General features: G+C 42.7%; 1 protein-coding gene across 3 annotated transcripts; it reads left to right on the forward strand.

The window, feature by feature from the left end:
- The first annotated feature begins 8,264 nt into the window (after positions 1–8,264).
- On the forward strand, positions 8,265–45,191 carry map7d1a (MAP7 domain containing 1a). 3 transcript variants are annotated; one of them, XM_061082078.1, is made up of 19 exons: positions 8,265–8,591; positions 21,652–21,843; positions 25,495–25,563; positions 26,453–26,473; positions 29,373–29,536; positions 29,767–29,878; positions 31,915–32,019; positions 33,668–33,790; positions 33,897–34,042; positions 34,416–34,546; positions 35,485–35,723; positions 36,721–36,994; positions 37,859–38,039; positions 38,744–38,848; positions 40,564–40,614; positions 40,711–40,771; positions 41,792–41,870; positions 42,255–42,493; positions 44,237–45,191. In XM_061082078.1, exons 1-19 carry the CDS (start codon positions 8,540–8,542, stop codon positions 44,245–44,247), a joined length of 2,355 nt encoding a protein of 784 aa, XP_060938061.1. In that variant the 5' UTR covers positions 8,265–8,539; the 3' UTR covers positions 44,248–45,191. The 3 variants fall into 3 exon arrangements, with proteins under 3 accessions (XP_060938061.1, XP_060938062.1, XP_060938063.1); XM_061082079.1 differs by having other exon boundaries at positions 42,258–42,493; XM_061082080.1 differs by lacking the exon at positions 31,915–32,019.
- The last annotated feature ends 14,662 nt before the right edge of the window (positions 45,192–59,853 follow it).

Genomic DNA, 59,853 nt, shown 5'->3' on the forward strand with positions numbered 1-59,853 from the left:
GGACAGGTCTTCCTCTGCTGTCCTGAACTGAACTCACGTGCAAAGGGGAGAAAAATAAGACAATCCCTTGCAGGTTCTGATTTAAAAATAGAGCAGTGGTGTTGCAGCGAAGCTCAGACTTTCTCCTGCACTCTGCAGATTAAACCCTGTGTCCGGGCTTGAGTGCACCATCGCTCTGAGTGCTTGTTAAAAACCAATTCGTCATTTGTTTTACGAGATAAAATTAACTCTAACTACTTACGCACACATTCACTACATGCATGCACAGATCCAGTCGCACATTTTTACAGTGGAGTGTGAAACGTGATCACGTGACACGTTATGGGAACATTTTGTGCATTGCTGCCACTCCCCCGGGTGTCGAGGGCGCTTTACTGTGTTGATATTTTCACCCGTTTATAAATAGAATGATTTATCTCACACATGCTTCGGACATATCTGTATATTGTTAGATTCAGTGGTTGCCATTCCCTGATTTTATCGTCCGCCCTTCTGCCTATGATGCAGCGTTTTTCAAGTTTTAGTTTATTCTCATAAAGATAATTCATGGATATTGATCAGGCATGTTAAGGGGACTGATATTTATGAGTGTGTGCAATTTGGTGCAGATCCAAATACATTTAATCAATAAATGAATGTGTATTCACGAGGGGCTCTTGGACCCCAGCTGAGGGATGTGCATACACTTTCAGTTCAGGGAAAATATTACCATTGTCAATTGCTGCTGCAGCATTTATCCTCTGGAGCTTTTGTTTTGTTTTGAAACCTCAGGAGAAGAAGAGAATAATCTCACCACCTACAAACTGGACGTCAGTATTGTCATGTTATCTCCTCTGTTCCGCGTTCTGAGAATCGCCCACAACAACAGACATGACACTGACACATAAAGGACAGACAACTACAATGGTTACAGCAGTATTCCTTCCCCAGTTCTGGGGGGCGGGTTAAAGAATTAATCCTGGCCGTAATCCAGGGAGTTGAATTAAAAGATTAATTTTATGTGTGTGTGTGTGTGTGTGTGCATGATTGCATACTTACACATGTGTAAGAGCATTTGTGTTTACATGTGTGTCACAAATCTTCCCTGTGGCTCGACCTGTTTATCTCTGTTGTGTTGGTGTCACTCTCTCACTCGTACTGTACGACCCTCAATCACTGAGTTCCATCACAGTGTAGTGACCTTGCGACCTTTAGCATTGATGAGACCTTTCAAAAAATTGACAAAGGAAATGAATTAACTTGTTGTTATAGATAGACATTTCTGTATAGTCATGCAAAAATATATAACCCTTGGGGAAATGATGCTGTTTTCAGAGAAATATCTTCACAACCATTGGATGGATTATTGAAATATTTGGACACATTCATTTTGTATTGTTACATTCTGACGGTCATTATTTTAACATCTGTCAACAAGAGGTTATGTTTTCATCTGCATCATCTGTTATTTAGCAGTATTCGAGTGTGCGATTTAACCAAATTTAAACATGCAATAAGACACTTGGCATTATATGCATCAAACATCTGCTTGTCATCATTGTCATTGTGGATGTTTTTGCACGATGACACAACATTCAGCTCCTTCATTACATCCTGGCACTTCCTGTAGTTAGTCTTATATGTTCTGTGCTTCTTTTATTGCCTCTTTTTCCTTGATAAAGTTCTTCTGAGAAGGAAAATGACCACATTAGGTTAACTTGCCAGTTTGCACGTTGTGTGATGACTGAGTGATATGTCGCTGCTTGCGTTGTCTTGATTGGTCAGTTTAACCTCACGGAAGCTCAGGCTGCTGTGAAGGTTTCCCTCCTTACAAATAGAACCAGGGGTCAAGGGAAAGCACTCCCGCCCTCTCATGCACTGCACTGCTAACTCCCCCTTGCCCCTCTCTCTCTCCCTCTCTCTCTGTCATTGTGGGTTGTCATGGAAATGAAAGCACAAGGAGCGGGGGGTTCTATTATTGAAGCAGTTGTGGGATTGGTAGTGGGCTGGAAGTTGGGTACGGTGAAATGAAGCGATTCATGCACTCACAAACAGGGAGTGCGGTGGAGCAGAATGTCGGTGGAGCGGCTGGGGGTGGGAGTGAGAGAGAGAGAGAGAGAGAGAGAGAGAGAGAGAGAGAGAGAGAGAGAGAGAGGGAGGGAGGGAGGGAGGGAGGGAGGGAGATGAGGAAAAGGAGAATAGATAGGGGCCCCGGGGGGCGAGCGGAGAGAGGAGCCAACTCCACGTATTTTGGCCCTGCTTCTGACTGATGGCACGTTTTTCGGCCGTTACGTCATGGTCTGCCAGGCTCTGGGCGGTTTGAGACATACTGCTGCGGAATCACATTCCACGTGGAAGAAGTGCAATGAGCCCATGGTGATGCCACCTGTTGGTAAGAAGGCCGGGAAGAACCTTCAAGGAGAAGCAGTGCATGAGGTGTTTATTAGCAGCGGCGGCCTGTGTTAGCTGCCGTCTTTATTGTGCATCCATGTGGGGAACGGTCTAAAGTGATAGAAGTTAAAAATAGACCTGACAATTCCATGAATAAAGACTGATGCTGTTGTTTATTGGTCTACTACAGGCCCTGCTGTTACGTCCACCAATGAGATTACGTTTTCATCTCAGATGTTTGTTAGTTAGCAGGATTATGGCAAACACTACAGGACTCTGCACCACATAACTTGGAGGAAGGAAGTGAAATGAGCCAGGGAATAGCTCCTGAATTTTGGTGCAAATCCGGATCAGTGGACGAATACAGGAATTTTTTTAATCACTGGCTTTAACATCGTGAGATTCGTCAGACACCTGCAGCTTGAAAAAATCTGACACATTGATTAATTTGTCAGTGACAGTGTGTAATTTCATGCAGATCCAAATTCAATTCTGGATCTGTGGTGTCATAAGATTATTTCAGGACTTTATGGACAGGGAAAATCGACACAATCTTAAATAGTTGATGTAGAGTCTAGTTTCTTGTTTTAACTTCACTGGAGACTGCGATCACTCGTCACTAGAGTTGTTATTCAGTCCGTGAAAGGGATTTTGGAATGTTTTCTGTGTTTTGTGGTCAACTTTTCTGTAAATGTATATCAACATCTGCAGATGGACTCACACGACGTGCAAATTAGCACAGAGGCAAAGAAACATCAGTGTCACATATTATCTAAAGCTGAGTTTCAGGCCGTCTCATCTTGTCCTGTGTTTGGTCGTTGGTTGACTCGAAGAAGTAAAACATAGGGTTTCATCACATTTTCTGCTTGTTCATACTGATGCAGTGGTTGGGTTGTTTGGGTCAGTAGAAGAATGCATCGACTTAATGGGATCTACAAATTTGCATTACATTACCCTCCAGCTAACAAAAGAAAGATGGAGGATGTTTTCCGGTCTTCACCTCACTCGGTCACACTGAGGCGTCGCCGCAGGTCCAAACACACTGTATCTAAAACATGCAAATTACAAGACTCTAGGATTTGGAACTTGCGATACAGCAGGACCTCCCAACTCTGTTGAAAACCCCAGCCCACAATGACAGCCAGACTAAACTCAGATGATTCAAACCAAACAGTGCTCTTTTAAAATTTCCCAGCACCCCAGAGAGAAACACAAAGCAACTGGCAACTCTCCCACACTTTATCTCTCCCTCTACCTCTCTCCCTGCGCTCACACACACACTCTTTTTCCCCAGTGTGACATGTGATGTAGTGTCTGATTCAATCACGCTACAGGAAACAAAAGACAATATGGTCGTAAATTATTTGAATCTGCGGGCCCCCTTCACGTGGCGCTGACGTCTGACCATAATGAGTCCAGGCAGTGGTGTAGCAAAAAATAGCGTCACCTTCTGGGACTGAACCAACAACCTCAACTCTGATCATATCACTGAAATCTTAGAACCGCCTCCGCTGAACGTCTTTAGCTCCGACAGATTTAACAAGTGCAAACAAACATATTCCTGCACTAAATCCATCATAGTTAATTAGCCTCACATCCACCCTCCCCTTATGCTACCCCACCCCTGCTGCTTGGAATCCAGCCGTTTGCTAGAGGCAGAGATAGTGTGTGGAGAAGTCTATAACATAGGCAGGGTCCACGTCCTCTGGGGACGTTGGGGACATTCCTGCTATTGTTGTTTCATTACGAGGCTGAGGGTTACCCTTGCCTTTCACAGGACCTGACCTCTAGACTCGCTGTCGGTGGTGCTGACCATGTTCCTCGGAACAGAGAGTGTGTGCGATAGAAACTCTTTTGGTTTTTCATAAGACTTATAGGAAGTAAACTATTTAAACTTACACCAACTGGTGTCATAGTGATTTGGTTGCATTTGTATTTGTGTTTGAGTAAATTGGATAATGTATTATTTTGCTTTCTTACAGTTGCAGTTTGGCTGAAATAACTTTGCAACCATTAGATGGATTTCAGGAATTTCTGCACAAACCTTCATGCTCCCCAGAGGCTTAACCCAGTTGAACCTGGTGATCCCCATACGCTTGTGTAGTGCCAGTATTGTTGTTTGCAGTTCTCAGTAATAAAATCCCTCGACAACCATTTGATGGATTGTCAGGAGATTTTGCTCAAACATTCATGCTCCCCAGAAATAAAGCCAGCTGACACTGGTGATCCCCAGAGTCTCGCATGGTACAAGTATGACAGTGTTATTTTACTTAGGTGTTTCTGGATTCTTGTGTATTGCCAGTATGAGATTGTTTAACTATTTAACTATAAGATTGATTGCAAAATGTGTACCAGAAAGGTATGATGTGGCATCAATGTCAAATTTAAAAGTTATTACCTCATAAAGTAAAACTGAGAAAATAATTTTCAGCACATTCGACAGCATCTCTGGGACGATGGAAATTGGCTCACTTGGATGATTCCTATTGAAGTGGTCGCTGTCTGGACGCCAAGTTAGCACTTTCTTAGTGAAACTCCCAGCGAGCAGTTCTCAAATAAATACATTTATTTTTAATCAAATAACATCCTCTTCCAGTCTTCAGTCTCTCCCTGATCACATGAGTCTTTTTGTTCTTCCTGCGGAACTGTACTTTGTCAGTTCCTGCTCAAACAACCCAGTACTCAGAGAGAAGATCAAGCCTCATCTGCAGCTCTCTTTTCTTCTGCAGTATCAGTTGAGTTGATTTTACTTGATCTCAACTCAGCCAGTTTTATTATCTCCATAATAGTTACTCTTGTTTGTTTACTGATGCAACAATGTCTCTTCATAGGAACACATTTTGTGAACTGTCTTATTAGTGTTCACTGCTCCATTTCAGTGCTTGAACTTCTTATGGTGATCTGTGACACTTTAACAAAATCTGTGTGTGTGTGTGTGTGTCAATTTGGGGGTGCAGCTGCAGCTCCAAAATCAAGTCCTTTCTTGAGCACTCAGGGGTGGATGGACGAGGAGGGGTTCCTCCACTTCCTGTATAAAGGCATCAGACTGCACTTGCGTGTGTCTGTCAGAGCTGTAGACTTTCATGATATGCAACATTTAAAAACATCTGATGGAGGCCAACTCTATTATTTTGTCCTGTTTGCATCCACCTTTACTTTGAATGGCTCATTAGCAAAGCATGGTACAGTGTGATAAATGGACAAATGCCTCCTGACTTTGAGGTATGCTTTTATCCACGGCAATTTAATTTTCCTAGACTGTGACCCTGAATGAAGGTAAATCCATTCAGTATTTTTAGTTTATCAATGTAATAATGGCCAGACGATCCTGCGTTAATCTGTGTGGCTTCTGGAAAATAAAATAAATGAATCATCTGGACATTTTTCTTTCAACTGCTTTGTTTGTGCCTCATCCACTTTCCGCGGTCAGTGTAATTAACAACGTAACAAAATATGTCTTCACAAAACTTTAACAAGCTCAATAACAAGCTCAATAATATTGTGGTACATCCTGTCGATTCTCTTTTCTGTAGAAAGCATTTTATTGTGTGCACAGGTGTTCACGTGCAAGTATGTGCTCAAGGCTCAAGAGCTCGGTAAAGAAATGAGATTGAAAGGATGAAAGGATCTGAGGGTTTCAATACTCGGATGAAGAGGCTGCACAAAAGATCTAAAAACGTGGATCCATGGAGCACTTGACGAGTACAGAGCACTTTTTGATGACCTCAGAGTCATTGTGTTTACGCTGCAAATATATTTTCTACTGCAAATCCATAACAGGAAGCTATAAAAGCTACTTTTTTATTTACAAATGAATTATTTATTATTGGTTTTCTCTCCAAAGGACGCGAAGCAGAATGTTTAAAGAGGAAATGATGACATGTTATATCTTCAATATTGAAAATGAAATGAATTTGTTTCTTTGATGGGAAATGGGTGGATCCATGTTTAATCAATGGAGGAATAAGAAAACAGCACAAACAAATAATTATTGGATGTTTATACTGAGTACATCGTAAACATTTATTTATTCATCCAAAATATTTAGATTCATTTTATTCATTTCTCTGGTACCATGAACAGATGTTGTCTAAACCGAGCTCATTCTATCATTTGAAAAAGTTTGATAAAGGCTCAAAACTCTGCCTGGTAACTTTATATAGGAATCTAATGCCACGTTTATGTAAAACAGAGAAATTACTTACTTTTGGGGGATTTTTTTCTGAAGCCATTAATCTTTCATTACCATTGAAAGCCATTTCCTGTTCTCCTCCAATCTTTCCTCGACCTGAAACGAGTGGAAACTCTTGATAGTTTCCTAAACTTATCTGTGATTCAATTACAGATCATTCTCAAATCAACAGGCGTCAATGACTTCAGGTGACTGGGATCTATGGTAAAAATCTGTTATCTCAGTCCTGGTGTGAACTAATCAAGGACAGAGTGGAAGAATCTGATCACAGGCCCAAGTGGACTTTGTTCATCTGTCACTCCAGAAGGTTTTAATTCTGCAGAATCAAACCCCTGCATGCACACATACTCCAGCACACACCCAACCCCCACCTCCTTCAGCATCCCCCCACTTTCCAGTTGCAGTGACAGGTGGCTCTTGGGGGTTTAGGGTGACCACGACTCAACAGCTGCACAAAAGAGCCCCACTGGGGTCCTTTTGATGGGGAGTTCCCTCTCAAGCGTGCCGGTCGCCCCCTGGCCCAGCCCCCCCCCCCCCCCCCCCACCTCGGCAGATGCTCTGAGAGATCCACAGGTGGCAGATGAGAAGACACTCTGGAGTCTCAAAGCTGTGACGTAAAAAAGAGACATTTTTTGGAAACTGGTTTTGAACTGGTCCGGGTTGTCTCAGATTTTCTTTAAAATTTCTTTAATTGAGTGTATGACTTTATTAGCTCTTGGGTGGAGATCCATGTTTAACACGCAAACATCCATCATCCAAAACAAAAAGCATGCTGGCAGGAATAGTGTTGTTTCTACACTGGAATTACATGCATGTGCAATCTACTAATTTAAACTAATTAACCATAGATATTATGGTTCAGTCCCAGTTGGAGCAGAGGGGTGACCTCACAAGCCATGTTGTCGAAAGAGACACAGAAATGTATTTTTCAGTAAATCTCTACTTTGGAAACACAGTCTGGAAACTATACTTATATGTTCTCTGTATTTAAGTGCCATAGAAGAAAATTACAGATTCAGAAACGTAACCTTTATGATTATTTAAAATACAAAAACATCCAAGGAAATCTGAAGACCACATTAAAACGTTTTACTATATAATTTCCCTCACATAAAAATACATGAAATCTTGTATTATGTTTTAAATGAAAATGCTGATTTATATAGCACAATTGAAGGGAAACAATAAAAAGCAGTTTGAATCACAGAACCTTTGACAACATTTGTTCAGAAATATAAGAATAAAAATCTTTTGAAATATAGTTAATGTAGTTAAATAGTTGAAGGTTCTGAACAATAATTATTCCTAAAATGTGTTTTTAAGAAAGTAGTAGTTTGAGCAGATAAACAAAAAACACTAGGAATTAATAACATGATAATAACTTGGTAGTAAAGTTCATATTCAACGTGTGAACCGTGTATGAGCACTGTAGTTTGACCGGGGGGGTGAACCAATAACATTGTTGATTTTAAAGTACTACTTCTTTGCGTGTAAGCTTATTTTCACCAGACAAAATCACAATAATAATGTATTAGAACCCCAAACTACTTTTAACATGTATTCGATAGCGTTAAAACCAACTATTATTTAACCGAGGTAGCCCAAGCTTAACAGCGTCCCCCCCCTTCAGGTTGTGCGAGTGGTACGGTCCGGTCCGCAGCCTCGCTAGGCAGGCTCCGCACTCACAGAGGAGCATCAGCTGTGGAGGTGGAACCTTCTCCCTTTGATCCTCGACCTGTTTCCTCCATTTAAAAACTCCTCGGACCCGTCGCTGCTCCTCTGCTCCTCCGGCAGCACCTCCTCACAGACCCGGACCCGCCACCTCCTCCTCGGACCCGGGTTTGGTGGTTCTATTCCCCCCCCCCACCCTGGACGTCGGGTGCAGCCGGACTGGAGCAACTTTTTACCCCCCTCCCCACCTCCCATACATCCAGCCCGGGGAATGAGAGGAAGCCCAGCACCGAGCCGCATGTTGGAATGAACAAAAGAGAGGAAACCATGGAGGGAGCAGCGCTGCCAGGAGCCACATGTAAGTTTCCTCTGGAGCAGGTAGAGCTGGATGGGTCTGAATCATAGACTGTATATAGAAAGTCTGAATGAGAGAATAGCAAGAGTTGCTGGGTCATTCCCACATGTTGTAGGAGACCTGAGCTGGTGTGAACTTCCCAGTCATGTGTTGCTCTGCAGGTGAATCAAGTGAATTGCTGCTGGAGACTGTGCAAATCCTGCAACTTTGGTTTTCAAGCCTCATGGTCCCCAGGGCAGATTCGAACCTGCTACATGAATGAGAATGAAAGTGTGATTTTCGTGATAAATGCTCAATCCCGGTTTGCTCGTCCTCCCCCTGGTGGCGCTGTCAGGTCTGTCCCCTCAGAGTGATATAATAGCACTAACACAATTTGCGTTAGATGAGGTAATCTCACTCGTCCCATCCCATCCCCCTCCTTATGTTATGTTTAGCTCTACATGAAGCAGCCGCAGGGGGTCTGGCATCCCGCTCATCTCCCCTCTTCCACCACAGGATGCTGGTTTTTCCCCCAATTACAGTTGAATCGGTGTCGATCAGGTGCAGGTCAGGCTTGGTTTGTTAGATGCTGCATCAACAAACTCCAGAGGAAGATGAGAAAAGATCAGTTCAAGAGCAAAGTGGAAGAGGAGTCTTACAGGTTTACATGTGCATTAACATGTAGTATGTTGGATTCCTGCTATTGGGGAATGAAGGAGGTTCTGTGAGGCTCCATTCTGGAAGTACATGGGGGGCTTCACAATGTGACCTCCCTCTGACAACAGCAAACTTCCTTCCTGCTGACCGGGGGCTGCGTGGACGGACGTCGACTCGTTGTTTCTGGCTCCGCTTCAAGCAGGAGGAGAGTCGTGCTCCACCCTGATCGTGGGAATCAGAGTGGAGTGTCTTTAAACAGCCATGTTCAGAATAACATACTCTATATGTAGCCGGGAGAAGCTGACATCATACATCAGGCCTTGGGTTTGTGATGCGTCAGCCAGACTGATGATGTGCTTCTCATGCTCATTAAAAATGATCAGAAGTTGCTTCTCAAGATTTCTCTAATAAGCAACTTGCTCCCACACGCCTTGTGCGTAATTTCAAAGACTCTGTGATCGTGTTTTTCACATCTGGAGCACATCAGGTAGACTCTCACAATAGTGTTATAACATTGATCATGAGGAAGATTTAAACCCTTTATGATACCAGGAAGGATCTCAATCAGATTAATGGTAGTTTGCAAACACAAAAATCCTCCCAGACGTGTTTTCTTTCTTCTTTTGTTGGAATCCTGCCACTAAAGAGGACTCACTTGATCCCTCTTGCTTGTGAACCCTTTTGCCTTTGCACCAGATCTGCAGAGGCCCTGGCCAATCATTGTGAAAACCTGCTGTCGGGACTTCTGGAGAAGATCTCCTAATCCCTCTTTTCTCTATTCAGGCTTTCTCCTCTCCGTGCTCTGCGACACTCTCTGACACTCGGCTCTGTTCGGTCGTCTTCTTTAATTTCCCTACCTGAACAGATAAGCTGTGACCGGCTGAGATGAATAGACACTTTTTTTACTTTGCTCCTCTTGTGATTAGCCTTTTACTAGCCTCACTGGAAATGCTTTACTGGAGTTGCACCATGTCTAAGAGGGGATGCTTAAAGATTTTAATGAGACATAATGCAGACTTTGATATAAGCAATTAAAAAACAACACAGGCTGCTCGACGACAGACATATTGAGGATAAAGAGCCTCAGCAGACTGACAGGGAGACAGATCCTTCTTTATTGTTTGATGCAGGAGAATCCAGCTGCTTTTAGCTGTCGAGTGACCAGGATCAGTCGCTTACACATCTTCAGCCGCAGGAGCTGTTATGTAATCGGTGGAATACGTGCAACCATGTCCTGTTTTTGGAGAGAGCTGCTACAGTATCTTTGTAAACTGGCATTGGCCGGGATCCCGTGAGCACAGCGAGATCCGCAGGCTGATAATGGAGCCCGACAATCACAGAAGGGAGAGAAGCTTTTTGCTTTGTTATTAATTGTGAACAGTGTGTGGTGGTGACGTGTGTGTCATGATGACATGTTTTCACGTCCTGCGGGAGGGAGACGTGTATGACGGGTCGGCCACATGTGAAAACCACTTATGTTTGAAATGCAGCATTATCACCCTCTGTCATTTAGGAAAACAAAAACATCTGACTGAATATTTGTGAATATGAGCAGATTAATTTGCCTTCATGGTTGTATTTGTGGTAATGCAGTACATGTGCATGCTACTGTAACACTAACAGGTACAGACATTTATTTAGAGCTGACATATGGATTTTTATGGGCTGATGCCGATCCCCATGTTGGGCAGTAAAGTTATTCTAATACCAATATATCATTGGTTGATTCTTAAGATGACATCATCAAACTCTTATGTCAAAGAAATGTATTTGAGGCTTGATATTTTGCAGTCCAACCATAAATGTAATATAAATAACTATAAATGAATCAGTCAGGCTTCATACTGTATGTTTGAAGCAATATAACTGGAATCTGCTGTTGTCTGGCTGGAAAATGTAAAGCTTTACGACAGAATTTACAAGTCAAAGAAAATAATGTTACAACATGATTTTTTTTTAATATTATATGCTGTTTATTAATCTATTTTGAACGTGACTGGGTGGTGCCATTGTCCATCCAATGGCTTTTTCAATCCATTTTAATCTCTACCTTCTAGAATAAATGACAAACTGCATTTATGGCTACAATAATTCAATTAGCAAACTCTCCACTCTTGTCATATAACTTTACTTTTGGTCTGTAGTTTCGTTGATTATTCCTCTTAAGCTAGAAACTGGGGGCTCTCTGGCTCCCACATGTTCTGATATGTTCAAAGCTCAGCCATGTTCCAATGAAGTTCTGAGACAGACGAGAAGTGAACAGTAACATCTGAGTCACAAAGATCTGACTGAAGTCGTGCCAGCACTGTGGCGCTGAGCTCTGCTTTTGAAACTACGGCGCAGTTTTTAGACTGTGACACATTTTCAGCTGCTTCGGCTTTTCTGTGCTCCACTGGATTTAAAATAATAACACTGAGGTTTAAATATTCGGGTTGAGGTTTTCAAACATTGGTTTGAACGGTGTCAGAGCTGAATTGTTCTTTTTTGAATGTTTGGGCTACAATTCCTTCACTGATCACTCTTAAGCTTAAGCTGAAAGTTGGCACTTGAACTGCAGAGTCATTGTTTCATTTCTAAATCCAATATTATGGAGTAGAGAGTCAGAAATGTTGTCAGTGCGTTCAATGCTGAAGTAGCTTCTCTGGTGCCTTTAATGGACAATCCATACATGTGCAACCTTTACTATGGCCATGTTTATGTCTGTGTACAAGAGCCCATCTGTCCTGTTAGTTTAGGATAGTCCACAGACGGGAATAAACCTGCCATGACAACACTGAATGAGACAAGCGGAAGGCAACACAAGCAGTAATGTGAAAACTGTGAAAACAAAACAATCGCTATTGCCTTATCGAGAACGATCCACATAGAGGAGGCATCACGTCACCGCCAGCCCTGCTCTGTAGCACCCAGCTGGTGTAAATCACACCGCCCAGACATCGACCTCTCACAGGCCAGTAGAGGTGAATCTCAAACCCAGTGCTCTGAAAAGTCAAATGATGTAGAAAGCCTTCCCATTAACCAGCACTCAAAGTGTGCAAGCTCTCCGTCTCTACCGGGTAATAGCTACTAAAAAGTGGTCAATACGTGCATGCTGCCTCAGTTCATGTTTGTATTTGTATGCCCTGATGAGTCCTTCCTGAAAGTGAAAAAGAGAGACCTCTTATTTACAAGAAAAATCTCTACAACTACTATTAAATTCAGATTGAAGTTGTTAACTTGTCTGCCCTTGAATCAGCCATTAACCTGTTTAACCCACCTGGTGGCTCAAATACCCCAGAGAACGTTCCTGTGGTCTCACCAGCTAATGTCACTTAAATGCTAATTATATGACAAATAATTGATTCAAGCTTTTGTGTTATAAGGCTGTTGTGATGATGATGAGAGTGATTAGTTATCAGCCACACTTAGAGACATGTCTGGAGGCTACAGTTTTAGAAGATACTCAAAAGATACTTTACATTTTGCCCCGAGCACTTATAGACAATGTGTTTGAAGAATGACTCGAATGAATGAATCATAACCCGTCTTTATCTCTTTGGATCCTTTGGGATTTTGGGCTTTGAAATATTATACAGTTGATAGTTCAGAGAGTTGTGTCTTGTTAAGGACCACCTGTAATTTGCTATCAGCTGCAGGAGAATAAGATGGTAACAGTGTCCCAACTATTTGGTGAAAGAAGTGTGTGTTATTACACAAAGGAAAGTTATTTAGTGAAAGGGATGTCTTGATTGTGAAGTGATGTCATGGCACTTTTGGCTTACAGCAAGAGGGTGCTGGCTCTGTGTGGAGTTTGCATGTTCCCCCTGGGCCTGTTTGGGTTTTCTCCAGCTTCTCCAGTTTCCACCCACAGAGACATTCAGGGAGATTGGTTCCAAGATAAAACAAAATCATAATCAGTGTGTACACTGCACCAAAGCAGGATGAAACCAGAATGACGAATATGAAGTTTGTTCAAATTATTGGCTCAAAGAAAGGCAAGGCAAGTATATCATATTTGACAGAAGACAATTCTGTTCTGCTTTTAAACCACCACGTACTAAAGACAGTAAAGACACAAAACAAAGGGATAGAATATAGCCCTACATGTGGTTGTAGATGCTGCAGCAGCCGAGCAGAATGCCAAAGAAGCATACCACTCTAACATCTTACTCCCCACAAGAGCCTCCTTAAATACAGACAAGCTACTTGAAATCTGCGTCTGATTTACCAAACCTCCTTTTTGTCTCTCTGTCTCGACGGGGACAATATGTTAAGAAGGTGCAGTGCTGCAGTGCTGTTGCTTTAATCTATTATCAGTCAGCTTTACTGCCCTTGTTCCTGGGACAGTAGAAGGACAAGGGGAGGGAAGTCTAGATTTGGACTGTGTCACTTGTTCCTGCCAGTGCCTCCTCCATCGAGGCTGAAAATATCCCCAGACGTGTGTCAGCTCTCTGCTCGTCTGACAGCTCCAGTCACTGGACCTATCTGCTGATATTAGGTACTTCCTGTTCAGCTACAGGACACATTTCTTCTACAATACACTCACCCGTAATATTCCCTGGCAGATGTATGATATGTTATCTGGAGTTAATGTTTGCAGCTCCTTTAGTTCTTGTGCCTGATTTCTTACAAATGACAGGATTCACAACTAGAGAGTAGGTGCCTCTGTGTAGTTACCTGTTTTTGAAACCCATGACTGTATAGAGGGGGACTGGGTTTTTGAGTGGAGAGACAAAAAATCCAACTAATGATAACTGTTGGTTGTAATTGTATGTTGAACCGTCACAAGATTATTGTTTACGCATGAATTTTAGCTTTAGGTAATGTTCACGAAAATATTCATTTTAAAACTAGGTGACAAGCGGTGGCTCTGTGAGTTACCACAAGAACTCACACAGACAAATAGACTGCCACACAGATGCAAAATTCATAAAGGCAACGTTGCAGAGGCAGCAAACCATTGCAAGTGCTTAACTGGTTGACCACAGGCCATTAAAACCCATTTAATGTACTTTCTAATGGTCATATTTCGAGGCAGAGTATTTATAGATTCCCCTCCGAAAGAAAAGGGTGTAGCCAGTCATCAGTTATATATCTTGACTTTTTGAAAGCTCCGCGAAGCATCGATCATCCTGTCAAAAGTATTTTAGCCTGATTGAATTAGTGTTAGATTAAACGGTGGTCATCGCAAACTTTAATTACAAAATACCAAACTCTTCCAAAACCAGTACAAATGGCTTACATCCCATTCTGAATAAAACTCATCCACCACACCCCCACCCACCCATTGATACCAATTAGAATTAAATCATGCTGTCACTTCCCAACCCCCAAAGGGGACACCGAAAACAGGTTGCCAGGAGCAACTGGCTGGCATGCCAATACACTGCATCCAGCTAAGAATGGCAGCTTGTGCGGCCCAGAAATTCAACCACATCCTCTAATGTCACGTCGAGAATCCCTCGAGTTTGGAGGTTCTCGACACTCTCGGCCACCGGCTGGACAAGTGGCCTAGGTTACTTATTTGTTTATATGGTAGCTTGTTGGTGGCGAACGCAGCGTCCCAAGAGGAGCTGCTGCTAGTTCAGATAGGCTGAGCTTGTTGTCAGCACGGGGGCTTTGGCTCATAGTGCGGGAGACGGCAGCAACTAAACTGCAGGCTTTATCCTCAGACTGGGCCAGGTGATGGGAGGAAAACTGCTCCAGCCACTGACAGAGACAGTAGTATTCCTCGGTCACTTGACATGCCGTGAAGGAATGTTGTCTTTTGAAGTGTCTTCTGTCCTGGTTGGCTGGTATCCAGCAGACAGAAATCATAGCGTGGCCGTTGGGCTGATCAGTCTGCATCAGACCTCGTTTACCAATTTTATTTTGTTTCGAGCTGAAACAGTCAGGCAATAATTTGAATAGTCAATCAAAACCACTTTGATAATAATGAAAATGCCATGATTCAAGCAGAAATTTCAATCGTTCACCAGTTTCACCCTTTCTATCGTGAGACTTTGATGCCTATGTGAAAATAAATAGATATTCTTTGGGTTTTGGAGTGTTGGTCTTACAAAACTAGCTGTTCGGGTATGTCAGCGTTGCCCCTGGGTTATTGAAGTATTTACAGAATTGTTTATGCGATTATATATGTATGGATTAGTCAAGAAGTAGTTGGTAAATTTGAGATTTGATAATGAAAAAAGCGTTCAGTTACAGCCCCTATCTGATTCACCTCCCAAAAAAATGGTTTTAGGAACGTTGATGAGCCAAACAAGCAAGAAAATGTGATAACTCTTCGCAAACTTCTCTTTAAGTTTTAATGAACCAATCACTTCCTTTTTAGACATAATAGAAAACTGTAATCAGTAATTTAAAACCACTCGTTGCTGGGATGCTGAAGGATCTTTTGTAATGTTTTTTTTAAGTGCAGTTTGCATCAGTTAATGATATTTTTCTCAGTTCCTGTTGAAATTGTAGCTCTCAGCTGAAAGCGACTCTAATGAAAACTTTGCTCTCTAAACACACACACACACACACACACACACACACCCACACAACCATGCAGGGCCCGGTCTGGCGTGGAGTCGCTGCTTGTTGTTTACACTGCGCTTCCTGTGTGTCTGGGCCCCCTTTTGCCCTCTTACATCACCCTATTCGCTGCAGCAGGGACACAACAGGGTGAAGGGGCGCCGGGTTAGGGGGGTAAGCGATGAGGTAGTTCATTAGTCCCATGGCCCAAATGAGATGCAGGTCCATTCTCTGGCTGTTTCCAGAGTTCCTCTTTTCCTTTTTTCTCCTCGTTGCCGCCCTTTTCCCCCGTTCCACTCTTTTGATTTCACACTCAATTCCGTTTCCTCTGCACTTTGTTTGCCTCATTTACATTTTTCAGGAGAATGAAGTGGATTTACACACTGTTTACTATGTTTTTTTAAAAAGATTAGTTATATTTAAATGGTGCAACTATTGTATTATAAGCCTTTAGTTAAATCTGTTGGTGGTTAGATTGTGTGGTAACATCTTTTCCTATCTGTTTGGCAGGAGGCAGAAAAGGTTGTTTTAAGAGCACAGTTCTCGGCTTCATAAATATTCCATGTCATGCCCTATATTTTCACTCTGTGCTCTGGGTGTTGCACTGGGAACTAGCAGCAGTTCTACATTGAATTCCTCACATCTGAGCAGCTGATCTTGACACCAAGATCATTTCAAAACGAACCATACCTCCCGCATATCTTTTTAACCATCCGTCATGTCGGCTTGTTTTTGTATCTTCCTTCTTACGGCTTCTCTCGACCGAAAGTATCCCTCCCTGAGCTGTAAAAAAGCAAACAGTGTCTTATGAATGTGCTGTCATAGTTTGCTGATTCTGTCATGCAGTGAGTCATGTGTTTTTCTCTGTTTCAGAGGACACAGGGTTTTTCTTACCCTGATTCATAGGTCCCTGATGAACAGGTAAAAAAATAGCCGAGTGCTGTGCTTACAACAGTTGCCTGTCAGATCCTATAGCTCATATAGCTGTGTTGATATGATCCGACTCCCATTACAATGTGGGTCCATGCTGTTGCAAGGGCATATCCTCTCACCTCTACCCTATTATTCTAATTCTTTTCTCATCTAATTGTTATTGTACTTTGACATTAATAGTCCTACTCTGTTATTAAAATAATCAAACCAGAAGCGCTCTCTTGCCCTGCAGGTTTGTAGGTGATGTGACATACAAAGAAGCCGCCTCGGCTCTGTGTATTTATAACCTGCTCTAACGAAATATTATGCTGTGAAATTGCATTTCTTCTCAATCCCATTTTCTGTGACGGAATTAGCAGTTGTCCCAGTTTTAGCCGTACTCCCCAATGTCATAAGCCAAACTGTAAGGCTGTGAATTCCTCTGTAATTGTGCTCTGGGACTGAATGTACCACAGGGCTTCTCAGAGGCTGCCTCACATTTTCCCAAACCAACATTTGGAGTTGCGAATGCATTTTTCGACCAACCAGACCTGCCTCTGACAAGGAGATGGCAGCTCCTCACCTGCTGTTTCTCAACCTGCCGTTCTGCTCCCACACTGTGCTTGTGCATGCATGCATTACCCACCCACTTCTGCAGGGGTTCCTTTACCCTTTCTGCTGACTTAGATAGCTTCTCCCATTGTGTTAAGTTTGCATGTAAACGGTTTCAGTGCATGGGGCTTTGTTCCACATCTGCAGCTATAGAGGCCCCCATGGGGAGATGTGATGGGGGGGCAACTGAGCTGTGGTGCAGGGTTACAGTGTGATGTTCAACCAATGATCACGCACAACATGCTGTAGATTCCTGAACCTCCTCTGACCCACTTTGCAGGATCTCATAGCTGTTGAATATTCATTTGAAATGGACGTTTAACAAAAGCAATCACAGCAGGACAGTAACTTTAAGATGCTCTTAAGAATGATTTATACTTTCTACCACCTTAGAAAGAGATGATTCTAATATTATGTTAATGTAGTCATAGTAACAAGGCTATGACTAAGAGGCTTTTTGATTATTTGACAACTGCAAACTAAAAGCTTGGCTTAAAATCTCTATTGTGAGACCAATAAATCAGCTGATAAATATTTGAAAAAATAATTGGAAATAATTCACAATATAAATAAAACATATAACATATAAATAAAATAAATAAAACATGTCGTTATCAAAACATAATGACAAAGAAATGTAGTGAAAGCTGCACTGTTTGTGTAATAAGCATTTTCATATAGGCACATTTAAGCAAATATATAAGTAAACAACAACATTGATAGTGATACGCTCATATCAACCGACCAGGTTATCAGTCCAGCTCCACAGTTTTCTAAAGGTGGGATTCATATGAAGGAACCAGGTCCATTCCAGCTTTAAACCAGGGAGAGTCTGAGACTGGCAAAACACAATATCTTAAATCTTTCATGGGAAATATCCATACAAGACATAAAGGTCTTCAGGAACGCTGAGGACAGACTGTCATCAAGCTTGTGAACTGCTGACCAACTGTCTCTGTCCCTCCAATAATAAGAGGCATCAAAGTGAATTTCCATTTTTAGTCTAGATGGAAACTCCAGCCTCTCGAAAGGAAGTTGATGTGCATTGATTTATGAATATGAATAATGCAGGTGATGTCATCGGAGGGTGGTCTAATGGATTTTGGCTCTAGCTGTCCCCTGGGGGCAGATCCTTTAGGAAGCTGGAGTGTTATTATTGAAGAGGCGGTTACTCAGGTGACACAAGCAACCCCCTGTGTTGTACTGTAGAAATAACAGAATAAAATTGGACTCTTGTTCCTGATTATGCAACGATTTCACACATGAATGCAGCACATGAGAACATGAGTTATTTTAAAAACAGGATAATTTGATTAGCCCGAACTCTGAGTTCATGGATTGCTGAACAGATTTTGTCATTGCATCAGGTCATCTGTGCAAATATTACTTAAGCTTACTCTTTAAAGCCCGACATGAGTATGTCCCAATCTTGTTTGCTCGGGTCACAGTCTTCCAAATATCATCAGCATGTCAGGTTAGGACAAGCAGACGTCCCCGATTGACTGGAATGATTCAACGTACCAGAGTTTTTTTTTTTTTTAAATGTTAAAGTTGCTCTGTAGCAGTTTCATAAAAACATAGTAAAATTTTTGTGAAGCGTTCAACAGCAAAATGTGTTGTTTGCGTTCTTGTGACCTGATCTGTTGAATTTCACAACAGTAGATATCGTTAATTATCATGATAAGTGTCAAATTATTACTTCTTATAAGTTTAAAGACTTACCACTTTACGAGCCATTCTTTCCTCTTCTCCTTCACGGCCTTCGGTGAGATAGTACAATGCTACTTTGCAAGTTATTATTAGTGTCTGCAGCAGAAAACTGTCAGCAGGGATGAGTGTTTCATTTTTCACACTGTTGCACACATGCACGAGGTAATGTGCGTGATGGAAACACAGCAGGGATGCATTCATTAAAAGATCCAACTCTTTCTCAAATGAGTAGTTGATTATTTGATTCAATTAAACAAGAACAGACCATTTAAATCAAATAATGTTTCAGTCATTTATTCAACATTTATTGGTCTGACAAGTTACGACTTCTAGAGTACATGTCTTCTCAACTAAAGAATTTCAGCAGATTAAACACCAAAGGAAATAACTGTTAGTTCCAGCCACAGTTCATGGTGTTCTTTTTGCTTTAGCTCAAAGACGTGTATCGTACCCTCCCGGTTGTCTGGCAGCTCACACAGTTGCTCCTTCCATCAATCAGCCCTTGTTTCAGTCCCTCGCTACGCAGCAGCGGTCCTCCTCTCCCTCAGCTCCCATCCCATCTCCCCCAGAGAGCTTCACGTTTCATTGGTATTCATTGTGAGGGCCACCTACGATCCGGAGTACGTTACATTCTCATTCTCTCCATCATGGACAGTATGGATCTCAGTCTCTCCTGCAGTCTCGTCAGACGGCCAGTTGTTAGTAGCTCCAGTTCCCAGGTGAATGGGAAAGTGCTCCCAGGGTTCCGAGCAACACAAAACCCAAACTGTCATATCTGCCCAAAGGGATCTGTGAGAAAATGTGCGTAGTCACAATGATGATGATGATGAGGTTGTGTAGCATCATTTTACCACAAACTGTTATAAAGAATTGTTTTATAATTACGTTGTTAAATTACACTAAATCCTCATTTTATGGGTTTTCACTCAATTAAGTAAGAGAAGATTTATTTGGGCTTAAATTAAGTCAGTCACAAAAGCTAGGGCCAGCGTTGCCATGGGGATTACCTTTCCTTCGGTAGGAAGCTATTTTTCCTTTTTCTTATATCATCACTTCATACAAATCTGGGTTATTCTTTCATATATCTTTCCACCAAGTTACATTTTGTCCTAAAACTGCACTGACGACAAGCAGAGCGGAGGAGTGTTTTCCTCCTCCTCCTCTTTCACTCCATCTCACTACCGCTCCCCTCTCGCTGTCATCGCAGTGTTTTGGCTGCCGTCCCGTTGCCAAGCAGAGACCACAACAATGGCCCCTCTCTGTCGGAGCACATCGCTGCCCGAGGAATGCTTATTTAATAGTGGCATGCTTTGACAAGGGAAACACAATGTCTTGTCTTCCAGCTGAACTCTTTCATAGACTCGCGCCGCTATTCTTCCTCTCTCTCTCTTTACCCATCGGGCTTTGTCCATCTCAAGGTCGACAGTATAGCTGCTTCTATTTCCCCAGATGGGGGACATTGACTCAATCTTTCTTATGAGGCCTGAGACTGTGTCTTAGTGCATTGCATCAGTGAAAAGCTGATATTTATTCATGCAGGTCTTTGGCCTGTACTCACAAGGAATTGATTAAAAGGAAAGTTTGACGGCACTTTGTGGAAACGTTTCTGGCTGAAGAAGAAGCAGATTGTAAAGTTATGTACTCAACTCAAGGATCTGTGAAGTTGCACAGCATTGGTCTCGCTCCTTATTGATGCTTGTCTTTTGGAAACTGCTGAATAGAACAGCATTTGAATCGTAAATCTTTAGTGCGCTCACTGTCTCGGTGTGACAGCCCCCCCACCGTCTGTGTTGTTTTTAAGCCAAAGTCTGAATAATTTACAGCATGTTGCCCCAGTGTTTACCTTCAGAGACTATGCAGAAAGATACTTTGCTCCAGCATGGTTCGACCGGGAGCACGGCGGTGCGATGCTGAGTGGACAAAGCCGAGTGTCCCTCCTGTGAGGGTCTTTGTCCGGCCGTCAAAGCCTCGGCAATCTAATGGAAGGAGAGTAGGAGCTTCAAGTTCAAGCAGCTTGCCAAACATGAGTCATGGTGCTGCGAGTAAGGCTGCGGTCCAAACCCACCCGGCTATTATTTAAACAAAAAAACTCAGAAAGAACAAAAGACCCTAAACTGAGGCCTTTTCATCAAAATAAAGTTTGACAACTTTTCTGGGAACGTGATCTCACAGATTCAGTTTTCCTAAGCAATTCATTTCACCTGAACAGAATCATCAGAATGCCAAAAGGCCAATTACTGTTTTGCTCTGCCTGGGCGTCCGGCCATCCGCTCTGGCCCTTGACTCGAAAAAATCAACCGCAGAATAGAAATGGTATTAGACATAGAATTATAAGGGCAGGCTTAAGGCCTATTATCTTGTGCTTCTGAGCAAATGGTGTTATCTTTGCAGCTGTAAATGTTGCTCAACAACTGAAAGAGGCCTTGTGCTGAAACAGAGGAGCTTAGATTGGTTCTGTTTGGTTATGTTGTCATTTCTCATAGAAAAAAAGTCTTGCTGTCAGACACACGGACTCCACCCCTCTCACTCAGTGCAGCTCTCTGCGGAAGTTTACGTCATCCACAAAACTACTTCATAGGCCCGTCACTGACAGGAATGAAGTCCGACTGGTTGAGTTCCATCTATGCCTGTCGCGTGTCGCCTTTTCAACAGTGTCATTTTCTCAACTTGTTTTTATTCTGTCTGTCTCTTCAACCAGCTCCCTACTCCGATCTGGACACAAACCCCACAAGGCCTGACCCAGAGGGGGAGAGCAGCCCCCCGACCTCAGACAACACCAAGAGGATGGAGTCTCCAGCTAAGAAGGATGTTGACCGAAGGCTGAGTACCCCCAGAAAATCTGACATCATGCCCAGATCACCTGCATCACCTGCACCCAGGTCGAAACAAGGTAAAGAGGAATAATTCAACTTTATGTAGTGAAAACTTGAGCTTTAACTTAAAAGTGTATCTTATCTTTTTATGGCCAAAATGTGATGTTTAAAAATGACGTCTAAAATGGAATCAGTTTATTCTTGAACCCAAGTTGAAAATTGTGCCAATTTTAAAATATATTTCCACAAGGTGTTTCTGAGACATTCAAGAGAATGAGACACACGTACAGATGGATTTCTGTGTGCCACCCTGCTGTTGAGGTTTAAAAATATATAAAAGAAAACTGTGTAACCTGTTTCGAGTTCAGTTGTTTGAAAAACCTGCTCAATGCTGAACTTGACCTGTTCTTTGGCTCTGTGTTCCAATAATGGTGCCATTATGTACATCTGCACTTTGCTGGAGTCAGGGCAGCTCTCCTGAGGGAAGGTAATGCTTCAGTATCGGAGTTACAACCACCACACGCTTTCAGACATGAAGCTAAATCCAATAGAGCTGCTGCAGGTTGTAAGTGCTGGAACAAAAGCTGCTGATGTGAGAAGTCTGCAGCTTTGGGTCTGAAGATATCAGGCAGAATTAAATTAGTCAAGAAAAACAACTCATGGACAAATGAGCTTTGTTGGTAAGTGGATAGCGAATGCTAATCACTGCCATGCACTGGTCCCTAATGAAGGGTGGGCAGAGGAAACCTGAGGAAGACTACCGGTTGCCAAGAAGGCGTTTAGCTCGGCCTGGTACTTGCACCATAGCTGCATCCACACTGCCTCCGCTTGAACTCCTCGCAGCCACCGGCTAACAGCATATTGCAGAGTCTAAGGAACACGTTTGAGGGTTTTTGGAGAGTAAGCCTCTTTATTCTCTATCCATTAATCCATTCACTGTGGTCATGGTCTTTATTCCCGAAGCATGAGGTGACGAGGATAAACCTTCCCAACTGCTCACAAAACTACAATAAAGCAGCCAGTTCTGATACGTTGTTACTTGTTATGCTTCCTCTGCCACATCAGTTATATGAAAACAAGCAGTTCTTTGTTTATTTGCCAAAGTCTTGGTTAACTTGGATAAATATGTAGTTGAGTCCTAACTCTCCTGATTCCAAAAATGACACATACTTCCCCTTTGTTCTCCAAGTTCCTTTTCCGCTTGTTCTGTTAAGCTCATTATTTGTGTTTGCACCACACAGGTGGCTGCGAAGAGGAAAAACACTCCGTGGATCTTTCATTAGTCAAATGAAAGGTCGAGGCTTGTAGTTCCTTTCTGGTCATGGTCTGCTCACTTGTTTTTTGTCACATCTCTGTCACTTTCCTATGAAAGCAGTGATTGTTTCAGGTGAAGCTCCTCATGCAGCTGGCGTCAAGTATGCTTGCATTGTTATGACTGAGTATGTTGATTTTGCCTCAGAGAATCTATCTATTCTTTCCTTTTTGTTCGTTCTCTTTTTGTCCATTAAATGAGGGCTGCAAGTCGCACTGTATCCTGCACAGCATAGAACTGCAATTTAGAGGCGAAGAAAATAATAGAGCTGACATTTGAAAGGAATACCATTGTGTGTGTGTATTTTCTGTTTGTGTCTCAGAACCACATTTGTGCACATGACGTAATGAATAACAAGGTTGTGCGTTGCAAACAGCAGCAGCAGCATCACATTGACCAACAACGTGCTTTCCTGGGTCCTGTAAATATTCAAAGTGGGTCAGAGTTTGTTCTCAGGGGGAGGCCGCAGATTGTTGTCACGTTTATGAATCCCACCTCCCCCCATTAGATGATGCTGAAGGATAAGTTCCTTTGTGTTTGATGGTGAACATCTGGTCGGTGAAGATTGAGGCTGATGATGAAGCGTGAAGGCTCTAGAAAGACTGAGAGTGGAGTCAGAGTTGGTGTTTCTCAGTTATCTGTGGTAAAATGTGCTTACGAGTATATAACTTCACATGGTAGCTGTTTTGATCGGTAAACATTTAAGCTCATTTGTTTGAATGATTCAGCAGAAATAAATAAATCTAGAGAAAACCTCCCATGGTGAGACGCTGCAGCATCATCATGCTCAGCATCATTAAATCAGCTGTTATTGCTGCTGAGCTATTATTAGTAAGAACTGAGAAAGCATCACTTAATTTGCTGCAGTCATCTTTGTGTTGTAAATATAGAGGCAACTGATGATTATTTTTAATTAATGATGGTTTTACCTATGATCTTCTTGATTAATCAATATATTTGATATATAGAATGTCACACATTAACTCATTGATTAATTAAATCATTGTTTTGTCTTTAGTTTTTAATATTTCGTTGTCTTTGGGACATTGTGAACAAAGGTGAGTTTTTTTCAGAAAGACGCAGTTTGAATTCTTGAAATGGGTTAGTCCAGTGTTGTTTGCATTCCCTACATCCCTACACATACCTCAGTGAGGAATATGACCTCAGAGATGTCACAGGAGAAGAAATGTATGTTAGTCCTCCCCTGTAGTCATAACTTACTCACAGTCAAACATGCACCCACATCCAGATGGCACAGGAGATTTAGTGGACCTGCCACATGCTGCAGCTTTTATTTGGAGATTAGCTTCCGTGTTGATTTTTTTTCTCTCGTTTGTTCTACAAGAAAAACCTAGAAAATACTGTGTAGTTTCAGCAACACATCAGTTTCAGCCATGTGTCGAGCATCGGGGTTGAAATGTTGATGCTGCTACTGTCTTGTCATTGTCACGTGGTTTTCAGTTCCATGTGGTTTAACAGTTAAATGCCTTTGATGCACAGGCTTGGCAGGAATTATGTTAACACTTAGTCATGTGTTTGTCGCAAGGCAGTTGCAGGTTCTATTCAGAAACAAATATCTATGTCACAAAACCTTATGGATAAAAGTTAATTTGCAGGATTAGGATCTAAGGAATATTATATTATATATATACATATTATATTATATTATTATATTTTTATTTTTATAATGTGTTGTCCTGTGGATAATGACTCAAATATTCTCCGCAAACAGGCATTGTCTTGAAGCTATGATTCCAGTCTAAACCAACTTCTCCTAACCAGCTTTATACGAGGTCTTAAGGAAATAAGTAGTAATAAAATGTCTTGTTTATTTACGTAGATCTATGTTGTGAATCTGCCTCAGTTTGGAACAAGTCCAGAAGTTTTTATAAGGTATTTTCAAACATGAAAAGTCACATGTGAAGAACGCAGCAGGAAATTGTCCAGGTCAGATACAGTTCGCAGGAATATTTGTCATTCAGGTGAGGGGTGGCGCCTGAAGAGCGTGCACGAGGCAGGACGTCATAAACTCTGTGTTATTGTTTACAACAGATCTTGGCGTGGACTCTTATCTCCAAGACTCTCTTATCATTGTCTTTTCAAGTTGACATCTTTGACATCATGGCAACTTTTTACATTCTGAGATATTCATATTCTTTTTTTTGGGGTTTGTCATCAACGCACGTCCAATTTTTTCTCCTGTCTCACGTGTTCACATTTTAGCAGAGAGCTGAAAATAAACCTTTCACAAAATGTCCTGGAGATTTGCATTCTCTGAACATTTTAATGACTGAAAGAAGCTGTTGATATGTCTAGACTGTGTTGGTCTGACTGGTCAATTGATATTTCCATGTTTTTGTTTAGAACAGCTGATAACCGTATTTTTTATTGATCCCTCTTCCATTCTCGTCTGCAGACGTCATAAAGGCAGACGAGAGACAGAAGCTCGCCAAGGAGCGGAGAGAGGAAAAGGCCAAATATCTGGGTAAGTGGAAACAAGGGGGTGTGAGAGGAAATACCCTTTTACACTAGAAGACAGTGCCCCCTAGTGTTGGGGTGAAAGAGGTTGTTTAGTGTCCCTCAGCTTGTGTTGCTCCTGGGCTGTAGGCTGCATGTACATGTAGAACAGAAACATGGGGCAAGTCACCATTTTACCAACGACACGTGACCACTTATTTCCTGCATGTTTGCTGAAACACTCTTGTTAAAACCTTTGCTTTATTGTTTGTTGTTTGACTTATTGCTTATCCTCACGTCTGCACTAAAATATCTAATTTGAATTCGAGACTTTCCTCACACTCACAAAAACTCAACCTTTTTGTGGCTGTAATGAAAATCCCACGTGACTCTTTTTTAGATGTTTCCCCTTTAACAGCGATGAGTCATTGAAGCACCAAACCTTTTTCTGCAATCTAAAACTCTAGAGCCCGCCCAATATCAACTTGCGGCTGATACAGATAATGGAGAGTGATGGTTTATCACATCCTAAGAAGCTGGTATCAAACCTTGATCCAAAGATTTTATATTTTACCATTTAACCCAAAAAATGTATAAACAAAACAAACACAAGATATTGCGAACTTTAATTAAGAATATAATTCATATATTCATAAATCTGTGAAAGCCTCATATCAGCCAACTGATGTATCGGTCGGGCTCTAAATGAAACCCATCAGTCTGATTGACAGGAAAGTTCCCCTCTGTCTTCACATCAACTGACAAAGCTGTCTTCATGTGTCCGATGAAGTTACAGCTCTTCGGTTTTTTTAACACGTGGCTGTCACATTAGCACCCGGCTCCGTGCTGGGCGTGCACTGCTTTGCATGATTGACAGTTGCCTCTGTCTTCTCTCTCACCTCCTCCTCCTCCTGCAGAAGAGCTCAGCAAGTTACAAGGTAAGCCACTCAGGCACGTGCACGTGGTGGTGGTCGTGATGGTGGTGGTGGTGTTGTCGGTGGTGGTGATGTTTTTGATCATTCTGTTTCATGTGGATGCGTCAACCTTAAGACGTTCAGTAGTTTAAACTAGAGCTGGGCACTACACAGAAAACACATACATACAGAAATAATGATTACTGGACTCAATGTTGTATAAGTTCTTCCAATGAAACCACTGGTAAAAAACAGATAAACATCTATTTACATGCTCTGACCTCAACTCTCACATTATGTCATCTGAAAAAGAAGAAATTGAGCAAATTCTAAATATAAATATAAGCTTTAAGAAGACAAAAAGCACAAAAATAAGTAAATATTATATACATGATAGAGTTTTGGTCAAATGACCCAGCCCTAGTGTTTCATTGATTTAATCCTTATGTTGTTTCTTGGTGTCAAATTATTTTTTATTTCAACTAATTGTAAGCTTTCCTCTCATAACATCATAATCAAAGTTTTCATATGAATTCATGTAGCTATAGAGTGATCACGTAACCAATCATCTATGTGTAAATCAATGTTATTGGTTGCTAATCAATAGAAGATGTAGCATGACCTGAGTTTGAACCTCATCCTCGTGATCCAGCTGCAAACACCACTGAACTCTTTGGATCCTGTTGTTGAAGATGACACCTTTGAGCCACAAAACGTGTCATCTTGAGTCACAAAAGCACCGTGATTATCATCTCACGAATCTGAGGCTTCAGAGACGCTTGCAGCCAAATTCATCCTGGCCGTGAAATAGACACCTAAACAAATCTTGTGTTGCCAAAAGGAAATCACACAGTTCAAAATGTTTTGAACCAGGAGAAGAAAAATATGTCAGTTATGGTTACTTGTTTTGATGTTAAGTAGAAACTACTACTCTCGTAGGTTTTTATCTAGATACACGTGTACATTCTCAGTCAAAACTTAAAAAACAGATAGATTTTTCTTTTCTTTACCTTTGAGTTCAGGAAAAATGGTGAAACTGACTAAGTGGGACATAGAATATACTGATTTGATGAACACTGATATTTATATTTATCACATTCACATTTCCCAACAAAAAAGAAGGTATTCATGGTATTAATAAATGTCCTCACGTGACACAGGTTCTTTTGAACCAGTTTTTCTATTATGCACTTTGCATACATACTGTAACACTGTGTTTTCTGATCCGACTGTGTGTTCCACAGCAGTAAGATGCGTTTGACACACTTGCGGTCGACACTAATTGGGCGATCACAAGGGCGCGCCAGATGGTACGGCTCCGGTTTAATACCGTCATTCAGACTTGGATAAAAGATAAGATGCTGCCAAAGCTTGTGTTTACGATATCAGCTTAACAGAGATCGTGGTCAGGAAGACTCAGCTTATCAGGCCTCGGCTGTAGTGTCAGGATTAGAAAATCCCCACATTTTCTCTCTTGTGTCTCCTTGGATCCTTATTTTGAAACCAAGCTTTGGGAGAATTGCATCAGAGAATCGCCTGAGACTGCACAGCAGCTACTCCCCTGCCTGGATGGTATAAATACTTCAAACACCAGCATTACAACAGACCCCTTCATGATTATTTAATGATCCTGGGTCCCGATGGTACGTGTCAGCACTGATCACAGTCAGGAGGGAGTTGTGGAATGTATCTTAAAGCCACTCCAGCGTAAGATATTCAGACATTTGTTTATTATGAAATCGATTCTTAAATGACGGAAGATTTATGCCACTCGGAGAAAAAGAAATTATATAAATCACGTGGCAGGATGCTTAAACTTTGCATTTGTGGGCGGTCACGGACTCTTTGTGTCATGGTGTAACTTTAGAGCTGTACTCTGAAAAAATACAACAAAACAATGAGTCCAATTCAAATATTCATCCAGAAAATGTCCACACACCTGATCTGAAGAGATGCAGACTTGTTTTACGCCAAATGTGTGATCGGAGGTTTTCCCTGTAGATGAAAAACGTGATCTCTCTTAGCAAACTTTAAATGTTTCACAGTGGGTGAGTCGAGAAGCCGTTTCCACCGCACGTCACATACAGTTCCCATAAAGCTTTGTATCAGAGGAAGGTAAAGATGTGGCGTCTCTCAAATCCAGGTCATCGGCGTGTGAGGAGCACAGAGACGCACTGCAGCAGATATTTTCTCTGCCGCAAGGTGCTGGCAGCCGGCGCCTCGGTATAACTCAGCTTTTTGTTTCCATCTCAGATAAAAGCCGAACTGTTCATCTCCCAATAAATCCCCCCGCCCCCCATCCCCCAGCGTCACTGCAACGCTCCATCACTAAGTCTGAAATCCACAACCAGTTGCTTTTTTGTATTTGCTTCTCGTGCTTTTAGAGAACTAAATCTCTCCCCTTTGCAGAGGCCGATTCTTCATGGAGTTTTTTTTTACTTTGTACTTTAAAGAAATACGGCGAGTTGTGAACAAACAGCTGCTAAACGCTTCTTTACACCCCTCTCTGAATGGCTCAGGCACAAGGAGTCCATTTCCATATCAAAGTGTGTGTGCTTTATTGAAGCTGACGCGCAGGCTTGATGCGATTAGTGTGGAGTAAAAGTGTCACCTCAGAAGTACTGTATCTAACGTTGCATTATGCTCTTCTTTGTGCAGAAGTCAAGAAATTGAATTTATTTTCCCAACACAAAAAAGGGATTGAGGTGAAGGGCGACAGTAAACTTCAGAGGGGATTCACTCTGGATATTTATTGTGACAAATGTGTGTTTTCAGATATCACACTGCTCTTTCAAGACCAAACCTTTTTCAATCAAATACCTTTTGAAAGAGGATGAGTATTATCACCTATTCAGAAAGGACAGGGGACTTGGTAAGGGTGTCTTTTGTCCCTCTCCTGACCGTGTCGTCTCTTCCATCCCAGCTGCCAAAAAGTCCCAGTGGCTGGAGAAAGAGGAGAAGGCCCGGCAGCTGAGGGAGCAGCAGCTGGAGGAGCGCCGCAGGAAGCTGGAGGAGCAGCGGATCAAGACGGAAAGACGGCGATCTGCCCTGGAGGAGAGACAAAAGCAGAAACAGGAGAAGAACAAAGTATGTTTGTTAAATAATCGCTTCAATAGATGATGCTGTAGTAGTTGTAAGAGGTGACAATTACAAATGCAAGAGAGGATAAATATTAATACCCCCCCTGCACTTGAATATGTAAGCAGGTTCAGATGCATATTAAGTTTTTTCTGCTGAATACTCTCTGTGTCCTTCGTGTTGCCTTTTAAGCCTTTGACAGTTTGACAACATGATGTCTGTCCTTGGCTCCTCTCCAGGAACGCTACGAGGCAGCCATCCACAGGTCGACCAAGAAGACGTGGGCAGAAATCCGCCAGCAGAGATGGTCATGGGCCGGTGCGCTCAGCCAGAACTCCAGCCAGAAAGAAGGTGAGTCCGACCGAGACACACACAGCCTCTACCCTTGGGTGGAGCTAAAGCTGTTCACCCTGAAATGAATACATTAACACTTGTTTGTGGGGATTTATATTAAAATCCTTTTGTCGTGTGTCTTTAAACCTAACGGAAAAATAGATATCTATGTTATGTGTACAGTATTTGACTCTCACTGCTGGGTATTGCCTGTAACGCTGCCAGAAGCACAGTCTTATAAGAGCTTCTCATGCAGATCTGTGTAGCAGTGGAGGTTTTCTTTTGTTATATTTGAATCTTCTGCCTTTGCTCCAACCTCACCACAACATGTCCTCCGATGTGTTAGCTGCCGCAGACTGCTGCTCACCTCTTAAACATCCAGAGTCATTAGCCTCTTATCATGACCAGACTGAATTGATTGCACAAATGCACTGAGCCGCTTTATTACGACAGCTGCAGTAAGCAGGGCTCTGTCCACCAGCAGCAAGCGTTGGCCAATAAAGCTTCATTTGAACTGATAAATGTCCTCACAGCTGATGAGACCAGTCTGATGCAGATATGAGGTAATGCTGCAGAAACGATGTGTTAACAGTGCAGCTTCATCGACTGAGCACAGATAGATGCTTTGTTCCATCCTTCTTGACTCAAGGTCCAAATCTGAAGAGACTCTTGTTCCATCTCCCATCACGTAATCGCCTCTGCCATATGCCAGCGGAATTATTGACACTCCAATCAATCTCTCCGCTCCTTCCTCTCTCGCCAGCCGTCTGTCAGACCATGACAGCGTGAAGAGGCTGCAGTGGAACGGCTGACAGTTGTTATTTAGGGAAATGCTATAGTAGTCTTAGAGCGTGTTTCATGTCTGAACGTATTTAACACCTTCATTACTCTGATGCTCTCTGAATCACGTCCTGTCTGATGACATCCGGGGAAAGAGAGCGCTCATTTGATCCCAGTGTATAAAAGGGATGTGGAACTGGGAATTGATGCAAGTATTGCAGACGGATGATTTCACAGATTTTTGCTCTTTTCTGAAGTACCAGTTAACGTCATCAGCCTTGAAATGAGAACATGTTTCCCAGCAGCTGCTCCCTCACTTGTTTTGTTTCCATGGGGCATGTGTTGTGACTTGGAAAGGTGGTTTATGAAGGTTCTTCCTCAGAATATTTAACATACTTTTGATGATTTGAATTGTTGTCACCTAGGCATGACCCTTAAGATGATTGTTTCACCCCTACCACAAAAAAGCAACCTCATTTACCCCTGTAGAGTTGAACTGAACGTAGTGTGCTGCTCACTGGCTTGGAAGATGACTTGTAAAATATTTATTAGCAACATGTTCTCACAGGATACGATGTTCTTGGTTACTCTGAATAATCCAAAGACTTCACTGACAGAAGATTTCACCGTCAAGAAGTGATGCCAATGCACAGTGTTTACAATGTACTGTGTGAATTATAAAGAATAATAGGAGTATTTTGGGAGCCGATAATGATATTAGGGATACAAAAATTTAAAAAAATATATATTTATTAAGATGTCAAACCTCTGTTTCAAAGAAATGCAATTAAGGCTTGATAATTTAGAGGTTTAATCATAAATGTATTATTAATAAAATAAAAACCCACATACATATATATATATATCCTTTATATTGTTTATTCTTTCGGTCAGGCTTTAGTTTTAGGCACCAAAAACAACATTTATTTCATTGACATTGTATTTAAATCTTGGCAGAAGTCTCATACATGTAAATGACATGGTAACATATGTTTTATGAATTATAAAACACAGATGCCTGCCTATACACCTGAAGGCTGGTTGAACAGATGTGCTTTGTGCGTGTATGAGCTTTGAAGCAGTGGAAGAATCTGCTCTAATGGGGGTTGCCCATATTTCAAATACACGAGTGTTACTGCCTATACAATGAGTGGGTGTGTGTTTGTGGAAGCATCATTTGAGCATGAAGCGTGACGCCGCAGAAGGTCCTCCTCTTCCTCTCAACCATGTGACCTGTGTGAACATCTGTGTGGCGCTCTTTTGGCTTCCTACAGGCAGATGCTCTGTGTCAACGGTCAACCTCCCCAAACACGTGGACTCTGTTATAAACAAGCGACTGTCCAAGTCCTCCGCCACGCTCTGGATCTCCCCCGGCAGAAGTAAGACAACATCTGGAATGCCCCCCTCCTCCCTCCACTCGTTAAATGTGTCCATCATCCTGCCACTGCCGACACCTCCGGCCCCGTCCGTCATTGTCCTTTCAGTTACTGCTTTCTGATTTCAGTCCCTGTCCTGTGCTTGATGGTTGATGGCTGATCCATTTCCATCACCCTTTTTTTTTTTTGGTCTATAATTTGGGTCGGGTCTCAGCACGTTCGACATGCTCTGCATGCTCATATGTGAATATGGGTTATGGGTTATGCACTGTGTTCATATTGTGTTTTACTGTCTGTTACTAGCCTTTGGTTGGTTCATTGTGAGATGATGGTCATTTCATTCCTGGTGTGTTTGCACAAACGGATCCTTCTGTGTTTCATTTTCATCCCAATATGCTGAATGCTGAATCTTTTGTCTTAAATGGTGTATGGATTGATCAAAATTGTGGTGGGTGTGATTATATGAATATAAATTGACTGGAGATGTTCAGATACTGATACCAGCGCCAGAAATGCCTCAGTCGTGCGTCTGCGAGTATGCAAATATATTCACAGATCAGATAACACTCTTTAAATATTAGTTTCACCCAGATAAAACTGTAATGACTAAACCAGGCCATACAACAATGACCGTACAGGGTTATTACAGGGTCATTTTCTAAATGCACTGGCATGTGATCGGTGTCACCTGACGCGCAGGTTCTGATAATCAGAACATGCGCGTCAGGTGATGGAAAAATGGTATCTGAACATCTCTAGAATCAACCTGTCTTCATGCTCCAGATTTAAGCAGCTGTTTTCTTTTTGTAGGTCTAACATTAACCAGGTCTCTGTGTTCTCCTGCAGAGCTGGAGAAACTGTAGAGTTTTGAAAAAAGTAAAGTTAGAAAGTGAGTCAGTGAGTCAGCGTTTTTCCGGAGATAATGCATTCTGAAAACGCCCCGGAGCAGGTACGGTTTCTCTGTGCTGCTGGAAAAAAAGATGGGTAGCATCTTTATTCCTCCTGTCAACCCCCATCCCCCACCTCACACACACCTCTGTCTCCGCTGCTTAACCACGGGATGATTCGGTGAAACGTCTTCCTCGTGTTACACCTTACAGCCAGAGACGAAAAATGTCTCTCCTGAGTAAATACTGATGAGTCTTTACTCGTCGTCCTCTCTGCTCCTCTGCTGGAGGCTCTGGTTATAAATAACTGACTCGCTGTCTAGACAAGCTTTTCAAATAAATAGCCCTCTCTCTTGGGTGCTACCCGTACAGCTCAAGGTTATATATACACATTTACTGGGCTCATTTTCCACCTCTCATAATCTCTTTGTGCAGCCCAGAGGTGTCTTACTGGGATTTGGTGTCTTAGATCAGGTGTATAGGGATTCTAGACACATGCTGCATTTCAGGCTTAACTTGACAAACTGTCTCTTTTAATTTCCTCCATGGTGAAAAAGGTTTTGATTTTAATTTTGGTGCTATGTTGTGGTATTAATGGATTGAAGATTTCAAAGCTCCTCCAAGTCCCTTTAATTCTTCAGGTTTGTCGACGGTTTGGAGCTGATGTACTACCAGCTCCGGGTTCACCTAAGCACATCCATTTAAGCCGTATCTTTCAGGTTAATTGAAACTGACATTAATTCATGTTTTTGTCCTTCCTGCAGCCCGCAGCCTGGCTCTGAGTCCATGGGAGAGCAGTATAGTCGACCGGCTGATGACACCGACGCTGTCTTTCATCGCCAGAAGCCGCAGCGCCGCCAGTGTCCTCAGCAATGGCAAAGATGGTCGTAAGTTGACAAACAAAAAAGGCATTAGCATTGACTCACCCTGACCCTAACCCCAACCCTTCTACATTAAAATACTGTTCAACTTCACAACATCTTCCCCCTTCAGAATCTCCTCTCTGCCCCCGTTCGTACTCAGCCAGCCCCCTCACCATGTGCGCCCACCAGCCCCACCATCGCTGCTCCGAGCGCTGGAGGGTCACGTCCAGCACACCGGACATCACCCAGCGCCAGCCCAGACGGAGCTCCACACCGGTGCGTCTTTGTTATTAGCTGTGAAACATATCTAACATGTTCTCCGCTCACAGCCAAGTATAGTCACAGTCTTCATAAAGTTACAGCAGCGCTAGAAACAGAATTCGACTGTATCCAGAGACCCACGATAACTAAATCAGCACATTCTGTTTACAAGTAAATGACACTAGTAAACAGGGTTTAATGACAAGTGTTTACTAGTGAAGAGAACAAAACATGATCTCAGTCCAGACTGTTTTCTGTTTGTTTTCCTGTTGTTAATGTAAAGAGATCAGTAGAGAATCTTGTCTTGTGTTTTTATTATGATTCAATATTCATTTCTAAATGTATGGAAACCAATAGAATTTGTGTGTTAAATCTTTTTGTCGTACAGATGGATAAAAACAAGAAAGAAAAGAGAGACAAAGAACGAGAGAACGAGAAGGAGAAAAATATGCTGACTAAGGAGAAGGTGCTGAAGAAGAGACAGTCTCTACCGAGCATGAGACACAGACCTGATCCAAGGTATAAAGATAAACACTTTATTTCTAATTTCACACTTCTATGATTTTTTTTTATACATGCAATACATTTAGATCAATTGTTTTATTTATTTTGAGCTCTTTCATAATACAACAACTAGAAAATATATATTCTGTCTTTAGTTTTTATATATTTACCACCAAATAAGTATTAATTTTACAATAATATCCGACAATTAAAGAAATCTTTTTGTGTCGAAGTTATTTTAAAACAATTTTCTTTCAGTCAATTTATGAATAAATCAGCACTTTTTCTTCAGCACGATTGAAGATTAATCACAGGAGAGTCAATCAGTTATTCTTGAAAATTTAATTTGTTTTCGTGTTTGTTTGTGGTAAAAGAACAAAAGATCTGAAGATGTGACTTCGGATTCAAGGACAGATTACTTATATTTTTTTATTTGTTACCGACCAGTCACTGCTCTAAAACTGTGTGGTAAACAGGGGTGGCCTTATATCCCCTTGACCCACAGCTCACTTCTGGTCAGCGATGGAGTTAAACAGAGCACGTGTGTTTCATGCACTGTTTGAGCAATGAGTGAAAGATCACAACACACAAGGTAATTTCCTCTCTTATCCCCAAGGCCACAGGAATAAATGACATGACATGAAAGGCAGGATGACGCGCAGAGAAAAGGAAATATATTTCTTTGACTCAACTAAAAGGCGGCAGAGCTGTCGGCACCAGAGGCTTGGAGGAAAAAAGAAATCCTACTTGAGCATAATGGATTTCCCCTCCAAGTGTTGCATGGGATGCTGACCGATAATGCACTTTACGGGATGACGCAATGTTTGAGTGCTTTGTCCGGTGCGAACCTGTTTGCTGAAAACAGGTTTCTTCAGGACACATGGCATTTTAAACAAACATAAACATAATGTCCCATCAGGTTTTATTTACCCCTGTGTTTTGCTGTCTTTCAGTCCAAGTCCTTTATCAAGACAGCGGCCGTCATCCCCAGCCACGCCCAAGGGCAGAACGGCCTCCCCCAGCCCGGCTGCCTCCCCCAAGCCTCCATCAACCCGGGGAAGCCCGTCGACTCCCAAGGCCCGGCCCAAAAGAGCCAGGACCCCTGCCAGGGTAGACCACCGGACCTCCTCCCCTGTCCCGCTTGAGAGAGTGAGGGAGCCTCGCAGGCCCGCCACCCCCGAGCAGAGAAAGGGTGAGTACATAAGAAAGTAATGAACATTAATCAACCATCAAGTCGTTCACAGTTCATAGTAAAATGAATAAACAATGTGATTTCTGCAGTTGAGTTTGTACGAAATGTCCTGACTCCTACACGCTGGACTCAAGGGCCCCTCCTCTGAATTCCCTGTTCCTGTGGTTGTGAACACATCTGACCTGGAATATCTCGTGCTGCGTTCTTCATAAGTAAAGGCAAACTCTGGAAAATGTCTGGACCCAATTTTCCAGACATTTTCCAGACTTTGTGTCTGAAAACGGCTGAGTCATGTGTCACCATGTTGACCTCCTCTCATTACTTCATTTAAATTAGATTTTAAGGTCATATGATAACAACCGAGCCATATCCATCCCCTGATTAAACCTGTGTTTAGATACTTTGTTTAATGAAGTATACTACTTAATAATGGAACATCTGGATTTGGCTACCAGTTTGACTACCTGTCCTATTCGCACCACCATAAGATACACGACAGCTGGATTTGGGGGAGCTTCCCTCTGTGGCTGAGTGGTATCGTATTTATATAATTTTGTTGTCTGGCTCGGTCTTTTCCTGTCACAGAAGAAATGATCTAATGGAAAATGTAGCCTCTGGAAAATCTGTATTTCTTCTTCGAGAAGCATTAGGCACAGATTAGCATCAGGCTTAATTAGGCACGAAAACAAAGAGAGCGTATTGACGGAGCCACACACAGCTCCACGCTCTGCACACACGACACTAGCAGGCTGCACTAATCACCCTTAATTATGTCATTACCAGGTTCTTAGGCTCAAGCTATGGCTGTTTACATTTTGCCGTGGACAGACAGTTTCACGGTGCATGTGAATGGAAAAGACTGTGTTTGAATGTGCTACTTATGAAGGTCGATAGAAACCTCTTTTAGAAAAGTACCACTTTAAAAGTCCTTACCGGTAGAGAGACACAAATAGTTTCATTGCCTAATGTATGTTGCCTCTCCTGTAATCATACTTAGGTTCCCCTGTGGTTCCTGCCATCGTAGTATCCTCAGCTGCTCCCTCAACTCACGCATCGAGCACGCCAGTCCCAGCCAGAGCCTCACCTGAGCCGAGCCACTCGGCTTCCTCTGCCTCCGCAGCGTCGCCAACGCCCTCTCCTTCAGGCAAGCCCATGGCGGGCACCAACGACCCTGAGGAGGCGGGACGCATCCTGGCGGAGAGACGCCGGCAGGCCCGAGACCAGAGGGACAGGGATGAGATAGAGCGGCGCGAACAGGAGGAGAAGGAGAGGTCAGAGGGGTTTTAATATACTTCAAAACACAGAGCGGGTCAGGACAGGCCAGAGCTGCTCGGTCCGTCTGCATTTTATTTTTTGACCTTGCAAGACATGATGTGAATCTTAAACACGACAGACTCACAGCTCAGTGGAAGTATTTCCCAGGCTGTTTTCCTAAAGCTCCTTTTTTTTATCTGCCATCACAAATGCAGATTGTTATATAATTTGAACTGTATTAAAATGTCCATTTGCAACATTCCCCTCAGACAAAGAGTCAAAAAACGCTGTGTGCCGCTTTTTCTGAAGTGATTATTCATTTATATGATGCCAATGTGAAATGGTTATTGGTGCATACACAACAAAGACATTACCTTTAGGGCTGGATCATCAGTTGATAATTATCACAGTAGAAGTCAGTACTTCTGCTCCTGAGGTTTTAAACTCTCAGAGAATGAGGAATGCTGCGGTTTTTGTAATAACCATTGATATTGTTCAAATGCACAGGCCTACTTTTGAGTTTATTTAGTAAAACCAATCAGGAAGTCTTCATGCATCGTCGCAGAACATTAATGTCTGAATAAAGCTTCACTCAACTCTGTCTGCGACTATGTAAATAACTGTAAAAAGCCTGTTGGCTGATTCTAACCTCAGCAAGTCACTATTTACAGCTTGGCTATTGATGTGATAACTTGTTGGCTCTCATTCTTCCAATTGTTTCCATTCCCTTTAAAAGTTTGGTTCCTACTGCTTGGGCTCAAGTGTAAACTAAAGAGGAAATGTCCCATCAATGGAATCATTTTAAATTTGTTCACCACACTCAGAAAGTTTAGCACATTGTTTGAAATGCTTGTTCTCAACTTTGTCTGTGATGTCTCCAGGGTCCTGAGAGACGAGCGAATAGCCAGGGAGGCAGAGGAGAGCCAACTCCGGGAGGAGGAGGCCCGCGTCATGGCGGAGGAGCAGCGGAAGAGAGACGAGGTCCAGCGGCTGCAGGATGAGAAGGAGGAAGAGGAGAGAGCCCAGGCCGAGCAGGAGGAGAACCTGCGCCTGCAGAAACAGGTATGATGAAGTACACGCACAGACACACACACACACACTGACACACACACACTGCATCCTTACATCAGTCCCCGGCTCTCTGCCCGTCACACCACAAACTGACACTCTCCCCTATCTTTAGTAAACAACCAGGTTGTGGTGTTTTTTCAGTGACACTTGTTTACTCTCTGGGCTCAGCTGTTCACCTCACGCTGACCTCATGTGATAACAGGCTCTTCCAAAAACAGAGTCCAGTTTGTTTTTTTAAGTCCACTGACGGCAAATATAAATCCAAACCAGACTGAATAGGCAATTTTTACATGTTTAGTTTACTAAATAACCTGAATGAGAATAATTAAATCTTCCTGATGCTCTGGCTCGATATTATCTTGGTAAATGTCCAGTGTTCAGCCCTTATGCTTTGTCACCCCCTTGTGGTCGCTCACAGAAATGGCGTTTGTGGTTAAACATGATCAAATGTAATTATGGAAAGGCCCAAGTATTTTACTGTGAATGGGCCTTTAGAAGCTGTAAATGTTGAAAATAGATATTTTTGGCACAAAGCTATAGGAATATATTCCCTTTGTGGCTGTAAACAACAATTGCAAAGGGAGCAGCCACACCCTTGTTATGTAAAAGGCATGTTCTTTTGGCTGAAGTTGTCCCCCCACCTCCTTCTGCTAGCATTAAAGTTGTGGTTGGATTCTCGCCTGTGTCTATTTCAGAAAGAGGAGGCTGAGGCTAAAGCCCGGGAGGAGGCGGAGAAGCAGCGTCTGGAGAGGGAGAAACACTTCCAGAAGGAGGAGCAGGAGAGGCTGGAGAGGAAAAAGGTAGGGAAGGACATCTGTCCTTTCAGCTGGGTTTTAAAGTCACCAATATAATAATGGAAATAGAAATGGTCTTTCTTAATAGACAAGAAACAAGATACCTTTGGTGTAGGAGAAGAAAAATCCTAATTTATAATATTTAGTGGAAAAACTGCCTTTTAATACTTTAATTTATAGTACCAGCCCTGCTCTGAACTGCTCACATCCCTCAGCAACACACAATTAGTTCTGCTGTCATTGTAAAGCGAGCGCTCTGCAGTGGAGGTATTCTATTCTGTGGTTCGTCTTTCCCAATGAGTCCTTGAAACCAAGATGAATGATGTTTTTGGTTTATCCTGGATCAGCTGTCTGCATGCCACGATTTCAGATGGCTTAGAGTGTGTGAGCGTGAAGCTAAATATAAACACTAATAATAGAGGGCTTTCTGTGCCGGTCATCTCTATGTGAATTTGTGCACATCTTTCCACACGTGTGCTCATACGTGTGTGTGTGTGTGTGTGTGTGTGTGTGTGTGTGTGTGTGTGTGGCTGCTGCTGCTGCTGCTCAGGCACTTTATGTGACCACTGCCTTCTATTCAATTATCCCACCCATATCTACAGTTAACTCAAGCCTCTGTCTGTGTGTGTGTGTGTGTGTGTGTGTGTGTGTGTTAGCTTTCTTTCTTTCCTCATCCCTAACTTCTGTGTGAAAGGCTCTTATCTGGACGTGCCAGGACTGGCTCAGGGAAACGAAGCCTGGCTTCATCCTGGAATTAGCCAACAGGAACAGCATGTTCTCACTGCTTAGTCACCCTGTACTATGCACTATTACTATATGCTACCAAAACAGACAGGCTCACTCTTCTTATCACCTCAATTGAGAGTATTGTTCTAGTTGGTTAAAAGTGTCCTGAGGGGCAACTTATTAGACAACAAGAATCTCAGGTCCAGATGTTTTGCAGCCAAACTAGATGCCAAAGCAGTGATGACAACTTGAGCCGTCCATGAACAACCTTGGAACTTACATATGCTTCACATTTTATGAGTGGCAGCTGCAGTTATGGCCGAGCTGACTCGCTGTGTCCTCAGATGAAGGTCGCATCTCGTATCGAACCTCCCTCAGAGCATACAAATACGCCCTCGCACAGCGGCCCAGTGTGTGAGTTCAGCTCAGTCTGATCATCCTTCCCCTTCTATTCACTGTTCACTCGTCCTACGCTGCAGATGCAGCTGAACACACAAGTGCTGCGTCGTCATTATTGACACAGTTCGACTCGGTTTATTCATTTAAAGGAGACAATATGATGCTCTTTCAGTTTTTCTTTTCTTCAGTGTGTTATAGTTTTTTTTGTGAATGTAAAAGTTATGCAAACATGTTGCCAGTTATCTGGCTGATAGTTCCACAGAATCCCTGTGACATCACAAAGCCCCACATTTGCATAATGCACACGTATCGACCAGGTCAAATCATAACCAAAATCATAGTATATAAACTAATATTACACTGCTGAAGAGAAGTAATGAAACAAGTTTAAAGACCAAAGCAATCCAACAAGGTGTGTGGGCGCATCTTGCACACTTCTTTTGTTGTTGATACTTCACTGACAACTTCCATATCTGATTGGCTTAATGAAAACTTTACTTTACTTTTAGCTACACAAAACCCTTACTGTGTTAGTGTCACTAATCATCAGAATAATCTACAAAAACACACTTATTCATCTTCTTTTCTTTCCTCAGCGTCTGGATGAGATCATGAAGAGGACCCGCAAGACGGATGCAGGCGAGAAGGTACAGTTGTTGTTCAGTTTGAACAAAATCAAGCTTTAAACATTTATCAGTTAAATTTTTTTTTAAATGACTGAAATTCTCTCTGGTCTTTTACAGAAAGAAACAAAGTCCTCGCCACTTGCACATGTCAACGACAAAGAAGCAGAGAGCAGCAAAGGTGAGCAGAACATCTGTAGGACTGGAGTGATGGAGGGAAATCATCGCCAAGCTCAAGCCCTTAATCTGCAGTGATTATTTACAATAGTTGGTTGATTTGTCCTCAATTAAAGTGGATTTCTAACTCGTTATGCTCCAATTAGCAAAATCCAAATTAACGACATAGTACGTTTTAGGTTGTGTCTGAACATTTAATCTGTTTTTGCACATGAACTCATTCTTATCCCACCTTTAGAGCGACAGCTGGCAACACATAACTGCTCTCCCGCTCCTCTGCATCTTTCTTTTATTTTTACCTCTTCGACATGTTAGAATAAACAAGTAAACAAGTTCCCTTGTGAGTCAGAGTCACACCGGGGCCAACAGGGGTTAATAAATTATATCTCTGCCTCATATCCTGCACAGCTGCACTTCAAGTTCTTCTTTGCACAATGGGGCCCATGTGTTCTTGCTTTTCGTTGTATTGGGACTGAGGGAGCAGAAAGGAAGAGTGGGCTCCCGGTCTCCAGAAGTTAACAAACATTTACTTTCAACACAGATGATAAAATATACTTTACCCATATCTCCTCTCCCTACAACTTGTGGAACAATTCATGTTCCAAGTAAATAACTTGAGCACTGTCACGTGCAGTCCATGAGTAAGATGAGGGCTCATTGTGGTCTGCGAGATAAACTGGTGAATGGTGGAAGACATTAGCGAGTCACTGATGTGGTTGGAGGCCTGGCAGGCACGCCTCCATCCTGCTCAGGGGAGTGGGGCTCTGTCTGAACCACAGTCATGGCCTCAGTGGAGCTGAGTCAGAGGGGGGGGGGACTGCTCTACACCGAAAGTTTGTCCCAGGACAATTTAGCATCCATGTCCTGAATGTTAAAATTAGCTTGAACAAAACCCAAGGTTGATCATTTGTGGTGTTTGTCACCCTGTGGTTGAGCATGACAATAGGATTTTGAATGTATGTGATTGTTGGTGTGTGTGTTAGGTTCACACTGAATCAATGGCTCTTTTCTATTTTTTCTCTAGTTGCTGACTACCAGCCAAAGCCAGAGGTCACTGTCCCCAATAACAAAACAGAAAATGGACAAACTCATGTCAACGAAAGGTACAACTTTTACTCTTTTGATATCAAAGTGAGAGTTTATCTGTGGGCATGTGAATGCAGGACCACCGTGAATGGTATGAAACTCGTGTGCCAGAAAACCAAGCCGGGAGCTGACTCCTAATCAAGTCTAGGTGGTTTTCGCATTGTTGTAAACCTCAACGGAAAATACAAGGAGCCACAGGATCCCGGCCCACAGTAAACCATTGTAATACTGGGAGAAGGATGTTACTTGAAATGTTTATTCTTTGTATTTGAGACCTCTTGGGGTAGATTTTGTAGGACTTCTGTACTTGGACAGCATTGGAGTGACTCATCGGTTGTATGAGTCATTCTGACGCATCATAACTATAACTATAAGCTGTGCCCTGTGTCCCCTCTCCCCAGCAGCCCTTCAGTCCAAGTGGTCAACGGGCTCCAGTCCATGAGACATGAGAACGGCCTCTCCACTAAAGGAGACCCCTCCCACTTTGAGGATATCCTCCACCTCGCCAACCACGGAAACACCACTAACGGAGCGCGGGTCAGTTCCCAGACCAGCATGGCCACTGAGCCGATCCTCACGTTTGAAAATGAGGAGTCGTTCATGAAGAAGGCCGGCCCCATGAAGCCGCAGCATGTTGCAGGTACAGTTCGGCCATACGATACACAAGAGTGGCTTTAATTTAAAACCACACATTGTTCAAGACTTTAGATCTTTAATATGCTAAAATGATCAAGAAGAAATTAAGAATAAAAGCTCAGAAAAAAACACACCTTCAACAACTTGTTGGGTCTAAGATGTTCGGGTGTTCCACAACCAGGGGGCGCCGTGCAAGAAAGATCGGATCCAGCTACGATTTTTAATTATGCTACTTTGTTAGGATGAATGGAGGGAACCTCCTCATGTCTTCACAAAAAATATGAAGCTTTGGCGATAAGCTTAGCTTTGCCATTTTGTATAGATTAAACAAAACAAGATATTATATGAATCATAGTTAACAGCATGTGGTTTTATCGCTTGCTATCAGCAGTTAAAGTTAATGCTTTTCTAGTTCAGCAGCAAAGTTTTAGAGGGACTACAGAAGCATTGAATCTAGCTGAGCTAATTATGGTCTCACAGACAATAAATGCATGACTTATGTATCATTGATAAAATAAACATCCCCTTTCATAATATTGTTAATAAGAGTTTTACAAAGTAAAAAGCCAGACAGTGTAGCTTAGAAAGGGTTTTAGCTTTGGCTAAAAGGTTTGATACTTAGGGGGGAAATTCACAAAACCATGTTCACTTGCCTATAAAAGAAAACATTTAATCAAAGATAAGTTAAGTTAAAAAAAAAGTATCCTCAATTTGATTCATTTTGAGTGAAAGGAACTTCACTATTGGCTGTTTTCTCTAATAAAAAAGTAGCTGCAGACAGAACCGAGGTTCACTGGCAACAAGCTTCTGTGCTTATTCCCTCCGAGCTGGTTTTACACTTGGCCAAGTTCACATTACCCAATAAAGTCTGCAGCACAAGGTACCACAGTTAGTGCTGTGATCATTGGCACGAAGCAAACTGAACTTATACTTCCACGTGTCATAGTGAGTACTTCCTGTGGGGAGGATGGTGTGGCACAGAGGAACCCCACACAACACCAACAGAGAGATGCAATATGGGAGACATAGTGTAGGGAAGGGTGAAGATAGGCGGCGTATCTTTCTGCCGATGACAGCTTTTACTCAGCAGCCTCGCTCTCTTGGACCTGAACCCAGTTAGGAATTCCTAGAATGGCTGAGGCGACGAGGAGACCCTATCCACAGAGCTTCCCTGGCGAAGGGCTAGAAACAAGACCCCGACGCAATTAAAGACCGTATCACTCCTCACTCAACCAGCGACACCGTCAGCAGCAGCCTACTCTTTCTCTTCCTTTTAGATCTTAACGTTCACCTGTTCACCGAGAACAAGTCAGCAGTCATAAAGATCACGTAAAGTTAATGGAGGGCAGTCACCTTCGTTAACCCTCCTCACATCTTCCTTCCTTTTGATTTCTCTTTTCTGTTGTATAACAACTGTCCGATCATTCCACTCTTGAAAATTCATGACACTTAACACGATTCTGACCTGACAAGACGTTTATGATCGAGAATATGAATACTCTTGACTATTTGATTTTGATAAAGGAGGTCAAGGTCTGGTCGTTACCCCCCCATGTAAACTAGTCAGGACAGATTTATGGAGTCATGCCTCCTGCAACATGTTCAACATCCTTTTGCATTTAGCATGGTCACAGGGTCAGAAGGTCACAGTCCACGTCATTACTCAGGTTAACGACCGGGATTTGGCTATAAATTGTGCCAGCTTGCAACTTTTGATTAATCCTTCTGCTCTGTGCCTCCCTCACAGAGGTCCTGTGACATGTTCCAGTGTTGAAGCGCTCGTCACCCAAGGCCACTGACCTTTCGTAGCCCTGCCATTGCTGGCGTGGGCGGCGGGAGCCCCCCCGTGACCTGTGCCAATCAACAACCTTCTTCTCAGCTCGGGAGAGCGAACACGTCTCTGAAGATAAAGTGGCCACAGAAGATGATGACCAAGCATCAGAGGACGGAGGAGACAAGGAAAGGAGAGGCTGCAGGTTGCAACACGGGTGCATCAGTGTTCACATTTGTAAAGATCCCTGTGGCACCGACTCCAGGCACCTTATTACTCCACAGTGTCATCTTCTGTACATTACAGTGCAGCTGAGTAATTATTATGATAAGCTGAAAAAAAAAGAAGCATTTGATTTCTTTGGTCTTTAGCTATTTAACTGAGAGAGGAATATGAAAAGAGTGGGTACATTTTTGTGAATAATGTAAATTAACTTTTGTGTTGTCGGACAAAGGAGGAAAGAGTTTGTGGATTTCAGAATGAAAGGGAGTCAGGCTTCAGTAAAAAACCCAGGTATTCCACATCCTGGTCTGTAAAAAGCTTCATGCATCAGATTTTTGTAAAGTTAAACTGAGAAATCTGGAGAGATTTGAAATGTTAGCTCACATGCAACGGCTTCTTACTGCGTGTAAACATACACATTTATGTTCAGATTGATTGTATGCAGATTGGATGTAATGATTGTGCAACATTTACAATTAAGAAATCACAAGTGATCCGAGGTGAGATCCCTGAAAACAGGGATTTACTGCATTATTTAACAGTATTTCACATGTGCAAGCATGACTCATTTCTCTCGTTTGCATTGAGATGTCGTGGACTCGTGTGTATTTGAAATGCTGGCGCGTGTAAATGCTACAAATATATTTTGATGTGTGTTACAAGGTCAGTGGGAGTATCTTAAGTCTTATTAAAGACAAGCTGTCCAGTCTGTGGTCTCGTCTATTTGTCTCGAGTAAATATGGATTCAGTGCATTCAGGGATTATTACCTTCGTCAAGGAAGTTATGTTTTCACCTCTGTTGGTTGGTTGTTGTTTGTCAGTAAGATTACACAGAAACTTAAGAACTGATTTCCACGGAACTTGGGCCAAGAAAGAACCAATTAAATATCACTTTCTTTAACATTTCGAGATAAACTGATTTTTAACAATTTTACAGATTTCCCGGGATTATTTTATGGCACATGATTTAAAAAAAACACACAGAGGGGACTGATATCTATGAGTAGATGCAATTTGGTGCAGCCAGTCAATATACTATGTGCTCTGTCTTAAATACGTTGTAGATCTTAGTTATGTTAATCTTAATTTATTTCTGTTAAACTATAGAATAAGGTGTAAAGAGAATGAACACACTGTTTTGTCATATATCGTTGCATTTTGAGGGATGTTCTCAAGGAGGTTTATCAAAATGGGGAAATCAAAATGGGGAAATGAAAGTAATTCTTGGAATCCTTCAAAGCCGTCATCCTTGACAACTCTAGGTCTTAAATTTGATTAATTAAAAAGGTCTTAAAAAGTGTAAACTGTACTTGTTGAGACCCTGTTAATGCTTCACTGAGAACATTAAAGTTTGTGAGATGAGAAAAATAAAACGACACAGATGTTCTGCACAAGTTGAATCTCACTGTCAAAAATGATCATCGGAATCATGAATCAGCAGATCAGCATTTGTTATTAATTTGATAGTTTGGGGAATGTTTTGTACTGGTTTTCTCCTGAGGCCCATTCGAATTCTGATTATTGAAGTGGGAAATACCCTCTCAGGAAGAGAGAGCACGCCAACCACAGGAAAACAGATTTAGAGATGGTACCAGAGGGCAGGCCCTGCAGTTGATGTTCAAGTCATGCGTGTTGGCTCAGCTGTGCATTTCACTTCGGGTCTCCTTTTACAGAATCCCAACAGGGGGAGCCTGCCAGTATCTGCTGCCCCACCTCCGTTGATTCTGGTGGCGAGAGGGAGTCCTGGCACACAGTTATCAGCCATCTGCAGCTGAAGTGAATTACCAACACGATTTATGTCCCCTTCCACTAAACATGCCACACTCATCATCGTGTAGAACTTATGTGCTTTCAATGACTTATAGCCGCCTGTGATAAGGAACTGAAGAGGAGCCCAGTGGACCGAGGGGCAGGCGGTTAAATCGAGCCTGGTCCCTCCCAGTGGGGGTGCGTCAGATTTGATCACCATGCCGTGGAAAGCCCTCAGCAATGCAACTGGGTTATAACGGTCTTTGGAAAGAAGGGAAACGATTTAATTAAAATGAAACAGGAGCCCCGAGATGGAAAAGAAGGAGGAGTCGAGGATTCATGGTGAAGTGAAGGAGACTCGAAGTGTCTGTGGACGTAGATAACTAGACTGAGATAAAGTGAGATAAGAGTATAGAGTATTTTTAAATTCTATTATTACCCACACCAAGGAGATTGTTTTCCTATGTGTTTATCTGTGTTAGTTAGCAGGATAACAACTCAACAACTAAACAGATAACGTGAAACTTGGTGGAAGGATGTGATATGTGTCTGGAATAGGGTTGCAAAATTCCGGGAATATTCAAAGTTGGAAACTTTCCATGGGAATTAACGGGAATATACAGGAATATACGGGAATTAACGGAAATAAACTGGAAATGTTGTAGGTAATTTATACTAACTGTGTTTACCTTGTCATATACAGACATAAATAAGAACATTTTATTCTGTCATAGCCCGATTTGAGCCCTGAGGAAACTTTGGGCACTTGACTATTTGCTTCTGCATCGTTGTGTAATTCTTAATATAGGTCTTGCACAGTATTTGCAAATGTACACAGCCTTTCCTTCTACATTGGATCGGGTGAAGTGTCTCCACACATGAGATAGTGCACGTGGCATTGTTCTGTAGAATAAGATGAGAAAAAAGTTTGTAAAAAACACTAATGCAATGCCAGAGATATAAATAGTTAGCCAAACAATTTGTATCGTCTGTAAAAATATTTTATAATTGATGGATAAATGAATGTAAATAGGCTAGATGAACAGATGAACAATCCTCAATCAGCATGCTAATATATTTTCCCCAGTAATATCATCGAAACTTACCTGACTAGTCCTGCACACTACAGCAGGCCTCAGTAGCCCTGCTGTAGAGTGAAGGATGCTGGGAATTATCTGTGCATGTGATGGAAGAATGCACAGTGGAGGGTTGAAATTCAACATGCAGTGTGTGCTGCATTCTATACATCTTTAAAATAGAGTTTTTATCGCTCAGCGTTTAATTTGCCAATTTTTTTTTTTTCTTCAAAATTCCCAAAATTCCCAAGCTTAACTTCCCATGGAAAGTTTCCGAAAAGTTTCCGGAAATTTACTGGAAACTTGCCGCCCCTTTGCAACCCTAGTCTGGAAAGAACTTATTAAATTGGGGTCCGCATCAGGAAGCGATTTCATGACTTTATTTCACTCTCTTTAGGGAATGTGGGATAGAACATTTTTCAACATTTTTGTTTATTTCTCAGAGAATAATTTGTGGGACTTGATGAAGAAAATCTGATCTGGGGACTGATATTTATGTGTTTGTGTAATGATGCAGATCCCAATAAAATCTGGATCCAGTGATTTTAAATGCAACAGTTGGGCCTTGGCGGAGGTTTGAATGCTTGTTTCCCCTCAATCTGCCAAACACTGGAAAACTTGAACTTAACTTAAGCACCACAATTAGATTCTAGTTCCAACTTCTCTTTACTCTTTGACGTGTGAAATGCCGAGGCTCCAAATACGACCAGATATGAACAAAGACATCGCTTCTCACGGCTCAGTTTCAATCGGCCCCTGGCGGCACACCTCCCCTGCCGCGTCGGATTCGTGACACACACGATCTCACTGGTTCAACATGTTGCTGCTGCAGTTGTCAACACGAGCGGCTGCTGCACCGAGCTGTGTTCATCAATCCCACCAGAGGGTGCAGCAGCACGGAGGCCCGAGACAACACCTTCCTCTGCTGCCTCTGGATCCACGCCTGCTCTTCACTCTCACACAACATAAATGCTCCCATCTAAATCTAAACATCTCCAATAAAAATACGGCTGCAGATATGTATTTAAAAGCCTTAATCTCTTAGTCTCTTATAGTTTTGGACGCACATGATCTGCGAGTCAGTCCCTGGTCATGTGGAGTAGCTCTCAGAGGGGACTCGAGGATTAGTGGGCACTATTTTTAGGGAGATGTCAGCGAGGCCACGCACACTCACAGGCTGAGTGGATCCAAGTTTCTGCTTGAATTCGTGAAGAATGAATGAGCAAATAAATAAAAGAGGATGAAAAGTTACTCTATTAGTAATAAGTAATAACTATGAAGCGTGATGCTAACCCCAAATGTCCCAATAAAAGTGTCTGCCAGTTAAAGTTAAAGATCTGGTCCCTCCTCCCCCCTGTGTTCCAGCCTCTTTGACTGACGGGTGCATTATCTGCTCAGCCTCCATTATCTCCACATGGGTGAGCTGGAGGTGTCACTACCCATGACTTCACTTATTTTGGTCTCCACCAGATGAGGATGACCGACTTCACGTTAAGGTTCATCTTTAAAACAAAAGAAATGACCCTCTTCCTGTCGTGTGTGTGAGTCATTTAACGAGCACGTCGTCACACCTTTGTTCCGCTCGCCTCCCGCTGAGCAGCCGGCGACACCGGGGCACACGCTCCAGATTTATGACCATTTCAGTCATAAATCTCTACTTGAGGACTGTGAGGAATCTTGCAAATATCTCAGGAGTGGCCCGATGGTGCCAGCTCACCCTCCATTTTACACAAGCATGGGGATAGAGAGGGGGGAGGGGTCAGCGTCGGGTCACACCCCTGAGACCCACTCCAGATAAGACCACCACTGGTGCAGCTATGCGTTCGCCGCCACCATCAAAGCCCGCGAACCCAACCTCTGCTCAGTGTTTACGCTCACACGCCCTCTCACACGGAACCGTCTTTATCTGCTCGGCAACAGGCTCCGTCCAGACAGCTGCTCTCCGGTGGCGGTGCATTAGTGAGAGGCCACGGCGCGGCCGGCACCCCCCCCCCCCCCCCCCAACCTGTTTCTTGATCCCTGTCAGAGCTGTCAGAGGGCGGGCCAACGTCTCAGCTTTTCCGATGGGAGATGGTAAGATTTGGAGTGACCCCCATTAGACCCCCCCTGCAGGGGCCTGATACCAGAAAGCTGCCGTCTGACGTTGCTCAGAGAACCCGAGACCTCACACCTCATCGGGGGGGTGGGGGTGTGGGGGGGGGTCACCAGGGACAGGGAGCAGCGGAGTCTAAATGGGCAGCTGCTGGATCATTGTCCCAACCCTGACGGATATGGACGCTCTTTGATGAGGTCCCTCCTGAGTGTAGGATGTTCCACCAGATCAGGAGTATTAAAAGGGGCCTAACATCAAACGTGGATTGTGTATCGTTGCATCGTTTAAAAACCTTGTCAACCTCGAATGACACACAGTGGAGCGCATACCCCCCCGAACAGTCCTCTCTGATTCAATCAAGCACCAAGCTGCACACACATCCTCACCTAAATGTAATGGCTTCTTCCCCGACAGATACCACATCCACAGAGAGTCATTTGCGGCTGTGGCTGAGGGGTAGAGTGGTCGTCCTCCAACCTGAAGGTCGGTGGTTTGATCCCCAGTCTGAACCATCTGCATGCCGAAGTGTCCTTGGGCAAGATGCTGAACCCTGAATGGCCCCCCATAGAATAACAAAAGTGCTGCAAGTAGATGCACTGTATGAATGAATGGGTGAATGTGAAACTGTACTGTAAAGCGCTTTGAGTGGTCTTCATCAGACTAGAAAAGCGCTATATAAATACAAATCCATTTACCATTTGTCCAGTAGTTTTTGTGTAATCTTGATTGTGCAATATATTGATTTACTCGTGGGAAAAAAAGGAACAGAACTGAACACAAGCCCCAAAAGTCCCTTTAAATTCAATCAAGCTGCACGTACAAAAGAAAAAAACTCCCTCTTTCGCAATGTTAAAGAAGGAAACAATAAAGAAAAATCCTGGATCCCTGATTTGGATCCGCACTAAAAATGTCATCGGTTCTTTTTTGACAAATACCACATGCTTCCACCAAGTTGTGTGTTAATCTGTCCAGTAGTTTTAGTGACAGGAGTGAAACCATCACCTCCTTGGCAGCGGAGGAGGAACAATAGGTAATTTCTAATACAACAAATAAATGAACGGAGACTTTACCAACTAGCCGCAGACCAGTTTCCAGCTTGGCAGAAACACACCACACAGTGCTGGTCAGACATCAAATCTTCACTGGAGGGTTTGAACTGGAACTATTCACCTTTGTTTGATTACACCAAGTGCTAAAAGGATAAATACCGGTTTTAAAGTCACAGTTGGTATCGGGTGTGTTAGGGAAGGAATGAGAGGGCGTATCACTGTGTTTGGGTGTTGGTCTGTGAGTCTGCTGTTAAGACAGGTTCACACCTTCATGATAATTACATGACAATCAAATTCATGTTACATCTTGGATATAGCAGTAAAATATTGTTATTAACGTAACAAGAACTCTTTTACTGTAATCCCTTCGTGTCACTTTTATTGTTTGCAATAAATCTCTCCAAAATGCAACGAGCAGCTCTGTTTATTTTAACCTTTGTCTCCGTGTCCTTGTCTCTTGGATTAGTCTAATTGCCTAAGAGGCCAGAAGGACAAGGCCTGTTCGGTCAGCAGAGTCTGTGAATCCTTCTTGTGACCCCATGAAAGGTCGGGGATGTCCGCTACACTTATTTAAAGAGGCTGGCCTCACTGGGTCACTCTGCACGGCATCACAGGGAGATGAGGGCATGAAATATTCCCTGTGAGCACATGCTGTGAAGCAGGCTCTGAGTAAGTGGGAACAGATTTATCGGAGTAGGCATTTACTTTATGGGAGCATCTGCTTGGTGGTTGACTAATATTGAAATTCTTTTGTGAACTGCTGATAACGGAATGTCGGCCTGAATAACTGCGTTGCTGACAATATTGCACTAGATCTGCACCTTCAAAAAGACTTTCTGATGACATGAACTCATTTCATTTTATGCTTTCTGCAAATTACACAATTGACACAACCTCTGTAAACACTGTAGATAAATATGCTTCCACATAAGAAGCAAATCGTCTACAGCCAAACTGAGCCAAGTGCTAACACCAGCATGCTAAGAAGCTCACACTGATTATTGTGGTCAGGTATAATATTTACCAGGTTCCTCGTTTCATCTGTTTATCATTTACTAATCAGCATTAAACACAAAGACTGTTTTTGAAATCATTTAATCTCACTCTTTAATCCCCTATAACAGAAACAGGGGATTGGAGATGTGCTAAAATACAACAAGACAGATTTAACATGAGCAACAATCTGACTTAATAAAATTCAGCAGCAAACAAAAAAGTCTTGATTCAAAAGTTGGTAAAGATTAATTTGGGAAAAGAACCTCAGTATTATTTGCATTTACATCATTTACCACACGTTTAATTACATCTATGACGTTATATAACGGGGGTGCAGGTGCACTTTCACATGCAACAGATTCCAAGTGACAGGTCCACAGTCTGAAGAGTGAAGGACCAGGTCTCACGTGAGAGAGAGAACTGCAGCTGAACCTAAGAGGTCTGACTGTCTACGTGGATGGTAAAAATGTTATGGACCAGTTTGACCTAATTAGAAACTGTTCAAACTTTTTTGACCTGAAAATGACGCATCACAAGTTTATACCTGAGGAGAACATGAACGTCCGTATCCAATGTTATGAAAGTCAGTCGACCTCATGATGACGCAAGGAGAAAATCTGGGTATCACCAAGGTTACTAGGATACATCATCTAGGAACCATGAATCTCTGCACGCATTTTGTGCCATTCCATGTTGAAGATTCACTAAAAAAACAAAGAATCGCTCCGCATGATGGTGATAGCGGCATCATGAGCGGGTTCCCAAAGTCAGAGGGTTCATCCTCTGGGAACCGCGAATGTGGGAACAACATGTCCAGGCAATCAATCCAATTGCCATGGAGACGCTTCAGTTGGGACCAACGCTGTGGACGAATGTGTGGACCTTCGCCAATTCATAGCGTTGCGGTGAGTGGTTTTGCAAAAGCAGCATAACAAACTGCCCCCCCCGAGGTTTCACATTTAGACAGCGACACAGGTTTGATTTCAAAGATCTGTTGTCTCTTCATCTCGGAGATGACAGTTTTACAGCATCATCTCCAATCAGCACACGGCAGCTTCAATTTTGCCTGGTTGCAAGCTCGGTTATTTTCGGTTGGAGGGATAATGGAGAATTAATCCCTGTTGCTCACTCGTTGCCAGCTCCAGTACGAGCCCTTTGGATCCCTGGGTTTTCTTCTTGTTCCATTTGGAAGGAAAAGTCCAAAGCGGAGACTCATGAGGAGAAACCGAAGAAGCCAAATATGTGTAAAGTGGAAAGGGGATCCTCCCTGGTGTCCGCCTGTGTTAGTGTTGGCTCACTGAGGCCGGACCCCTATAGATGATTCCCCTCCGCTACTGGACCGGCGCCACCTCCAGTGTCCTGTGTCTCCGTGAGGTTTAACCTGACATGTCGGGTCGTGGTTGCCGTTCGACACTCGGAACATCAACACCACATCACATGAAACATTTTCTTTCCATTGTGAAATTTATGAGTTGCTCAGATTCACAGAAGCTTTTGAATGGACCAGATTTTCTCACACTACCTTCTTTGTTACGACGTCCATAACGACAACATAAACCAGACTCTTGACTCTTTAGCAAGTTTCAGTCAATTTAGTTCATGTTTCCAAGGCAATACATTTTTAATTGTTCTTTATTTATCTGGAAAGGACGAAACTACGTGGAACAACTTCTATTATAAAGCTGCATTCAATTATTGTCACGGCGTTAATAAAGGGTGCAAGGGTGTTTCGTGTCTGCATTACCTTTGTTAGCATTTGGATTGATGTGTACGTGCTGATCCCGACTTTTGCATGTGTGAAAACTTGCGAGAATGTGTGTGTGTGTTTATGTGTGCGTAAGTGAAGGAGGGAGCAGGCGAGTGTGTGTGTGCATGACACATGAGAACAGCCGTCTGGGTCCCTGGAGAGCAGAGAGAGAGAGAGAGAGAGAGAGAGAGAGAGAGAGAGAGAGAGAGAGAGAGAGAGGGAGAGAGAGAGTAGCGAGGACGGGGGCTGAAACCTACGCCCCCCCCCCGACGACAGTGGCCCTGACTTGTCAACGCTGTCAGAGCGAAAGCATTCAAGCAGTGGAACGAGAGTTTAAAAAGAACAGTGACACCTCTCTGTTTCACACCACACTGGGACCAAAGTAGACAAGGTGACGGACCCATTACTGAAAGAGAGACTGAAAATTAAAACCCATTTACATAAACTGCCACCAAACACCAGGTGAGCATTCAATGATGCTGAGAGAGAAATAACCCTCCAGCACCTGCTTTTGACTTTTCAATGCTCTTGTACAAAGCTCTGTCCGATGACCTGAATCAACCAAATTCTTTCCGAGCATCTCTCTTCCCCTGTGATGTTGTGTTGACGTGGTGTGACTCTTGGCTGTGAAGCAGTGTGTTGCTGTGTCGCTCTCGCAGGGATACAGAAATAGTGACGGCCATTTGCAGAAGCAGTAAACGTGACCAAAAGGGATTGTGTCTAACAGAATGATATATTTTAACTATAATTAAACTATAATTCACCTTTAAAAAGCACTGTGTAAAAACCAGATTCATGAGATTTCTTTCCATAATTATGCATCTTCAAGGGAAACTTTTCATAAATATGAACACTTGCTCATCAAGAGTTCACTTACATCTACAAAAGTGCAGAGGATAGGAGATAAAAATGCGTATTAAACAAAATGAAATCAAACGAAAGCCGTTTTCAGAGTTTCTCGGACATTGCCTTTTAACATTTGAAGGACTCAGCAGGAGATTCTCCGGGTCAGAAGCATTCACAACAGGAAAGTGTCTGGATGAGTTGGGTGCTATCTGGGTTGAGTGTGAAAGAGACTCTCATCGTCTTTCCAAATCTTTGTTGGCATCTTCTACATTAATAGCACATTTATTTCCACACTGAAATATCAGTTTTCTTGGCTCACGTCTCCAGAACTCCAGAGATTGCAACCGATATTTGTATTCTGGCCGACAGCTCCTGCTGATAATCTCCGTTTGAAATCAGCTTTAAAAGCAGAACTGAGAGATTCTCGAGGATCAATTGGAAAGTGAGCAGAGTTGCACCTGTGACATTTGCTTGATGACGTGTTCCAGAGGGAAACACCACGGAGCTCAGAGGTATCAGGGAGATTATTGATATTTCTCTGTATTATTCATAGTCAGCTCTTTGTAAAGCACAGGAAGCAGCGAGCAGATGTGTTGCAGTGAGCAGATGTGAGTTCTTCTGCAGCTACTGACTGGTAGCACGCTCGCTTTGATATACTCAACATGCACCAGACTATAATAAACATCACAATATCGATGCTGAAAAACTCACGATACGTGTTGTCATGAAATAAATATACAAATGAGGTATTTTCCATCTTTCTTTCACTATTCTGTGAATATTAGAAGTGTAACTGATTATTAACTGAATATTTCCATTTTCACATCAGAGGCAGCTGCTTCTCACGCTCAGTGGAAAGTCCCCACTCAGTGAATCATTGTGCTCATCCCGTTTTTCGGTTTCTTACTGCTTCCTCCTCACATGTGAGAGGAGAGCAACCTGCCAGCAGCAGTGTCTGGGTCTCTGCTTCGGTGGGTGTGACGTGGCTCGGCCTTTTCTCTGTAAATCTATCTCTGAGCTAATAAGACGACTGGTGGTGTTCTGACCAATAGTCTTACAACCGTCAGGAGGTTGTATTGTGTGAATGAATCTTAGATGTAAACCCTTTTAAATATATCAAGATGGACTGCAGCTGTAATTTAATTTAAACCAAATGCAACGGGCCGTCCTTCCCTGTGCCGTGTGTGAAACGAATGTCTGTGGGTTTAGAAATGGAAGGAAGGAGGAAATCCATATCAGATATGTTGTTTGAAGCCTGAAGAAGGAAACACCTTTGAAGTGAGAACAATATCAAAACTTTTATGGTCCCGAGACAAATCGAGGCCAAACAGGGTCACGGACGTACACGATATACTGTTTGAGTTACTATGATCACATGGTGCTGGTGAAAAGTACATGCCTGAAACATGTTCTTTTCATATCCCAGCTGCATGCACTCTTCACTCGGGCCACCGGTGAAGACGGAGAAACACTTTGCCCCAGATTACGATTTGGAAACTGCACGGTGGAGCGTTGGGACAAAGCTTCTTCTCAGTGAAACCTTTTCTCTTCCAACTTCTCGGAGCAGCACTAATTAAAAGCAAACAGCCGCTGCCTGCAGATCAACCCTCATGCTTCTCGGGGGTCACACGATCAGCTCCCACCATCTCCAAGACAGAAAGAAAATGTCTGCACTCTCACTTTGTGTTCAAACCTGTATTTTTTTTATAGAAACATTACAAGTAGTCTCATAGCAGGCTTCTGACTACACCTCTCAGGACACTTTGGGATGATGTCAGACGGATATAAGACATGTGAGTGAGAAAACAGGACGTGAACTTGACAATAAATCAAATTTTCTGCTGGGGGGGGTTCATCTATATTACCCTCTGCCTCTGTCGACGCCCTCCGCCCCCCGTGCACGCAGATTCTCATTATGAAGGTGTTTGTTCAGCAACATGGCAGCTGACCCAAAGTCAACAGAAATCCACCTCTTGTGCTTCATCACGTTTTTGAGCCCCTCAGACTTCATATTACCGAAGTAAACTGGTATCACATTGCGTATTGCCTAATCACTTCAAGTGGCTCCAGAAAAGCCACTTGAAAAGTCCTTTTAAAGAGTTTTAAAGAGTCCTGCGTATGAGCTCCGTCTGATTATTGCCAAAGAAGGAAATAGCTGGCGATGGTTGGCACCAGTAAAGCCGTGAGGTTGGCACCGAGGAGCGTAAGCTGGTCCTGGTTACTTAAAAACTTTTTTGGACTTCATTGAATTTAGGAACTCGCGTTACTGAGATCCAAAAGCAATAGTGGCAGCCAAGAGCGGCTGCAGTGAGCCAAGGACTGGCACTGGGGAGACGCTGCCACAGGCTGCATCCGTGTTCTCATGTAGTTGTTAGCACCGGGTATCACTCAAGTCGTGTGTGAATATCACATTTGCCGTTGTGTTTGGCTTTCTTGGGAAAAAATTGATGGAAGCAAGATTGAGTGTCAATATGTTTCGGGTGAATAACACACATTGTAGTCACGGGAGAGAAGCCCAGTTCCCATGTGAATCTGGTTCAGAAAAAAATAACAGCAAATGACTTACAGGGGAAGAGGAGGCTGATTATAGGTTCCACAAGCTTGTAACGTTTCTTCAGCTCGGGTTCAGAGAAAAGATCGAAATGTGCTGATGTGAAGAATATTTAATTTAAATTAAGCTAAACTCACAAATACTAAGTGACACACTCACATGGCATCAGTTATCAAAGGTAAAAGTGCTGTGTCATGTTCATGACACAACATTTTTCGGCAGCTTGTTGCATTTATCAGGAAGCCGTTCAAAACACTCTACTGATGTTTATTTATTCTCTGAACGTCAATTCAACATTTTGCAGAAACAAGAATTGTCCTTGTTTTCCCTTTTTGAATAAAACAAACAAAAAGAGAGAGGAACACCACGACCCACAGTCCTCGCCATGTGCTCTTTATCTAGTGTGAAAAAGGCACAAAATCAACTTTTCTGTAAAAGACAGACTCAATAGGCTGTGGGAACTAAGGAAGGATGAAAAAAAACTGGCTGAGAACAGTTCTGGATCTGGTAGTCCAGCTCAGAGGATCCTTATTAGAGGATTTCCCTGCAAAGCCAAGCGTCTTTGCACACACTGATCATAAAAAGTCCATTTCTCCACGGCCGGCCGTGCAGAATTGGTCGTTCAGACGCAGAGAAGACGTCCAACTTATGCAACATCTTGCTTTTCATTGGTACCGAGGGAAATGTGAATGGTTTTCAGAGCTGGAGAAAGACCAGAATCTCATTGATCTCTATCTTTTAAAACAACAGATCCTTCAAGATGGTTTAAAAGTCTGTTGAATTTCAGGCAGATGGTCACCGCATGTTTTGGCTGCTCACGTTCAAATCTGATTTCACAAACACTGTTAAGCAATATAAGACACCGCTGAGCTCTCATTATTTTTGGTATAGAAACACTGCATGAAAACTTAATTTACTAAGAGAAAAGGGAAAAAGTAAAAGGGGCGTGGCAGCTTAACAGCAGGTACAGTTTGTGGCCTGCCACTGAACCGGAGCATTAGGCTGTTTATGAGAGGAACCATTGCAGAGAGTCCTGTGAGCTCTGTCACCATCGCTATTCCTGAAAGCCAAAAGCTTTCCGAGCCACACAGCCTTGGATGTCATAGTGACGGACAGTTTGCTCCCTCTCTCTCTCCCCCTCTCCCCCTCTCCCCCCTCCACTGTCGCACCTCTCAGCTGAAGCAGAGAGGAAACTGTGACGGCCCCCGTTGTGTGAGAAAAATGTTTCGGTGATGTTGTGTGTGTCAAGACGAGCGAGAGGCCAGTGGAACATGTGTGACAACGCTTCTGCTCTTTGCATTATGTGTAAAAACCAGTGTATGTCCAGACTGTGCACGTGTCTGCAGCACAGATCATAGGGAAGGGGGGGGGGGGAAGGGGAAATACCGCTTAGCAGAATCTTGGAGCTGAACCAAAAGCCACAGAAGTAGCTCTGGATCCAGCATCCCTGAGCCCTGCAGAGACAGGGCAGTAGAACAGTGGCTCTATTCAAACCAAACCATTTTTCCCTGGCACCAGTTTAAATGGGCATGAAATGAGATCACTGCTTATTTTTTTCTTTCTTCTTCTTCTTTCTTCTTGCAATCAATGAAATGTCCAAATGAAATGAAATGAAAATAGAAAAATTCTTTCCATTCCTCCTCCACAACAGCATCTGAAGCTAATGGATGTATAAGTTTCAACATAAAGCTTACGGAGGTGCAAGACAAGAAATACAAACTGTTTGGGTTATAGAGCTGGTGGAGCCTCATATTTTCCTTGTGGAGTTGTTTCTTTTCGGATGTGGAAGGGACTGGAAAAACTTTCCCTCAGCAAAGTGAGAGCAGACTAATAATTTCACAGAGTAATTCCACTTTGACCCTCTTGACTCTGACGTTCTTCTGTCACTCCTGTTTTAAAATCCTTTAAAACAGGAGGGGGTGGGGGGCTGTCAGCTCAAATTCCTGACTGAGAGAAATGAGCTTGAACTCAAACAAACAGTTCAGAGACGAAAAACAAACAGGTGGCTGGCTCATCCCAGCCTTTACATCAGAGACATATGCTATAACCATTTTATATGATTTATTTAAGTTTTATATTATATCATTAAGTAGGCTATTATATCCCATTCACACTCCTGTAGAAGAGGGGTTCTCCTGCTGGAATATTTTAACAAGCAGTTTAAAAGAACAAAGGTTATAAGTAAACTATGTGACGGATTATCTTTTACATGGAGCAATAGATTCAGCAGATACGACCCTGAAGCACCACACACACACACACACACACACACACACACACACACACACACACACACACACACACACACACACACACACACACACACACACACCGATACGCGATAAGCAAGTTACACAACCTGTGACATTTCCTCCCTTCCTACGTCCCTTCCTCATTCATCGAGCTGAAAGTTAACCTGCTTTGCATTCTTAACGTTACTTCCTTTCACAGACTTTGTCACTCTGCACGTTCAGTAAACACTGGGGAGCAAGTTTCCATCACAACTCTTATAAAAGCTAAATGTGACCACACTTCGGCCGGAAGAATAACACTGCAATCAAACATGTTTTTAATGATGATTCAAATAAAACATTTAAAAAGTAAAACTAATCGTCAGGAATGTTACAGTGAAACCATTTCATCCCTTACTTTACATCCTCAGTGATCTAGAAGTTGCATTGACTTGTGTCTGAGCTAAAAATGTCATCGGATTATCAGAGGAGGAGAAGCAGAACGTCCACATGTTCTCTGCTGTTTCAAAACCACATTTTAAATTGTTTTCTTCCGTGTTCGAGGGAACGTTAGGGAACACGGAAAGCTTGGGAAACACAAAATCAAATCAGCTGTCTTTCAATAATGCCATTAACTGAACTGTTGCTGCTACTGAGAGCACTCAGTGTGTTCATAAAGAACATTTTTCCCAATATTAAGTCCATCAGCTGATTCATATAATTCTATTTTATTTGCAGATATTCTGCTGCTCAGTACTGTAGAGTCACAGTGGGCTGATTACGTTGTGTCCTTCTCCTCCTTCCTCTAAATGCTTAATCCTCTTTCCGTCAGACATTTTCCATCAAGCTGAACGGTTACTCTTTAACATAATGGATGAATGAAATCTGATCGGCTGCTCCAGGGATTCAGAAAGGTCAGTAATTGGCATAAATCAGTTCTTCCACAAACAAACTGACCTTCTGCATCCAGACGGATGTACTCTGGTCATTTTAATGAGCTCTGCGTCCGATATGAAATACCAAAACCTTTGGGA

This window comes from Limanda limanda, chromosome 11, assembly GCF_963576545.1.
Source record: "Limanda limanda chromosome 11, fLimLim1.1, whole genome shotgun sequence".
In the NCBI taxonomy this organism is placed as follows: domain Eukaryota; kingdom Metazoa; phylum Chordata; class Actinopteri; order Pleuronectiformes; family Pleuronectidae; genus Limanda; species Limanda limanda.

Coding starts and splice junctions, on each gene's coding strand:
- map7d1a (XM_061082078.1), top strand. CDS start 8,540: ATGAACAAAAGAGAGGAAACCATGGAGGGAGCAGCGCTGCCAGGAGCC. Junction 25,564..26,452: donor GGAAAAGGCCAAATATCTGG/GTAAGTGGAAAC, acceptor CTCCTCCTGCAG/AAGAGCTCAGCAAGTTACAA. Junction 29,537..29,766: donor AGAAACAGGAGAAGAACAAA/GTATGTTTGTTA, acceptor GCTCCTCTCCAG/GAACGCTACGAGGCAGCCAT.